This window comes from Cervus elaphus, chromosome 15, assembly GCF_910594005.1.
Source record: "Cervus elaphus chromosome 15, mCerEla1.1, whole genome shotgun sequence".
Taxonomy (NCBI): Eukaryota; Metazoa; Chordata; class Mammalia; order Artiodactyla; family Cervidae; genus Cervus; species Cervus elaphus.
In genome coordinates this window covers 82248503-82320591 of record NC_057829.1, presented here as the reverse complement: position 1 = coordinate 82320591, position 72089 = coordinate 82248503, and the positions used below count along the sequence as shown (strand labels likewise).

General features: G+C 42.5%; 1 protein-coding gene across 1 annotated transcript; it reads right to left on the bottom strand.

Annotated features, from left to right (window-relative positions):
• Nucleotides 1-47492: 47492 nt before the first annotated feature.
• LOC122709285 (40S ribosomal protein S27-like) lies at nt 47493-47753 on the bottom strand. The gene has a single exon (XM_043926540.1). It carries the CDS (start codon nt 47745-47747, stop codon nt 47493-47495), a length of 255 nt encoding a protein of 84 aa, XP_043782475.1. The 5' UTR covers nt 47748-47753.
• Between the last annotated feature and the right edge of the window lie 24336 nt (nt 47754-72089).

Sequence of the window (72089 nt, the reverse complement as noted above, 5' to 3'; positions counted from 1 at the left end):
ACCTATTACTGAGCATGTGAGGCGCCTCTATTAGGAAACGAATGATCAAGGTTGATTTCTGAGAGCAGAGTAGCAAGCCTAGATTCAAGAGAGCAGAATCGCAGCCAATGTGTACAACAGCCTCTCTGTCTCAGACACTCTCTCCCACAAATGCTGCTGGGATTCACTCTGGGCTTTCTTTTAGTTGAGTCTCCCATGACCCTGACAGTGGTACTATGCTTTGATTCTTGCAAGAAAAGCAGATTCAGAAGCTGTCTCCTGGGAAGTCACAGTAAGAAGCACGGTTTTAAAGAGGTACACTGATGCTCAGCATTTAAGTGCATGTTTCCAAAAAAATGTTAGCAGACACACACACAATATTTGGAAGAACATATACTAACCATCAGCGATGGTTTTTTTATGGAGGACAGAATTACTAGGGACTTTCACTTTGTCCATTATTTATTTCTGCAATGTTTCATTTCTTTGTGAAAAGTGTCTATTACCTTTTGCAATGGACTGAATTATTTCCCCCCTTAAAAAATGTTGAACCTCTCACCTCCAGTGTGACTGTAGTTTGAGACAGGGCTAAGAGGAGAGGATAAAGGTTAATGGGTGTGATAAGGGTGGAGCCCTAGTCCAACAGGACTGATGTCCTTATAAAAAGATGAATAGACCCCAGAACTCACTCTTTTTCTGCCATGTGAGGACACAGCAAGAAGCTGTCTGCAACAGGGAACTACATTCAATATCCTGTGATAACTCATAATAGAAAAGAATATGAAAAAGAATATATGTATAATGTATAACTGAACCACTTTGCTGTACAGAAGAAATTAACACAATATTGCAAAAATCAACTACATTTCAACAAAATTTTGTTTGAAAGATTCAAAAACAAGAAGCTGTCTGCAAGCCAGAAAGCGAGTTCTCACCAAATCAACTGGCACCTTGATCTTAGACTTCCTGGCCTCCAGAACTGTAAAAAAATAAATGTGTTTTTTTTTAAGCCAACCAGTCAGTGGTATTTTGTTACAATGGCTGGAGCTGACTAATACATCTTTGTAAGCAGGGGGAGAAAAGATACATTTAATAATTAAACACACATGCATTTCAGAGCTGAGACAAATACACTCAGTGCTGACCCAGCTGAACTTTTTGCTTTGTATTTGGTAAATGTGTGATCCCAATGAACTATTCGAAATATATCATTAAACATTGAAAGGTAGCATCTATACAGAAGTGAAAAGCCCCTTAGCTTGATCATTTCTGTTTTGCTTGACAGTATTCTTCCCTAGGGCATATTTTGTGAAAATTGAACTCAAACATGTAATCAAATCAATTCCAAACAACTCACATAGTTTTCTGTGTATTCTATCACCCTTGAAGACATCCCACAGGCAGAATTTCAGTTCTGCCATAGTCCACTCCAGTGGCCACTCTGGAAATCTCTGCAAAGACCATCAGCTGCCCTCCTCTTCCAACCAGGCTGGCATCTAAGTAAGACCTGGGAACTTTGAAACCAGGCAGCAAACGCATACTTTTCAAAAGAAACCAATGCACCACACCCATTAAAATGACTACTATCAACAACCAGAAAATAACAAGTGTTAGCAAGGAGGTGGGGAAATTGGAACACTTGTGTTCTGTTGATGGGAATGTAAAATGGTGCAGTCACGGTGGAAAACAGTATGGCCATGAATCCATGTACAAGCCTCTATGTCCTCGTCTTTTGAAGTAAAACGCTGATTTGGGAAGTATGAAGATATGGAAACAAGAATCGCTATTGGGCTAAGGAACTGGTAGCAATTTAGACTATAATTCTGCCACATAATAGAATCACCAAACTCCAGTTTCCTGAAAGATAGATAGATAAAGGCCTGACACACATTCCTAAGTTGTTTTTATAGGAAGCAGACCCTTCTCCAGATGAAAACTGCTGACTGCAAGAACATAGACCCTAAACTAGTTGAAACCAGAAGGTTGATGATGCTTGAAACTTCACCTTGATGCCAACCAATCCAAGAACTGTCCACAACCTGATCACGCCCTGCTCCTTGGACACTGTAAAACCCCTTCCAGGGTGGGTCACACGGTCTTCAGGGCATTAGCCCACTGTGGCCCCCTTCGCCTGACAAAGCAATAAAAGCTACTCTTTTCTACTTCATCTAAAGCTCTTTCTATTCAGCACTGCTGAACAGTGGCTGAGTTTCAGCAACGGCAGTTACTTAAAAAATTAAAAATAGTGACAATGGGAAGTTCAGTAAACGGGATGTGTCAGGGTCGCTGCGGGTGGGACTCTGCCCACTCGTTCCCGTTGGTGATCATTTGTTTGTTCAGGGCCACAAACCACAGACCAGGGAATGGGGACCTGGAACCAGACCTAGCAACATTTTTCTCCAACATCCCTGGGCAAGGTATGTCTGCTAGAGAAAGGACAGATTGCTCCCTTCCAATGCTGGGCCAGTTCTTAGCATCAGTGACTTCCAAGGTTCACGGTAGGCCACCCTCAGTTGGCTCAAACACGTCGAGAAATTTTCACCGTCATCTTGGGTCAATATCCCAATGTTTATACATGCATGAAGAAAGTTTTGTTTTTTGTTTTCTTTTAACCCCTTGCTGCCACTGCAATGAAGGAACATCCACAAATGAGATGAACAAACACAAGAGTAATATCTAAAATTAAAAAAAATTAAAAATACAACTACCATATGATCCAGCAATCCCACTTCTGGGTATATGCACCCTAATGAATTGAAAGCCAGGTCTCACAGAGGTATTTGTACGTCCAAATTCATAGCAGCATCATTCACAATAGTCAAGAGGTAGATGCCACCCAAGTGTCTCTCAACAGATGGACAGATACACAGATGGTCAATACATTCAGTGGAGTATTATCCAGCCTTTAAAGGGAAGAGACTCCGACACATGCGGCAACATGGATGGACCCTAAAGACTGGCTGGAATGGAGGAACGGAGGTAATCACTGCCAGGGCCACGCAAGGGCTTCTGGGGAAACGATATCGCCTTGATTCTTGCCTTGAGTGCTGGTTACACAGGTGTGTTTACTTCAAGGCAAGTTTCCAAGCTTAGGAGACTGAGGATATGTAAATATGTGTATTACACATCAATTAAAAGCTTTTTCAGAAATTCCCAATGTGAATGAAAACTTCAAGCTACAGCCACAGTGGGTCAAACTGACCAGAAGCCAGGAGGGACCAAGAGACAAAGCAGAATTTAGGCTTGGGAGATTCCGTCACTTCCAGATTTCCAAACAATTGGTACAGGTGCTTCTGAGCTATAGAGCTGGACCCCACGTGCTCAGCCAGATGGTCTCAACCCTGGTGAGTGCTGGAATCCCCTGGGGAGCTTTAACAGTCCCCGCTGCCTGGGCTCCGCCCCTAAGGACCGTGGTGGAACTAGCCTGGTGGAACTAGCCTGGGCAGCAGCCTTGGCATCAGAGTTTCAAAGGCTCACGAGTGTTCTGCGAGCATCCAAAGCTGAGTACCACAGCTCCGGGGCCCAGGTTAAATCCTTTACATCATTATCTCTAATCCCTTCACTCTTCTCCAAGATGATAAAATGAAGCTCTGAGAAACTGTCTTTTTCCAAGACCACACACCAAATAAAGAGCCAAGGAGGATTAAAAGATCAGGTCTGTCGGTCTACAAAGACTGCTGCCTCTGTAACATTATCTAGAGTTGTTCAAAGTCACAAGTTTTCTTATAAATGATTTGCAAACTTGCCATGTGTTTTTTATCTGGCTCTTATCCTCGCTAGCTGCTTCATACTGTGAAAGAAAGTGAAAGTGGTAGTCGTGTCCAACTCTTTGCAACCCCATGGACTTTAGCCTCCATGGGATTTCCCAGGCAAGAATACTGGAGTGGGTAGCCATTCCCTTCTCCAGGGGATCTTCTCCACCCAGGGATTGAACCCAGGTCTCCTGCATTGCAGGCAGATTCTTTACCATCCAAGCCATCAGGGAAGCCCTCTCCATATATATCCCTGATTAAACTGGTGCCTTCTGAGAAAAGTCTTTCCTCTTCTCTGAGTCCTCCACCCACACACACATTTAACCACCCCCAGCTATCGTTTCTATCACAGTTGAAAACGGCCCAGCAATTCGTTTCTTTCCTTGTTTCCTTCCCTACTAAATGCTAACCTCCAGGGGAGCAGGAATGCATCTGTTTTCCTCCCTAATGAATTCCCAACACTTAGCACAGTGCCTGACATTTCATAAGGACTAAAAAACTCACCGCTGAATAATAAATAAATGAACCACTCAGTACCGAAGTGTGTCTCTCAAAGCCTGTGGAAATAGGGCATCCCTCCTCTAGTAGGCCCCCTAGAGGCCACTGAAGTGAATGCACCCCTCCACGTGAACACTGGGGAGGACCCAGGGTCATCCACAGAGAATACAAAGGAGAAAATAGAAAAACAAGAAGCAGAGGTGAAAACCTAGAGGTGGAGACAGCATCTCACCACAGGCAGCAAATCACACACGCAGCTCCCATCTGTCTCCAGACAATCTTGTTTATTCCCCACATCGCTCAATTTATCCTGGGGCTGCAGAAGAGACAGATGTTGCTGAAGCTCAACCCCAGCTTCTCGGCCCCCCACCCCAGAGTTCACCTGCAGCTGCGGGAGACATCACGGGAAGCATCTCTTGTAATCTGGCCCCCTGGGCGCTGGCTCCATTGTAAGCAGGCACAACCCAGAAGGATGAGGGGCTTAACCTTGCCACTGCCCCTCCCCTGGACAACCAAAGGGAGAGGAAACCAAGGACAAACACCCCAGGCCCTTGTCCTCTGCCAGCCTGACCTTTCAGAGGTCCTGCAGAGGGTCCCCGTGGGATTGAGACCCTGGTGCTCACCTAGGGTACCCGCTCATTCCACGCTTAATGAGCTCATCTTCCCTGCCTCACCATCCCTACTTCCTCCCTTGTGCTTCCTGATATTAACTCCCGAATAAACCACCTGCTCTCAGTCCTTGCTTCCGGATCTGCTTTAGGGGCCCCAAGTTAGGGCAGGCTGTTATTTCTACAACACAGTAAATAAGTGAAGGAGGGAAGAAGCAGAGTCTTGCTTAGAGTGAGTTGTTTTCTTTGCATTCCCCACAAACACTTAGGGATTCCCCCACTGCTTAGGGATGACCTCTCAGGGAGCTCAGAACTCTGAGGAACAGCAGGGCAGCCTTCACCGCAGAGCAGAGCGGGGAGTTCCTGACCTTCGATCCAAGTACAAACAGGCCCCAGGGCTGCAGAGATGCCAGGGTGGGCATGCCCCAGCATCCATGGCGTATATGTTCTCAGGGACTTAATCTCTGCCTGGAGGCACCGGCACACACTGGCCCTATTCCCATGTCCAGTCGGACAGCAAAAACTGACTGCAGACAAGCAGCCAGACTATGAGGAGGGCCCCTTCTGACGATGTCTGTGGCAGACACAGGGAACCCAACTGGGTGCCCCGTCACTCTGAGAAGCTGGATCTGAGTGTCAACGCACAAGACCCCTCATGGGAATTCGTTGTTCTAAGCACATCCAGGTTAACTGGGTAAGAAAACCGTGTTCTGAAGTTCTTAGGGATCCTAGTTTAGCCCAAAGTAGAAATTCCCTCCCCCATTCAGGGCAGAAACTGGTGTCCCCTGAGCTGTGTTTGTCCCATGAATGTGTTCATTTGGGGGCTGGAAGGGGATGATAAAATGAGATTTCACATGAAACCAGGAATTTCTAGTTTTTCTTGAAAAAAATCAAAGGATCTGGCCAGCCTGGGCCCCCACTCTCACGTGGCAAGTATTGGCCAGAACCAAACAGTGGCTGCCTTTTCTAAACAGGCCAAGTACAGGGGGTGGGGGGTTGGGGGGAAGCAGGGAGGATTAACTGGGAGACTGGGATTGACATATATATACTATTCATACTATGTATAAAATAGATAACTAATAAGAACCGACTGTATAGCTCAGGGAACTCTACTCAGGGCTCTATGGGGACCTAATGGGAAGGAAATCCAAAAAAGAGGGGCTATATGTACACATGTAGCTGGCTCACTTTGCAGTACAGTAGAAACTAGCTCATCACGTAAAACAACTATGCACGTGTGCACGCCAAGTCACTTCAGTCGTGTCCGACTCTCTGCAGCTCCATGTACTATAGCCCATGAGGCTCCTCTGTCCATGGGATTCTCCAGGCAAGCATACTGGAGTGGGTTGCCATTTCCTATTCCAGGGGATCTTCCCAATCCAGGGATCGAACCCTGAATCTCCTGCATTGGCAGGGGGATTCTTTATCATTGAGCCACCAGGGAAGTCCTAAATACCTACTTTAGCCTTGCTCTAAATAATAACTTGCATGAAATCATGGTTTTGGAGTGCCAGTTTAATTTTCCTATTAAACACTGAGATAAACATAAAATCTTAAATTTTAAAATGACATTTTAAAATCTTTCAATGTCACTTATATCTTCTCAAATTGTCTTGCCTAACATATTTGTTAGGGTAATGCCAATAATTATAGTAAGTAACTAAAAACATACAATGGCTCCAACACAATCGGTGTCTGTTTCTGGCTCTCATGGCAGTCCTGGGCAGGTGAAGTGGACAGCCGGCCCGTCCTCCTCCACACCGCCCAGCTGTGCCCTCTTTAACACAAGGCTGCTGAGGTCACCCTGTGGGTCATGTCACTCCAGCCAGCCAGTGGGAGAAAAGAACATAGGAGGGCATGCACGGTTGCCATGGCCAAGTCAGAAGGGGGTGCCCCTCACGTCCACTCAATTTCCTTGGCTAGATTCCATCCCTGTGTTACACCTTCTAGAGAGGCTGGGAGAGGGGATATAGCTTAGTTACAGGAGAAAAAGAGAAAACTCTAAGCTGTGTTATGGCCCATTACATATCCATCTATTCCTTACTAGTGTCTGGGCATTCTGAAGCCCAGGAGAAGAGATTTTACATCCCTGCACTCTCTCACAATTCCTGACAGTGTGGCTAAATAGGTATTCATTCCACGGCCAACGGAACAATCTTCAGGACACCAACATTCCACTAAACAGCAGACAAGATGTTGTTCCAAACGGTCTTTTTTACTTACAAGAGCCAATATAGTGGGAAACGGAAGGAACCATTAAGAGGAGAGAGCTCCAAGTAAGACCAGATTCTCTCATGGGGAAACAGTCTTTCTTAAGCCAAAGCAGAATTAAGAAACATTGTCACTGATGCTCTCCAGAAACACAGAGGGGATGATGCTAGAGATCTTCTTCTGGGCATCAGGGGACAAAAAGATCAAGAAAACCTCTAGAAGAATAGAAAAATGCTTCCACTTGGCAACAGAAAAGAACAGAGATGAAGGGATTTAGAATATAAAAGGCATCTTCTAAAATCAACAAATTCCTTTTTTTGCACAATTAAAACTCAGAGTAGAAATGGCAGAGAAAGAAGGGAAGAGCAATTTTCTTGTAAATCGCAAACTCTAGGAGGTGATGATGTATCACACTATCACATTTCAAGTGGTGTCCTGGGAAGAAGTCAGTAAAAATAATTTATAAAAAGGAAATTGAGGAGAGATAAAAGGAAACAAACACCCCAAAGCAGTCACTGTCAGCAGCACTTTAAAGAGGCAATAATTATTGACAGTTCAGCACTTGCACGATGATAAATAGTTGGTGATACAGGCTTTATATAGCTGTGCTGGCGGCTCCAGTGGTAAAGAACCTGCCTGCAATGCAGGAGACCTGGGTTTGATCTCTGGGTTGAGAACATAACCTGGAGAAGGGAATGGCTACCCGCTCCAGTAGCCATGGACAGAGGAGCCTGGCAGACTATAATCCATGGGGTCACAGAGAGTTGGACACAGCTGAGCAACTAACACACAGGCTTTATAAGCATACCAGCATTTATAATATGAAAACACGCTGCCAAATCATTTTCTAATGCAGACATGAGAGAGAAATAAGAAGTGTAGCCATCGACGAAGAATTAGGGTCTGTCCTCTGCACCAGGTGCATGCGAGAGTGTATCAGTTTTCTATTCTTGCTATAACAAATTACCACAAACGTGACTCAGAACAACACAAATTTTTCATCTTACAGTCCTGCATATCGGTCAAACACAGGTCTCCCATGACTAAGGCCAAGTTGTCAGCAGGGTGCCTCCCCATCTGGGGGCTCCAGAGAGAATCCACAACCTTTGCCTTTTCTGGGTTCTACAGGTATCCACATTCCTTCTCTCATGACCCCACACCTCTGTCTGCAAAGCCAGTGGCAGCAAACCGAGTCCTCCAGCTGCCTTCCCATCTCTGTGATTCCCTCTATTGAGTCTCTCTCTCACTTTTAAGGTCTCTTGATTACACTGGCCCACCAGGGTAACTCAGGATTATCTCCCTGTTTCAAAGCCAGCTGATTAGCAACCTAACTCCATTTGCAACCTTAATTTCCTCTGGCCATGTGTTAAGGACTGAACGCATCCCCTCAAAACTCATAAGCTGAACTCCTAACCCCTCACAGTGTGATGGTGTTTGGAGTCAGGGCCTTTGGAAGGTGATTAGGTCACAAGGGTGGAGCCCTCATGAATGGAATTAGTGCCCTGATAAGAAGAGGCTGAGCCTCCCTCATAGCTCAGTCAGTAAAGAATCTGCCTGCAATGCAGGAGACTTGGGTTCGATTCCTGGGTCAGGAAAATCCCCTGGAGAAGGAAATGGCAATCCACTCCAGTATTCTTGCCTGGAAAATCCCATGGACAGATGAGCCTGGTGGGCTACAGTCCATAGTGTTGCAAGAATCGGACACGACTTAGCGACTAAACCACCACCACCACCACCAAGAAGAGGCTAGAAAGCTCTGTGGCCCCTCCCACCATAGAAGGACATCACAAAAAGCCAGTCATCCGCAGCCCTGAAGCAGGCCTTCTCTAACACAGCCATGCTGACACCCCCAATCTTAAACTGTGAGAAATCCTTGCTGGTTAGGCCACCAAGTGAACAGCATTTTTGTTATTCCAGCCCTAACTCCCTAAGAACCATGAAATTTAACATATTATAGGATACAGGGATTAAGACATGGACATCTTTAAGGGGAGCCATTATTCTGCCAACCACAGGGATTATGTTAAATGAGCCACAACCTTGCTTTTATGATGCCTATATATAAGTAAAGGAAATGTTACCCATTCCCCAGTAATAACAGCCACAACCGGTTACTGAGTACCATGCTGTTCTGAGCAGTGTATCAAGTAACGATAGGGTTAGAAAACTACAGCTCATTACCCATTTTTGTAAATAAAGTTTTATTGAAACACAGGCACACCACTTGTTTACACACCTTCTCTGGCTGTCTTCTCACTACAACAGTAGTTGTGACAGAATATATATGACCCACAACCCTGAAATATTCACTATGGCCCTTCACAGGAGAAAAACTTGCCAAACCTATGTATCAGCTCATTAAATAACCTTTAGAGGTCAGCTGTCTTATTATAATCCCCATTTTACAGATCAAAAACCTGAAGCACAGAGAGAAAAGGAACTTGGCTCAAATCACACAGCTCACAAGAACAGAGTCAGAATTTAAATGTCCTTTAACAACAACCATTGTTGTTCACTCACTAAGTCGTGTCTGACTCTTTGCAACCCCATGAACTGCAGCAAGACAGGCTTCCCTGTGTCTCACTATCTCCCAGAGTTTGCTCAAACTTGTGTCCATTGAATCGGTGCTGCGATCCAACCTTCTCATCTTCTGTTGACCCTTTCTCCTCCTGCCCTCAATCTTTCCCAGCATCAAGGTCTTTTCCAATGAGTTGGCCATGTGCATCAGGTGGCCAGAGTATTGGAACTTCAGCATCAGTCCTTCCAATGAATATTCAGGGTTGACATACACGAAAGCCCCAAAGATATATGCCAGTGCAGAAGTTACAGAGTAAGCAGAAAACAGTTTGGAGAGAATAAATGAACTGCTTACTTCTCAGACTCCATCTATGTGCTAGGCACTGTTCTAGAAACTCTGTGAACGCTGACTCATAAGAATCCTGCATCCTTTTTTGATTTCTTCTATGATTTGTTGGTTATTCAGGAGCGTGTATAGAAATGAATGAAAATGAAAACACAACAACCCAAAACCTATGGGACACTGTAAAAGCAGTGCTAAGGGGAAGGTTCATAGCATTACAGGCTTACATCAAGAAACAAGAAAAAAACCAAATAAATAACCTAACTCTACACCTAAAGCAATTAGAGAAGGAAGAAATGAAGAACCCCAGAGTTAGCAGAAGGAAAGAAATCTTAAAAATCAGGGCAGAAATAAATGCAAAAGAAACTAAAGAGACCATAGCAAAAATCAACAAAGCTAAAAGCTGGTTTTTTGAAAAAATAAACAAAATTGACAAACCATTAGCAAGACTCATTAAGAAACAAAGAGAGAAAAACCAAATTAACAAAATTAGAAATGAAAATGGAGAGATCACAACAGACAACACTGAAATACAAAGGATCATAAGAGACTACTACCAGCAGCTCTATGCCAATAAAATGGACAACTTGGATGAAATGGACAAATTCTTAGAAAAGTATAACTTTCCAAAACTGAACCAGGAAGAAATAGAAGATCTTAACAGACCCATCACAAGCAAGGAAATCGAAACTGTCATCAAAAATCTTCCAGCAAACAAAAGCCCAGGACCAGATGGCTTCACAGCTGAATTCTACCAAAAATTTAGAGAAGAGCTAACACCTATCTTACTCAAACTCTTCCAGAAAATTGCAGATGAAGGTAAGCTTCCAAACTCATTCTATGAGGCCACCATCACCCTAATTCCAAAACCAGACAAAGATGCCACAAAAAAAGAAAACTACAGGCCAATATCACTGATGAACATAGATGCAAAAATCCTTAACAAAATTCTAGCAAACAGAATCCAACAACATATTAAAAAGATCATACACCATGACCAAGTGGGCTTTATCCCAGGAATGCAAGGATTCTTTAATATCCGCAAATCAATCAATGTAATACACCACATTAACAAATTGAAAGATAAAAACCATATGATTATCTCAATAGATGCAGAGAAAGCCTTTGACAAAATTCAACACTCATTTATGATTAAAACTCTCCAAAAAGCAGGAATAGAAGGAACATACCTCAACATAATAAAAGCTATATATGACAAACCCACAGCAAGCATCACCCTCAATGGTGAAAAATTGAAGGCATTTCCCCTGAAATCAGGAACAAGACAAGGGTGCCCACTCTCACCACTACTATTCAACATAGTGTTGGAAGTTCTGGCCACAGCAATCAGAGCAGACAAAGAAGTAAAAGGAATCCAGATAGGAAAAGAAGAAGTAAAACTCTCACTGTTTGCAGATGACATGATCCTCTATATAGAAAACCCTAAAGACTCTACCAGAAAATTACTAGAGCTAATCAATGAATATAGTAAAGTTGCAGGATATAAAATTAACACACAGAAATCCCTTGCATTCCTATATACTAACAATGAAAAAACAGAAAGAGAAATTAAGGAAACAATACCATTCACCATTGCAACAAAAAGAATAAAATACTTAGGAGTATATCTACCTAAAGAAACAAAGGACCTATACATAGAAAACTATAAAACACTGATGAAAGAAATCAAAGAGGACACAAACAGATGGAGAAACATACCGTGTTCATGGATTGGAAGAATCAATATTGTCAAAATGGCTATTCTACCCAAAGCAATCTATAGATTCAATGCAATCCCTATCAAGCTACCAACGGTATTTTTCACAGAACTAGACCAAAGAATTTCACAATTTGTATGGAAATACAAAAAACCTCGAATAGCCAAAATAATCTTGAGAAAGAAGAATGGAACGGGAGGAATCAACCTGCCTGACTTCAGACTCTACTACAAAGCCACAGTCATCAAGACAGTATGGTACTGGCACAAAGACAGAAATATAGATCAATGGAACAGAATAGAAAGCCCAGAGATAAATCCATGAACCTATGGACACCTTATCTTTGACAAAGGAGGCAAGGATATACAATGGAAAAAAGACAACCTCTTTAACAAGTGGTGCTGGGAAAACTGGTCAACCACTTGTAAAAGAATGAAACTAGAACACTTTCTAACACCATACACAAAAATAAACTCAAAATGGATTAAAGATCTAAATGTAAGACCAGAAACTATAAAACTCCTAGAGGAGAACATAGGCAAAACACTCTCCGACATAAATCACAGCAAGATCCTCTATGACCCACCTCCCAGAATATTGGAAATAAAAGCAAAACTAAACAAATGGGACCTAATGAAACTTAAAAGCTTTTGCACTACAAAGGAAACTATAAGTAAGGTGAAAAGACAGCCCTCAGATTGGGAGAAAATAATAGCAAATGAAGCAACAGACAAAGGATTAATCTCAAAAATATACAAGCAACTCCTGCAGCTCAATTCCAGAAAAATAAATGACCCAATCAAAAAATGGGCCAAAGAACTAAACAGACATTTCTCCAAAGAAGACATACAGATGGCTAACAAACACATGAAAAGATGCTCAACATCACTCATTATTAGAGAAATGCAAATCAAAACCACAATGAGGTACCATTACACGCCAGTCAGGATGGCTGCTATCCAAAAGTCTACAAGCAATAAATGCTGGAGAGGGTGTGGAGAAAAGGGAACCCTCTTACACTGTTGGTGGGAATGCAAACTAGTACAGCCGCTATGGAAAACAGTGTGGAGATTTCTTAAAAAACTGGAAATAGAACTGCCATATGACCCAGCAATCCCACTTCTGGGCATACACACTGAGGAAACCAGATCTGAAAGAGACACGTGCACCCCAATGTTCATCGCAGCACTGTTTATAATAGCCAGGACATGGAAGCAACCTAGATGCCCATCAGCAGATGAATGGATAAGGAAGCTGTGGTACATATACACCATGGAATATTACTCAGCCATTAAAAAGAATTCATTTGAACCAGTCCTAATGAGATGGATGAAGCTGGAGCCCATTATACAGAGTGAAGTAAGCCAGAAAGATAAAGAACATTACAGCATACTAACACATATATATGGAATTTAGAAAGGTGATAACGATAACCCTATATGCAAAACAGAAAAAGAGACACAGAAACACAGAACAGACTTTTGAACTTTGTGGGAGAATGTGAGGGTGGGATATTTCAAAAGAACAGCATGTATACTATCTATGGTGAAACAGATCACCAGCCCAGGTGGGATGCATGAGACAAGTGCTCCGGCCTGGTGCACTGGGAAGACCCAGAGGAATCGGGTGGAGAGGGAGGTGGGAGGGGGGATCGGGATTGGGAATACATGTAAATCCATGGCTGATTCATATCAATGTATGACAAAACCCACTGGAAAAAAATAATAATAAAAAAAAAAAAAAAGAATCCTGCATCCATATTAGTGGGCTTCCAGGTAGCACTAGTGGTAAAGAATCCACCTGTCAATGCAGGAAGCAAAAGAGATGCAGTTTCAATCCTTGGGTAGGGAAGATCCCCTGGAGGAAGAAAGGGCAACCCACTCCAGTATTCTTGCCTGAAAAATCCCATGGACAGAGGAGCCTGGCAGGCTACAGTCCATGGGATCACAAAACCGTCAGATACAACTGAGCAACTTGGCACACAGGTATTATTGTCCTCATTTTAGAGATATAGAAACTGAGGCCTACAGTCCTACAGCTGGTCATGGCAGAGGTAAGGTTCAGGCCCAGGTCTGTCTGACTCCAGAGGGTCTGCTCCCTTGACATGCAGTGATACGCTGCACCACGCAAGGGAGACCACCCTTACAGGATGGGGAACAAGGGAGGCTGCCTGGCCAGTTATGTGTGAGTTGGGCTTTGAAGAATAAATGAGATTTTGAGCTGCAGAGCTGAGGCTGGAGAATGGGGTGTTCCAGGGAAATGGATTGCAAGAAAGAAATCCTGGAGGTTAAAAAAAAAAAATCACTCAGTATGTTTGGTGACTGGTGAAGAGGCCGTCATTGAGAACTTAAACAACAGAGCAGTGGGGGTTGGACTGAATTGATGGGAGAACCAAAGTATTTGGATCTTAAATGCCAGGTGATAGTATGGGATTTTATCTGAAGACAGAAAAGATTTCCCAGTTGGAGTTTACCTGTCATTGTCTATGAAAAGAGACTAAAGTGATGGTAGAAGAAATGGAAGAAGGAAAGAGGCACTTGGTTAAAGAAGAATCACAGGAGGGTCACAGGAAAGAAAAGGTCAAGGATGCGGGTCAATCCCTGGTCAGGGAACTAAGATCCCACACGCCCCAGGACAACTAAGACTGCACCCTGCAACTACTGAACCCACACACCACAACTAGAGAAGCGCCCATGCGTCACAACAAAAGATTCCACATGCCACAACGAAGATCCTGTGTGCCTCATCTACGACCCAGCACAGCCAAATCAATCAATCAATCAATATTTTTAAAAGTTAAAAAAACATTTTAAGGAGATGAGAAAAAACTGGCTGTAGAGAGTAGCTGACAGTTATTTTGTCTTTGGATCTGCTATATGCAGAATTCTAGCATTACGTCCAGGTAGGTACATGAGCAGAAGCTGAAAATTCAGATATAGAGTTCAAGGGACAGCCTTGCAGACAGAGCACTAGATAGAGGTCTGTGTGTGGAGGTCATGGCTGGAACGGTGGACCTGGACAAAGTTCCTGGTGCAACTGTCATTCTCTGTGAGGTCTGCAAAGGTACACGGACTCTGTGGGTCCTCACCAGCAGCATTTGTGATCTCAGGAGTGGAGACTCCCAACATATAACATCTTTTAGGAGAGCCAAGACTCAGCATGTGCGCTCAGTCAGTCTTGTCTGACTCTTTGCATACCTCATGGGGTGAGGAGCCCAGGCTCCTCTGTCCATGGGATTCTCCAGGCAAGAATACTGGAGTGGGTTGCCATGCCCTCCTCCAGGGGATCTTTCCAATCCAGGGACTGAACCCAAGGCTCCAATATTTCCTGCACTACAGGTGAATTCTTTACCACTGAGCTACCCGGGAAGCCCCCGCTTACTTAGAATCCTAAGTCCATGAGGACTTGTGAGAGTAAAACCAATGGTTCCTCTTCCAGTGCTCCTTTCTCTCTGTTTCATCCAGGCCCCTGACTACCCCTTCCCCCACCAGAAGCACAGTTCAGTCCTTGCAATTGGCTGATGCGATTCTGGAATCAAATATATTCTCCACAGAGAATCAAGTTTTTCTGCACCAGCTCTTTTACTTTGTATATATTGTAAAACAACTGCTCTGCTCAGACAGGATGGTTAACTGGAAGGTCTATGGCTGGATCATGAATTTTAAAGTTAGCAACAATGTGTTTAGCATGTTTCACTTGTATCAGCATGCATGGAAACTTGTAATGTCAGCCTATCCTTGAGAGACTCAGCCTGTAAGGGTGAATATGGGGGTCATTCCAGTTTTACAAGTGACAAGAAACTGAGACCGAGGTCTCCATGTGGCTCCCCAAGGTCACCTTGTATTCTTCCCCTTCCTCAGTGCCAGAATTTCCAAGTCAGCTCCAAGGGTCAGTGAGAAAGACTAAGCATCTGAGTGCTGGGAGGAGAGTCAGGTGCTATGATGTGACTGCTGATGACAAGAGGTGCTTCAGACCCTGCACTGGTCTTCCAATAAAGCTGTTTTTTAAAGAATAAGACCATAAAAATTCTACAAGGAAGATAACAGTCTGGCATTGATGGGCTTGCAAGCTATTCTCTGTTGCCTTGAATTTAGCTAGGATAAAGTTTTACACACCAAATGCGAGATTTTGTATTTGTATTCCTTTGGGCTCTTTTTAAAAAATGTCCTTCATTTAGATTAGTAATAAGAACATATGTTCTAAATAATTCCCATGTGGACAACAGATCAGAAACAGCTAACTAACATAGTAGCATGACAGTGACTTCAAAACATGTTGACTTCAGGAAAAAGACTTCAAAGGGAAACAATTTTTTTTCAAAGGAGATTCTGTTATATTCAAGCAGTTAGAAAGATTTATGAATAAGTCTCCTGCATTTAACAGATGACGTGTATGCCTTTAATGTTAACTAGCTCATCTCTACCTACCTCATTTTAGACAAAATTAAGTGAAAGGAGGTATAGAGTAAAATTCAAATGAAATAATTTGATGACTAAAGTGTGCAGGATGAGGAAACATGAATTTATCCATCCATAGGCCCAGTGATCACCCGACATAATCCTCTGAATCAGAACAGAACAAAAGGGTCGGAGTATGATTTCAGCTTTCTAACAAATTTGCCCAAAGATTCAGGGAGCTTCCTTTGGGCTTATCTGGTGGCTCAGCAGTAAGGAATTTGCCTGCCAATGCACGAGGCATGGGTTTGACCCCTGGATCAGGAAGTTCCACTAGAGAAGGAAATGGCAACCCACTCCAGTTTTCTCGCCTGGAACATCCCATGGACAGAAGAACCTAGCAGGCTACAGCCCACGGGGTCACAAAGAGTTGGGCACGACTTAGCAACAACAACAACCTGGGGACTGGAAAATTCTCCCTCACTGCTAGTGTTCAGGCTCAGCAAACTTTCTCTAAGGATAATTCAAAACTCAGAGGGACTTTGGAGAGGCTTGCCTCACAGACCATCTCTGACTCTAGAAGAAAGGGATCCTAAATGGTGGCTCTCAAAATTATTTTGATCTATGACGACTTGTTGAGGATTCTCCTTTGGGAATCTAGGGCTGTACTTTGAGAAAGGATGTAGCCATTCAACCAAGATGTATTGAAAACATACTATCTTCCGGGTTCAGTTCAGTTCAGTTCATTTCAGTCACTCAGTCGTGTCCGACTCTTTGCGACCCCATGAATCGCAGCACACCAGGCCTCCCTGTCCATCATCAACTCCCGTAGTTTACTCAAACTCAAGTCCATCGAGTCAGTGATGCCATCCAACCATCTCATCCTCTGTCAACCCCTTCTCCTTCTGCCCCCAAACCCTCCCAGCATCAGGAGGGTTTTTTCTGCAATGAGTCAACTCTTCGCATGAGGTGGCCAAAGTACTGGAGTTTCAGCTTCAGCATCAGTCCTTCCAATGAACACCCAGGACTGATCTCCTTTAGGATCTCCTTGGATCTCCTTGCAGTCCAAGGGACTCTCAAGAGTCTTCTCCAACACCACAGTTCAAAAGCATCAATTCTACGGCACTCAGCTTTCTTCACAGTTCAACTCTCACATCCATACATGACCACTGGGAAAAAAACATAGCCTTGACTAGACGGACCTTTGTTGGCAAAGTAATGTCTCTGCTTTTTAATATGCTGTCTAGGTTGGTCATAACTTTCCTTCCAAGGAGTAAGCATCTTTTAATTTCATGGCTGCAATCACCATCTGCAGTGATTTTGGAGCCCCAAAAAATAAAGTAACACTGAAGAAGCTGAAGTTGAATGGTTCTATGAAGACCTACAAGACCTTTTAGAACTAACACCCAGAAAAGATGTCCTTTTCATTATAGGGGACTGGAATGCAAAAGTAGAAAGTCAAGAGACACCTGGAGTAATAGGCAAATTTGGCCTTGGAGTATGGAATGAAGCAGGGCAAAGGCTAATAGAGTTTTGCCAAGAGAATGCTCAGGTCATAGCAAACACCCTCTTCCAACAACACAAGGGAAGACTTTACACATGGATATCACCAAATAGTCAACACCGAAATCAGATTGATTATACTCTTTGCAGCCAAAGATGGAGAAGCTCTATACAGTCAGCAAAAACAAGACCGGGAGCTGACTGTGGCTCAGATCATGAACTCCTTACTGCCAAATTCAGACTTAAATTGAAGAAAATAGGGAAAACAACTATGTATGACCTAAATCAAATGCATTATGATTATACAGTAGAAGTGAGAAATAGATTTAAGGGACTAGATCTGATAGAGTGCCTGAAGAACTATGGACAGAGGTTTGTGACATTGTACAGGAGACAGGGATCAAGACCATCCCCATGGAAAAGAATTGCAAAAAAGCAAAATGGTTGTCTGAGGAGGCCTTACAAATAGCTATGAAAAGAAGAGAAGCGAAAAGGAAAGGAGAAAAGGAAAGATATTCCCATTTGAATGCAGAGTTCTGAAGAATAGCAAGGAGACATAAGAAAACCTTCCTCAGCGATCAATGCAAAGAAATAGAGGAAAAGAACAGAATGGGAAAGACTACAGATCTCTTCAAGAAAATTAGAGATACCAAAGGAACATTTCATGCAAAGATGGGCTCAATAAAGGACAGAAATAGTATGGATCTAACAGAAGCAGAAGATATTAAGAAGAGGTGGCAAGAATACACAGAACTGTACAAAAAAGATCTTCATGACCCAGATAATCACGATGGTGTGATCACTCACCTAGAGCCAGACATCCTGGAATGTGAAGTCAAGTGGGCCTTAGAAAGCATCACTACAAAGCAGTGGAGGTGATGGAATTCCAGTTGAGCTATTTCAAATCCTGAAAGACGATGCTGTGAAAGTGCTGCACTCAATATGCCAGCAAATTTGGAAAACTCAGCAGTGGCCACAGGACTGGAAAAGGTCCGTTTTCATTCCAATCCCAAAGAAAGGCAATGCCAAATAATGCTCAAACTATCACACAATTGCATTCATCTCACATGCTAGTAAAGTAATGCTCAAAATTCTCCAAGCCAGGCTTCAGCAATATGTGAACCGTGAACTTCCAGATATTCAAGCTGGTTTTAGAAAAGGCAGAGGAACCAGAGATCAAGAGATCAAGAGAACCAGAGATCAAATTGCCAACATCCGCTGGATCATCGAAAAAGCAAGAGAGTTCCAGAAAAACATCTGTTTCTGCTTTATCGACTATGCCAAAGCCTTTGACTGTGTGGATCACAATAAACTGTGGAAAATTCTGAAAGAGATGGGAATACCAGACCACCTGACCTGCCTCTTGAGAAACCTATATGCAGGTCAGGAAGCAACAGTTAGAACTGGACATGGAACAACAGACTGGATCCAAATAGGAAAAGGAGTACGTCAAGGCTGTATATTGTCACCCTGCTTATTTAACTTATATGCAGAGTACATCATGAGAAATGCTGGGCTGGAAGAAGCACAAGTTGGAATCAAGATTGCCAGGAGAAATATCAATAACCTCAGATATGCAGATGACACCACCCTTATGGCAGAAAGTGAAGAGGAACTAAAAATGAAAGTGAAAGAGGAGAGTGAAAAAGTTGGCTTAAAGCTCAACATTCAGAAAACTAGGATCATGGCATCTGGTCCCATCACTTCCTAGCAAATAGATGGGGCAACAGTGGAAATAGTGTCAGAGTTTATCTTCCAGGTACCATTGTTCAAACTGTTGATTCAATAAATATTTACTGAAAGTTTGCTACATGCCAGACATTGTATTTGGCCTTGGCAATATGGTGCTGCTCATGGGGATAAGACAAATAAGTGAGTAAGATACAAAATTTGTAAGTATTATAAATAAATGAAATAGGGCAATGATGATGAAAGCCAGTAATTAGGAGGTTGGAGGGGGCCTCCTTTGGATTAAGAGTAGACCTCCCTAAAATAGCTGTCTTGGGGTTAAGAAGTGAAACATGAAAAGTGAACATCTGAAAAGCAGAAGCCAGAGAAAGAAAGAGCAAGTTCAAAGCTCTGAGGTAGGAACAAAAGGAGATTGTAAGAAGACCAGGGTGGCCAGATATAGGGAGAATAAGATGAAGTGTGAGCAGGTATAGGAGTCAGGTTAGAAGGATGTGCAGGTTGTAGTAAGGGATGCAGACTCCATTCTAAGTTAGATGGGCAGCCAGGAGAAGATTCTAAGCAGAGGATCCCCTTCACTATCCCCTTCACTTGGGATTTCATGAAAAACTGTATAGAGAGGCCTTGAACCTGAAAACAGGGAAGAGGGACACACCTAAAAACAGAGTGGAGAGAGGAGATCCCCTCAACCCTGAGCAGAGAGGAGCGGAAAGGTCTTGGGAAAGGGCTGGGAGAAGACAGCAGAGTGGCTGCCTCTTCAGGAAGGAAGTCAATCCACACGATCTTATTTGCAAAGCAAAAACAGAAACACAGACACATGTATATTATCTATGGTGAAACAGATCACCAGCCCAGGTGGGATGCATGAGACAAGTGCTCGGGCCTGGTGCACTAGGAAGACCCAGAGGAATCGGGTGGAGAGGGAGGTGGGAGGGGGGATTGGGATGGGGAATACATGTAACTCTATGGCTGATTCATATCAATGTATGACAAAACCCACTGAAAAAATAAAGAAAGAAAGAAAGAATAAAAGAAAAAAAAAGAAAAAGAAACACAGACACAGACGTGGAGAACGAACATGGATACCAAGGGGGAAAGTGGGTGGGGTGGAACAAAGTGGGAGATTGGGACTGACACAGAGGCAGTATTGATAACTATACATGAAACAGACAAGTAATGAGAGCCAGCTGGACAGCATGGGGAGCTCTACTCAGCGCTCTGTGTGACCAAATGGGAAAGAACCCGAACAAGAGGGGATGTGTGTATACCTATGGCTGATTCACTTTGCTGTGCAGTAGAGACTAACACAACAAGTAATTGTACCCTGATAAAAAATTTTTAATTTAAAAAGATTTTTTAATTAAAAAAACTTTTTTAAAGAGAAAGTCTACAGACCTGAGTTCAATCAGTGATCATGTGGCTCTGCATGAGGTGAAAACCTGGCTCGAGAAGAACAGGATGATGTAGCTACTCCGAGAAGCCTGGGTTCAGAAGTGGAGAGGAGAGTTTGGAAGAAGCAGCCAGCACTCTGGATACTGTTTTAGCCCCCTTCTTGGGCCAGGCTCTGACCCAAATACCCTGAATTCAAACCCCTCCAGTTCCAAAGCTCCAGAGTCCCCTTCAGCCTCTTTTAGGTTCCTTTAATGGGGTCAGAATGGGGCTTCCTACATGGCTCAGTGGTAAAGAATCCGCCTGCCAAGGCAGGAGACATGGGTTTGATCCCAGGGTTTGGAAGATCCCATGGAGAAGGAAAAGCAACCCACTCCAGTATTCTTGCCTGGGAAATCCCATGGATAGAGGAGCCTGGCGGGCTACAGTCCACGGGGTCGCAAAGAGTCAGACATGAATGAAGCAACTGAGCATGCGCGCATGCGATGGGGTCCGCATAGGAGAGAAACCACTGTGGAGAGAAGCCCAAAGATGCCCGCACATTACCACTGCTCCGTGGCTACCAAAAACATTTTTCCCAAAGGATAGAAGGGGTGACAGTATCCCCCCAAAAATAGCCATTTGCTCTTGATTTAATATCATAAAAGAATGTATGTCTCCACACCTGAATAAGAGCTGTCATAACCATGGTGCTGTAACTACTTCACGGGTACAGCAGTACTTGACCCATGAAACTCTTGCAAGACATGCAACAGAAGAAGGAAGGCAGGCTATGCACTCAGATAGGCTTGGGTTCGAACACCGAACTTGAAAGCTGTTTGACCTTGGGCAAGTTTCTCCACCTGGCTGAGCTCTATGTTCATCTTCTTAAAAGGGGATCAAAACATCAGCTCTTAGAGCTGCCTCGTGGACTGGATGATGTATGCAAACCCTGAGCATGGTACCTGGCACATTAAAGTTGCCTCCCTTTCTTCCAGCTGGGATCGTTGGCAGTTCTTTTAAGTTAACCTGTTCTTTTCCTCTTTCTGTACACATTTCGAGCTGAGCCACATAAAGGTGAAGGATGTAGACACCCTGGCACTGTTACACGAGAAAAGGGTTGAAAAATAATTTACTTTGTGTGCCTAGCAGCCTGCCCAGCACAGAGGAACTCAGCAAGTGGTGATGGTATTTGTTGTTGTCTCCAGCACTGGCGCTGAAGGATTAATACAGAAGCAAGATGTCAGACCGCTGAGAGCTCTTCTCCCCGCTGAAAACATCTTAAATTTGATCTGATAATCAAGAAGCCCATCTCTAAGACTAAAAACAGAACTTTCTTCATGGGAAGAGGCCATTCCGAATTACACTATTGGCCCCCTTACTTTCCATTTCCCTCCCTTCTTAAAACCCTCGAGAAATCTTCCAACCCCTTAATTAGGAAGCTGGAGGCCAGTTTATGCAATCTGATCCTGGCAGAGGGAAGGCCACAGAGACTTTTTCCCATCACAAAACAGGGTGGCATTTGTTTCTTTCATAGAAGTCAAGCAGCCACAAGCACTAGATATAAGACTTCATATCTGAGTTCGTTCCACTAGGCACTGGGGTTAATTGATCTAGGAAAACAGCTCCTGACAGCCCCTGGGTTTTCCCTGTGTGGGTCCTGAGCAGGTAGGAACCATCAGGCCCTTGTTGAGACCTCCAGTATTACCTGTCAATGCTGAATTAAATCACAGAGGAACAGCTTCAGCAGCATCACCTTTAAATAAAAGCATCAAGTTAATAACAAACAACGGAAGGAAGAAACTGCTGACCAAGTTTGCAATCACAAGAGATGTACTTGTTCTGCTGCAAAATGAATGCTGGAAAAAGCACATGAATTTTAAAAGCCAAGTGAAGCTAGTGTCTTGCACAATGGCACAGAAGGGAATTCTTCCTGGATGGATCAAGGGAATGACAGGAACTTATCTCTTTGCAAAATAAGGGAAGTGTCCATTTTATCACAGTCAAGGTATTTTTTTAACATTCATTTATTTCACATTCTGTGAAGCCAATATAGACTAGGCTTCAGTATAAGCATGGTAGGGATATGGTTACAAATGTAACCTGGATTCAGTGCTGAATTTTATTTGCGTATCAGTCCTGGAGGATTTTCAGGCACAGCCAGGCTGTTCCTGGACTCAGTATACATATGAGCTCCGGCCCCTGTTTCTTGAGGAAGAGGGACAGTGAGGAAGTAGGTGAACTATAATCTTGGGCTTTTGTTGAGCCTTCTGGAAAGTCGAGTTCAAGTGCTACTAAGGTGAATGACGGTTCTAACCAACAACAGCCCTCAGAGAATTTGTGGGTTGTGAGAGTTCCCCTGAGGATGCCAACTACAGGGTATTCCTGTTACTTCTGTCACTCCAGTATTACTGCCTCCTCCTCCTGGTACTAAATCCGCTTTCCTGGGAGGAACCAACCCTGATACAGCTCCTCCCAACCACCCTCATCATGAAGTTGTCAAAGACTCATGCCAGACAATCAGTCTTCTCTGGGATTTTGCTGCTAGTGCTGTTTTTTGGAGTCACCATGCTAACAAAACAGGCTTCCCTTCCCCAGTGGCTCAGCAGAAAAGAATCTGCATGCAGTGCAGGAGACCTAGATTCAATCCCTGCATCAGAAAGATCCCCTGGAGGAGGGCATGGCAACCCACTCCAGTATTCTTGCCTGGAGAATCCCCATAGAGAGGAGCTTGGCAGGCTACAGTCTGTAGGGTTGCAAAGAGTCAGACACAACTGAACCGACTGAGCATGCACACACGCAAGCTAACAGGACATGAGTCTAGAGGCAGTGGGTGGCCATTTCACCCCTCACATGGAGGAATCAGTCTAAGAGATGGGAGAATGGTTCATGGTGGCCTTATTTAAGCTTCTGGTCCCAATCAGACCTGAAGTCAGATGCACTCCTGGACATGTAAGTTTTGAGAACTAATATATGTCTTGTGTTCTTAATTAAGCAACTTGAGTTTCTCACTTACAACCAAAAATACAAAATTGATCATTAAACCACAGACCAGATCCTGGAAGAACTGTTGCAGGAAACTCTGAATAGTATTTCCCGCAGCAATTTGGGAAACCCTTGAGGATCTGTCTTTTGCCAAGTTTATATTCAGCACCAAGCTGATGTTAAAGGTTCCCAATGGGACACTTCTTGGAGCTGTTCCCTGGGCCTGGTGCTGAAGAGAAACCTTCGTGTGACCTGCATCTGAGCTCTAGAATAAGAAAGGGAAGGTCACTACGTAAACAGCAGCTAGAATCACCAGCTCCCGTGGGAAGTCTACCAATTGGCTCTGCAGTTTTAGGAGAATAAAGAACCATTGACAGTAGCATGAAGGTATGTCTAGCTAGTCCAGGGGAGCCTAGAGGCAAAGACTCTGGCAATAAGCAGAACCCTACAGTTAGCAACAATCTGGAAGCAAAAATCCAGGCACCCCCAAGAACTGGAGTTAAGAGTTTTTGCATGTGAGAGAGAAGATTAAGAAAAGTAGGACTCCAACTGTAGAGCAAATGGAGTACAAAAGTCAGAGGCCCTGGGTCAAGTCCCAATTCTGACATTTGTAAGACATCTAACCTTAGGAAAGCAGCCATCCTTAGCCTCAAATTAAGGATGTGGATGATAGTAATTAAAATCAAAACATATGCCTGAATTGGTTTTTATCTCTACTATTGGACTTCTGTACTTTCTGAACATACAAACAGTGGTAGTTTGTATGTCTGTTTATGTCTGCCCCCCTCCCCGCTGTACTCATCTTCTTTATCCCTCCTCCTTTTAACTCAGTACATGAAACTCAAAATTATATACATAACAAGTTAGTGAAATTAGACAATGCATATAGAAGCACTTTATATCCTTCTGCACACAGCACTATTATATAGAACTAGTAAGCAGAACAATGTTAGTGAAGGTGATGGAATTCCAATTCAGTTATTTCAAGTCCTAAAAGATTATGCTGTGAAAGTGCTGCATTCAATATGCCAGCAAATTTGGAAAACTCAGCAATGGCCACAGGACTGGAAAAGGTCAGTTTTCATTTCCATCCCAAAGAAAGGCAATGCTAAAGAATGCTCAAACTACTGCACAATTGCACTCGTCTCACACGCAAGCAAAGTAATGCTCAAAATTCTCCAAGCCAGGCTTCAACACTATGTGAACTGTGAACTTCCAGATGTTCAAGGTGGATTTAGAGAAGGCACAGGAACAAGAGATCAAATTGCGGACATCTGTTAGATCATCAAAAAAGCAAGAGAGTTCCAGAAGAAAATCTACTTCTGCTTTGTATACTATGCAAATTCTTAAAAAGATGGGAATACCAGACCACCTGACCTGCCTCCTGAGAAATCTGTATTCAGGTCAAGAAGCAACAGTTAGAACTGGACATGGAACAACAGACTGGTTCCAAACCGGGAAAGGAGTACGGTCAAGGCTGCATATTGTCACCCAGCTTATTTAACTTATATGCAGAGTACATCATGTGAAATGCTAGGCTGGAAGAAGCACAAGCTGGAATCAAGATTGCCAGGAGAAATATCAATAACCTCAGATATGCAGGTGACACCACACTAATGGCAGAAAGTGAAGAAAAACTAAAGAGCCTCTTGATGAAAGTGAAAGATGAGAGTAAAAAACTTGGCTTAAAACTCAGCATTCAGAAAACTACGATCATGGCATCCAGTCCAATCACTTCATGGCAAATAGATGGGGAAACAAAACAGTGAGAGGCTTTATTTTGGGGGGCTCCAAAATCACTGCAGATGATGATTGCAGCCATGAAATTAAAACATGCTTGCTCCTTGGAAGAAAAGCTATAACCAACCTAGAAAGCATATTAAAAATCAGAGACACTACTTTCCCAACAAAGAGCCATCTAATCAAAGGTATGGTTTTTCCAGTAGTCATGTATGGTTTTGATAGTTGGACTATAAAGAAAGCTGAGCGCCGAAGAATTGATGCTTTTGAACTGTGGTGTTGGAGAAGACTCTTGAGAGTCCCTTGGACTGCAAGGAGATCCAACCAGTCCATCCTAAAGGAAATCAGTCCTGACTATTCATTGGAAGGACTGATGCTGAAGCTGAGGCTCCAATACTTTGGCCACCTCATGCGAAGAACTGACTCAGTAGAAAAGATCCTGATGCTGAGAAAGATTGAAGGCAAGAGAAGAAGGAGACGACAGAGGATGAGATGGTTGGATGGCATCACTAACTCAATGGACATGAGTTTGAGTAAGCTCCGGGAGTTGGTGATGGACAGGGAGGCCTGGCGTGCTGCGATTCATGGGGTCGCAAAGAGTCGGACACGACTGAGTGACTGAACTGAACAGTAAGCGGAAAGCAAAATCAGAGACCAGGACAGGAACTAAATTGCTGGACCTGAATATGCCAGGAATTATCAAACAGGGGAGGACAAGAGCCCTGGACCCTGACCTAGGTGACTGACTACTGTATCCCAAGATACAGAAATCAAAACCTTCCTGAGTAGGTCCCAGATTTATCCCCTACTTTAGAGGGAACATGATTTAAGTCCTCAGCAGGAGGCATCTCATAATAATGAACCACCATCAGTGTTCAGTGTCCACTGGAAGGAAACAGCTTTTAGAAATACCTGAGAACAGATTAAGGCCCAGATGTCTCTACTGTCCCAGTATTTGTGAGGGAGACAAGAGGTTAAGTTCCCACTGGAAACTGTTTAATATACACTTTGCTCAGAAGAATGCATCAGTATCTTTTTTCAAAGTTTGAAAAGTGTTAACTGAGATGCTGTAGGTGGCCACTGGAATCAATTGCAGAGATAAGCAATAACACAAACTTTAGGTTCTCAGTCGGGAAAAGAGGATTATAAGACATGGAAACCACTGAACAGTCCTGCCTAAGACATGGACTGCACTTTCTAGGTTTAGTAATGTAAGTTCAAACCTATATGCTTCCAAAGGTTAAAAGTGACTATATTTCACAAAAGATCTAGGCATTTTGTGTTATCTTCCATCCTGTTTCCAAAATTATATCCATCCAAAGTATTGAAGCAAATTAAGTTTTTGTATCTCAACAGATTTTCTCATAATTTTTCCTCCAGTTCTATTATACAGTAAAAGTTCATGATATGCAAATGCTAAGAGGATTGCAATTGATGCTCTAAACTGGTATCAGATCTCAAACATAGATGACTGTCCTTGGTATTTTTCTATTTCCTACTCATATAATGATGTATTCATAAAGCACATCTGGGGACAAAAAATTATGGCTTCTTTTGAGACAAAGAATCTATTCATTGCTTCTTCCTTTGTAAACCTCAATTCACTTTCTAAAGATAACCCTGAGATTATATCCAGTTGACCATGAGCATTAATCAATGTCTTATTTGCTCAAATAAAAATGCTATTATTCTTGGCCAAAGATAGTGGTACGAGGTATACAGCAAAGTTGGTAAATGAATCAATAAAGTTAAAAATATAAAAATAAAATGGGGACACCAGAACTGTCTCAGCCTAATTTTAATAACTTTGAAGACTGTAAAATTAAAATACACAGGGTTGGGAATTCACTGGCAGTCCAGTAGTTAGGACTTGGTACCTTCACTGCCGTGACCCAGGTTCAATCCATGGTCAGGGAACTAAGATCGTACAAGCCACGCAGTACAGTAAAACAGAACAGAATAAAATAAATACACAGGGAAGTAGCTGGAATGATTCATGCAGCAATGGATTAGAATTAGCGACATCAGTATGAATGCATATTTAGCTTAATATAGATACAGATAGAAATACAGAAATACTTGTAGATACAAGGCTTAGTATACACAAAAATATTTCCTTGTTCTGTCAGCTGAGAGGGCCTGGAAGCAATGAGACCAAAGTAGCAATGAACACATCTAAGAAACTTGGTTTCTAATATCATTCTCAAAAAAAAAGAATCAGGGCTCCCTGGATAAAGGACTGACTCTCAGATTGGAGCAAGAAATATATCAGATGATCCTGGAGTATTTTATTGTGCCAGAAAGTGAGAAAGGGCTTTAAAAAATGAAAGAAAGAAAACCACCACGATGAGATTATACCAAAGGGACCCAGAAATCAACTAAAAGAGCTTCCAATGGTTAGAACTAGAACAATTTGAGCAAAAAAAGTACTGGGTTATAGTCAAAGGATAAATAAATATCCATGAGTCTATTCTCACCTATAAATAAATAAATAAATGCTTCAATAACTATCTGTCCTCCAGAAATGTTTTAATAGGTCTGAGGTGGAACCTAAACCTAAGTTTTATTTTATTTTTAATTCCATGAGTTATTCTAATTTGCATCCAGGCAGATAACCATTGGAATAGATGACCCTTGAGGTTCCATCCAGTCCTCAAAATCTGCCATCTTTAATTTCTTTTAGTAGGAACATTCAAGCCAAATGTTTAGTAGGAACTCATCTCACCAGAATGACATTTACATACTTGCAATTTTTAATCTAATGCTGGAATACCAGACCACCTGACCTGCCTCTTGAGAAACCTATATGCAGGTCAGGAAGCAACAGTTAGAACTGGACATGGAACAACAGACTGGTTCCAAATAGGTAAAGGAGTACTTCAAGGTTGTATATTGTCACCTTACTTATTTAACTTATATGCAGAGTATATCATGAGAAATGCTGGGATGGAGGAAGCACAAGCTTGAATCAAGATTGCCAGGAGAAATATCAATAACCTCAGATATGCAGATGACACCACCCTTATGGCAGAAAGTGAAGAAGAATTAAAGAGCCTCTTGATGAAAGTGAAAGAGGAGAGTGAAAAAGTTGGCTTAAAGCTCAACATTCAGAAAACTAGTATCATGGCATCTGGTCCCATCACTTCATGGCAAATAGATGGGGAAACAGTGGAAACAGTGGCTGACTTTATTTTTCTGGGCTCCAAAATCAGTGCAGATGGTGATTGCAGCCATGAAATTAAAAGGCGCTTACTTCTTGGAAGGGAAGTTATGACCAAACTAGACAGCATATTAAAAAGCAGAGACATTACTTTGCCAACAAAGGTCTGTCTAGTCAAGGCTATGTTTTTTCCAGTGGTCATGTATGGATGTGAGAGTTGGCCTATAAAGAAAGCTGGGCACCAAAGAATTGATGCTTTAGAACTGTGGTGTTGGAGAAGACTCTTGAGAGTCCTTTGGACTGCAAGGAGATCCAACCAGTCCATCCTAAAGGAGATCAGTCCTGGGTGTTCATTGGAAGGACTGATGCTGAAGGTGAAACTTTAATCCTCTGGCCACCTAATACAAAGAGCTGACTCATTTGAAAAGACCCTGATCCTGGGAAAGATTGAGGGCAGGAAGAGAAGGGGATGACAGAGGATGAGATGGGTTGGATGGCATCACCGACTCAATGGACATGGGTTTGGGTGGACTCTGTGAGTTGATGATGGACAAGGAGGCCTGGCATGCTGCGGTTCATGGGGTCACAAAGAGTGGGACACAACTGAGCAACTGAACTGAACTGAACATAATAAATTACCCAAAAACTATTCCTTGAATTTGTCTAACTTTTTGGTCCTCAAACCTTTTTAACTCAAAAAGTATTGAATACTCCAAAGACCTTTTGCTTATGTGGCTTATATTCATTGATACTTGGTGCATTATAAATCAAAACTGAGATATTTTGTAAATGTTTACTTGATTTAAAATGACAGTAAAAAAATCCATTATATGTTAGCAGAAATAATATGCTTAAATGAAAGTAACTATATTTTACAAAACAAGATAATCAGGGAGAAGAGTGGCATTGCTTTTCACTTTTGCAAACTTCTTAAATGACTGACTTAAAAGAAAACACCAGATTCTACTACCTGTGTCTGAATTCAACCTGTGGCAATATGTTGCTTTCATTTTAAAAAAAAATCTGATCTCATACAAATAATTAGAAAGAGGAGAAATATTATAATAGTCTTTTCATGTCCCTGTGGATGTCTTTCTTGATACCACATCAAACTTGACAGCTGATAGTTTCTTAAAGGTTAACTGCAAAGTGGAATCTGATATCATATCAATGACCTTTTCATATTCTGCTATATTAAAATTAATTGATCTATACTACAGATAGTATATTTGAATGGATATTTTGTCTATACATGATTTTGCCATTTCATGCTTTGGTGATTTGGAAAGTATTAGTTCACAGAGTAATACAGATATTACAAATGTTACCATATTTAATCATACAATATCAAAATCACATTTGTTAACATCTTAACTGATCCCATCAGAAAAGTGTTAAAGTGTGGGGAAACTGGCAAGATCATGAGAGATACTCAAAGTTTGAGAAAACTCAAACTTTATTGCTGATAGCAAATCTGGTCAGATGTTTTCCTTTAAGAAACAAACTCCCTTGGTTCATTTTTGAGCAAATATGTACCAAATGCCCAAGTCTAAAAAATTAGTTTTGCCCATTTGTTATTTCTTTCAATTAAAAATGGTGTTTACTGAAAGCAGAAGCTTCGTCACCTCACAACTCTAGCAACCAGGCACAGAACTCCTCCTGGGATGACCATCCTACTTGGATAGAACCACTGAAATGTGCTCCTCCCATTTCACCAATCTGGGCGCTGGACTTTGTTCAATTTTCTGCCTATGTCATGAAGTCTTTTGCCCCTAGGAATTCTGAAGCCATAGTTCATTCTTCAGTTATTTCTCAAAACATACAGAAAGTGTGCATTCTTTTGTCTAAATCACCTACAATAAGTATGTATAGGAGAATTTTAAGAGACTTCTCAAAATAAAGCCTTTCTCAGTGTGTTAGTTATATCTGCTGTTTTTATATAAAAAGTAGATCTTTTACTAAAGTTGCAGTGTTTGCATCATCAAGGAGAAATGAGCGTTCTTCTGATTATGATCCCAAAATTACTGTGAACATGGGACAGGCCTCAGAATAACTAGACATTCCTAGTACTTCAATGGCTTTAGTAAACCAAGGCAAATAAAATTTATACTTTCTCTAACCTTCTACAGTTTACCACAAGCCTTCAAGTTTGCCTCTTACAATTTAGCCTACATTCTGGTATGACATAACATGGCACTAGTGGTAAAGAATCTGCCTGCCAATGCAGGAGACACAAGAGACACAGGTTCGATCCCCGCGTCGGGAAGATCCCCTGGAGAAGGAAATGGCAATCCATTCCAGTACTCTTGCCTGGAAAATTCCATGGACAGAGGAGACTGGCAGACTACAGTCCATGAGGCCGCAAAGAGTCAGACACGACTGAGTGAGCACAAACACGTACACATAAAAGTACTACGTTAATATCCAAAATATATAAAGAACTGATACAACTCAACAGCAACAGATTTTTAACGGGCAGAAGAGCTAAATAGACATTTTTTTCTGAAGAAGACATACAGATACCAGCAGGCACATGAAAAGATGCTCAATATCACTAATTATCAGGAAAATGCAAAGCAAAACCACAATAAGATATCATCTTATGCTCAATAGAATAGCTATTATCAACATGGATGGGCCGTGAGGGTATTATGCTAAGTGAATTAAGTCAGACAGAGAAAAAAAATACCAGATGATTTCACTCATATATGGAACACAAATAAGTAAGTAAATAAGCAAATAATCAAATAAAAACAGCAGACAGCAGACACAAAAAAGAGAGTAATGTTTACCAGAGGTGAAAGCGGTTGGGGGAGCACAAAATGGGCAAATGGGGTCAAGTTTCTGGTGACTAAACTTTTGGTGATGAGCATACTGTACTGTATTCTGAAGTCAAAATATAACGTGAGACACATGAAACTTATTGTTGTTCAATGGCTCAGTCATGTCCATTTGCAACCCCATGGACTGCAGCACAGCAGGATTCCCTGGCTTACATGATGAAACTTACATAGTGTTATAAGCCAGTAAAACTATTTTCCTTCTTTTGTACTTACTTCCAGTCAATGTGCATGTCCTTTTACCTTACAGACAACTTTACCATTTCACTCTGGGGAACTGAATTCTAAGGCAGTGGAGGACAGAGAGAGTTAGTGGTAACTATATTAACAAGAAAGCTGATGGCTTTCTTCATGTCTTTAGACCATTTCTCCTGGAAGTTCAGAGGAAGGAGAGGAAACTGGGGGGTGCTAATGTTTCTTTTGCATGATACCATGTTTGAGTTTTTATTTCTTTGATAATATGGAACACTGATTCTTCTAATGGCCCTTCTGCTTACAAATATTTACAGAGATCTTTATTCATAGACTTTCAGTCCTGTTTTTGTCCTTATTTCAAAGGTCAGTTGTTTTGCCTTGAGATCTAGAAATCCATTTTAATTTCTAGCTTATTTACTCTCTATATCTTTTAAATTGGCAATTTTCTATTCCAATTTACTTATTTATGACTAAAACCTCTATTTCAGGTCTAAATCTACTTACGAAAAGAGAGGACAAGGCTCCCTTTACTCAAGCGGCTAGGACTAGCCAGAATACTGCCTAAAAGTTTCCGAGGGTCTATTTTCTAAGTCTCCTATTGATTCATCTTCATTTTGTTTGCAATTTTGAATCTTTGTCCAATCTTCTCTTTGGGAAAGACTTCTGAAATAGCTTAATAGAATACACTGTCTATTTTTCTTGCCCTCTCAAGGCGATTATTAAATTATGGACCACTGGGCTGTTTAAACTATCTTTCTCATCCTGTGCTTTTAACCATTTTCCCCCATCTGAGGGGGCTAGCAATCAAATGAACTACTTGGTATAGATTTGATAGTCTGGAACAATAAATATCTAATAAAATCTCAAGCTCTGCAGTAAATTTCTGTCCATCTCACTGAGGTTTAAATTTTTTAAATTACTTTACTCAATTCTAGACCATTGGCTTAAATTCAGCTTCCAGGCTGCAGTCTTTCACTTTAGACATTCATAGTGTGATAAAAATGGCATGTTCTTTTATTAAGAAAATCCTGAAGAAAGGAAAGCTCATTTAGGAGGTCAGAGGAAGGAACAGAAGGAAGAGAAGGGCTGTAAAGTGGATGGTGAAGACAACACAGAGATGGGAGATGTAAGAAGAGTGGGTTCCACACGGCTTGAATGATAATGAGCTAGAGTGTTTTTTGAGAGGAAATACCTTAGAGTCAGCATTTTCTTCTGTGGGTTCCTAGGCTTAACAATTTTAAAGAAGCTGACTTTGAACCTTTGAATGTTATTATTTCCTAATTTTTCTAGAATCCTTCTTTCGTGTATTAATTTTGACATGTCAAAAGTTCTCCCAAATAGGCATTGTTATTCTAAATCAAAATACATTTGCCACTTATCAAGGTAAGTGCAAAAGTGAGGATTACAGAGCAACTTCATGTAGGAAAGAGTTCTTGAGGAGAGTGAAGCACTGACACAGATTAACTAGAAAGAGATCATGCCGTGGAATCCCAGATAATTACTGACTCCAGATCATGAGTGAAACAACACAATCTCTGGTTGACTTGACAATGTCTTTATGAAGATTCTGAAGGGGATACAAGGCTAAGTATTAATGTAACCCATCAAGTCTGCATGAACTGGCCACAAATCAAACAGATGTCCAATCATTTGTCTTCTACGTAGGCTTGGATTGAAGAGGAAATTTATTGAGCCTGCACCTATTCCCATTCTCTGTGGAGTACTTCTTCATGTATTCAACAGGCACAAGACAATCCAGGAAGTAACAAAAACACCTTAGACATCACTGTACAAATAGTCAAACAATTGCAAAAGCAAAGGGATCAGTGCAATTCTCCAGTAGGTTAATGGCAAAAATATTTACCAAGCAGTACAACTACAAACCAAAACTTCTAATGATTGTTGTATACATATACTTAAATTTGACTTAAAAACAAACAAAAAAAAAAAGTTTGTGTGCCTACAAACCAAAAGGTCTAATTTCCTTAAAATAATTTTGTTAAATAAATTCTAAGATACAAACCACAGAATATGGCAATAAACTCAGCAGCCAAAGTCACTGAAATAAGCCAGAGATGGTTTGGTTACAAGCCCTGGGATAATGAAATAAGCAACAAGAACATTAAAACCTGTTGCAAGCCAAATCACTGTAGAGTCAGAATTACCTGGCAGCAAATGCAAAGGACAAATAATATTTGTACCAAGTTGCCCAAAAAACATGTCCTAGGTCCAAGGAACCCATGGAATGCTGCAAGTGAAGGCCTTAAAAATTATTTTGGTGGAACATGTGAAAGGATGAGACTCATCACTTAAAATATGAATCTAAAATGCTAAATTTAGTACCTACTTAAATAAGGGGGAGGTCCCATAAGACTTCATTGAGCAAAGCCAACTGGTGATCTTCTACAGGATTTAGGGGAAAAGGCAGAATTGAGTGGGAAGATGTCAGCCTTAGAAATGTTTCTGTGCTGACTGCAGAAACAATGGAAACAGTGACAGACTTCATTTTCTTGGGCTCCAAAATGACTGCAGATGGTGATTTCAGCCATGAAATTAAAAGACACTTGCTCCTTGGAAGAAAACCTATGACCAATTTTCTGTTTTGCATATAGGGTTATCGTTATCACCTTTCTAAATTCCATATATATGTGTTAGTATGCTGTAATGTTCTTTATCTTTCTGGCTTACTTCACTCTGTATGATGGGCTCCAGTTTCATCCATCTCATTAGAACTGATTCAAATGAACCCTTTTTAACGGCTGAGTAATATTCCATTGTGTATATGTACCACAGCTTCCTTATCCATTCGTCTGCTGATGGGCATCTAGGTTGCTTCCATGTCCTGGCTATTATAAACAGTGCTGCGATGAACATTGGGGTGCACGTGTCTCTTTCAGATCTGGTTTCCTCAGTGTGTATGCCCAGAAGTGGGATTGCTGGGTCATATGGCAGTTCTATTTCCAGTTTTTTAAGAAATCTCCACACTGTTTTCCATAGTGGCTGTACTAGTTTGCATTCCCACCAACAGTGTAAGAGGGTTCCTTTTTCTCCACACCCTCTCCAGCATTTATTGCTTGTAGATTTTTGGATAGCAGCCATCCTGACTGGCATGTAATGGTACCTCATTGTGGTTTTGATTTGCATTTCTCTAACTGTCTGCACCAGAGAGTCTGGTTTAGCCATGCCCTGCAGAAACAGGAGCAGCTCTTTCTTGTCCCTGCCTGGCTTCCCCCTCAGAAGACCAGTCAGTACTTTAGGGAAGCATCCAATGAAATACCAAATACCTTGTGATGAACTTCCGCTGGAGGTCAGCATCTGGGAAAAAATGTCAATTCTTTGCCAAGTTATTTCATATCATTTCTGTCGTTGGACTTTCACAGATGTCCTGCCCACCTCTTTTATTTTCTGTGGGTCAGCCTTCCCGTGTAGTGGAATGGAGGAGCAAGAAAGTCTGCCCTCTGCCACATGAACAGCCATTGACCTGGAGTGGGGGGTGTGTGGGTGGTGAGTGGCACACGTGTGTGGCTTCCAGCTCTGCTGGTGGCAGGGGCTCAGAAGGGCACGGAGGGAGGAGGGTCCATGACCCTCAGCCACCTGCCAGACTGAACACCAGAGGCAGCTTGATGTAAAATTAGGCACGATCTTCCCTCCCCCATGCCCCTTTCTCATTCACTGACGAATGGTCCCTCAAGGCTGAAGGCTCTGTTGCCTTACTGGGGCTGAGAGCTTAACCTCCAGTTTCTACACCAATCTACCCTATGGTTTCCTCAGCATCCGTTGTGTGAGTTACTGATGTGACCTCTTCCTTGCTCTGACTGAAAGTTCACCCAGCATTTCTGGATTATAGAATTCTTATCTCCTGCCTTGTTACTTTGGGAATTTTGAATTTCTTCGCTTTTGTTTTTAAGAAGTAACCTAAAATTTCCTACAACACTAAATAAAATGGTACTGGTACTAGCTTTCAAAAAATAAAATAAAAATGTAATATTGAATTGGTCAAAAAAAAAAAAAAAGAAAGAAAACCTATGACCAACCTAGACAGCATATTAAAAGCAGAGACAGTACTTTGCCAACTATGGTTTTTCCAGTGTTCATGTATGGATGTGAGAGTTGGACTGTAAAGAAAGTTGAGCACTGAAGAATTGATGCTTTTGAACTGTGGTGTTGGAGAGGACTCTTGAGAGTCTCCTGGACTGCAAGGAGAGCCAACCAGTCCATCCTAAAGGAAATCAGTCCTGACTATTCATTGGAAGGACTGATGCTGAAGCTGAGGCTCCAATTCTTTGGCCACCTGATGTGAAGAACTGACTCATCAGAAAAGACCCTGATGCTGGGAAAGATTGAAGGTGGGAAGAGAAGGGGATGACAGAGGATGAGATGGTTGGATGGCATCAATGACTCAATGCACATGAGTTTGAGCAAGCTCCAGGAGTTGCTTATGGACAGGGAAGCCTGGCGTGCAGCAGTCCATGGGGTCACAAAGAGTTGGACATGACTGAGCAATTGAACTGACTGAAGAAGTATGCTCACTGGAGCAGGTCTACTGCTAGCTGACTAATTTTCATTACATAATACTGTCCCTAATGGGCTGGCTTTCAGAGATCTGCTCACTAAAGCAAGTTGTCATTGACTGACCTAAAGTCAGTTCAGGTGTTAACTGGTTCAAAGTGAATGTGTTAGTCACGCAGGGGTGTCCAACTCCTTGAGAACCCATGGACTGTAGCCTGCCAGGCTCCTCTGTCCATAGGATTTCCCAGGCAAGAATACTGGAGTGGGTAGCCATTCCCTTTTCCAGGGGATCTTCCCAATCCAAGGATCAAACTCTAGTCTCCTGCATTGCAGACAGATTCTTTACCATCTGAGCCACCAGGGAAGTTTCACTTACTGGTTCAGTTCAGTTCAGTCACTCAGTTGTGTCCAACTCTTTGTGACCCCATGGATTGCAGCACACCAGGCTTCCCTATCCATCACCAACTCCCAGAGCTTACTCAAACTCATGTCCTTCGTGTCATTGATGTCATACAATCATCTCATCCTCTGTCGCCCCCTTCTTCTCCTGCCTTCAATCTTTCCCAGCATCAGGGTCTTTTCAAATGAGTCGGTTCTTTGCATCAGGTGGCCAAAGTACTAGAGTTTCAGCTTCAGCATCAGTCCTTCCAACGAATAGTAAGGACTGATTTCCTTTAGGATGGACTGGTTGGATCTCCTTGCAGTCCAAGAGACTCTCAAGAGTCTTCTCCAACACCACAGTTCAAAAGCATCAATTCTTTGGTGCTCAGCTTTATTTATAGTCCAATTCTCACATCTAAACATGACTACTGGAAAAAACCATAGCTTTGACTAGATGGCTTTTTGTCGGCAAAGTACTGTCTCTGCTTTTTAATATGCTGTCTAGGTTGGTCATAGGTTTTCTTCCAAGGAGCAAACATCTTTCAATTTCATGGCTGCAGTCACCATCTGCAGCGAATTTGGAGCCCAAAAAAATAGTCTCTCACTGTTTCCATTGCTTCCCCATCTATTTGCCATGAAGTGATGGGACCAGAAGCCATGATCTTAGTTTTCTGAATGTTGAGTTTTTAGACAACATTTTCACTCTCCTCTTTCACTTTTATCAAGAGGCTCTTTAGTTCTTCTTTGCTTTCTGCCATAAGGGTGGTGTCATCTGCATATCTGAGGTTATTGATATTTCTCCCAACAATCTTGATTCCAGCTTGTGCTTCATCCAGCCTGGCATTTCTCATGATGTGCTCTGCATATAAGTTAAATAAGCACAGTGACCATATACAGCTTCAATGTACTCCTTTCCTGATTTGGAACCAGTCTATTGTTTCATGTCCGGTTCTAACTGTTGCTTCTTGACCTGGATACAGATTTCTCAGGAGGTAGGTCAGGTGGTCTGGTATTCCCATCTCTTAAAGTATTTTCCACAGTTTGTTGTGATCCACACAGTCAAAGGCTCCCACTGGTTTTCAAGCTATAAAACCATCCGTCTGTTTTTCATTCTCATTCTCTGCCATAACCTCTTGATTAGGTTCACAAACAATTAAAGGGAAATAATGTTATAAACTCAGATTATACCATCGCTTCTCCTTGTGTCTGTGACTGTACACTATTTCCAAAGGAAATGAAACAGACCTGGTCAGGTTCGTTTTCTATAGAAGCATGCTGTTTGCTTTATTATTCCTATGATCTCCAGATGATTCCAGGTTGATTAATAATTTCTTTTTGCTTTTTACTATGGTCCTGTGCACAACTGATGATAAAATAGATACCTTTTGTTTCCCAGATTTAACCTTCTGGTTCATTTTTCAAAGGAAAAGTTTATAACCTTTTTAGGCGCCCTGGACTCCTGCTCTTTTTCACTTCTTCTAAGTCATTGTGAGCACCTCTACATTTGGGAGCTGAGCCAATGAATATACAAGTCAACCAGTTCTGCTAATGTGAATATGCCCAACTTTTCAAAATGGGCATTTGCTGGATGGGATATGTAGGCAAAATAAGTGAAAATGCACAGCTGCATTGTTTCCAAAGTCAAGGGCATTGTAGAGACATTAAGTACTTAAATAATTCAGAAGTAAGAGTAACACTGTGCCCTAAGGGATCAGGAAAGGCTTCACAGAGGAGATGGACTTGATCTGGTTCTAAAAAATCCATTAGTATTTTAATAGGCAGAGAGGAGGACATATTCAACATGGATGACAGAGCACTCTAAGAGTGAAGACAGAAAATGTTTTATATATTTAAAGATAATGTGCAGAAAGTTGTAAGAGACCATTACCCTCGGTCTAACAACCAAATGAGATGGCCAAGCTATGAATGCACACCAGACTAAATTTTAACTCCAGTTAATGACCAGCCATTTGGAGGAGAAAAGATGCTCACGGCTGCTCTCCTCACTGGCTGAGCAACAGGAAGAGGATAAATCCTACAAGGGTGGGAGTAAGGAGGACCCAACCAAACCTTGAATGAACTTCTGATGGGCACTTGTGAACTGCAATGACAGATGTGAACTCCAGGAGTCCCAATCCCAGAACAGGTTTGCTTCTCCCAGCCCGTTCTTTTCCACAGGTCCTCACGGAGTGCTCAGGGCTGCAAACTGTAGCTGGGGACCAACCAAAAATGAGAGAGATTTCTTCCAAGGCACACAGAGCCTCCTCCTGCAACAGGGCCAAGTCTGAAAAGGTGGGAAGGAGAGCAGGCTAGCTGAGAAGAAGCAGTTTCTTTCAGGAAGACACAAAGGGCTCTTAGCCGGAAAGAGCTGAGAGAAACCTGCCTAGAACATTCTGGGAAGCAGAGAAAACTCCCGAGGTGCAAAATGCATAGGGTAGGATTGGAGAACAAAGGAAACTGTCTGGAAATCCAAAAGGCTAAGCACAGATTGCAAAGTAAAGGGAGCACTCCTACCACTAGGAAAGCAATCGGCTCAGCTATAACAAACACCAGTCCATCCTAAAGGAAATCAACCCTGAATATTCATTGGAAGGACTGCTGCTGAAGCTGAAGCTCCAATACTTTGGCCACCTGATGCAAAGCCTGACTCACTGGAAAAGACCCTGATGCTGGGAAAGATTGAGGGCAAGAGGAAAAGGAGGTGACAGAGAATGAGATAGTTGGATGGCATCACCGACTCAATGGACATGAGTTTGAGCAAACTTTGGGAGATAGTGAAGGACAGGGAAGCTGGGCATGCAGCAGTCCATAGGGTCGCAAAGAGTCAAACACAATTCAGCCACTGAACAACAACAAAAAAAAACACAGAGACCTCTGGATCTCACACTGCTTAGACGCCTAGCCCCACAGGAAATGCCCTAATTCTCCTCTCGAAATACTGAAGCAAGTGGTGAACGGAATCAAAGCTGCAGAAAAGTTCAGACCTCATTCAAGACCTGACTTTATCACTCCACACTAGCAGCCTGCAAAAAGAAAGTACATGTCCTTTTCTGGAGGTAAATTTTATTTACTTCAGTCTCTATAGTTATCGTATATAAAATATCTAGCGTACTTGTCATTAAAAAATGACAAAATGCACAATTACATCAAAAATTAGTCAATAGATAGGTGGGCCAGCAGTTGATATTGTCAGACATGAACTTTAAAATAACCATGATACAAAATCCAAAGAAACCAGATAGACAACATAAAAACAGTTTTAAGCTTTTCATCATCTTTTGCTTACTGTCTTTCTTCCCTTTAACTTAGTTTGGCTTCTTTATTTTGTATATTTGAAGATTTTAAAAAGCAAACATTTCTAACAAGCCAAGGAAAATTATGTATGCTAGACCTAAATTATCTAACTGTGATGTTGGAGAAGACTCTTGAGAGTCCCTTGGACTGCAAGGAGATCCAACCAGTCTATCCTAAAGGAAATCAGTCCTGAATATTCATTAGAAGGACTGATGCAGAAGCTGAAACTCCAATATTTTGGCCACCTGATGCAAAGAACTGACTCACTGGAAAAGACCCTGATGTTGGAAAAGATTGAAGGTGGGAGGAGAAGGGGACGACAGAGAATGAGATGGTTGGATGGCATCACCGACTTGATGGATATGAGTTTGAGTAAGCTCCAGGAGTTGGTGATGGACAGGGAAGCCTGGCATGCTGCAGTCTGTGGGGTCACAAAGAGTCGGACATGACTGAGCAACTGAACTGAACTGAAGTGACAAGTTATAAATGTTTACAAGTTTCAGAGTAAAAATATTTAGACAATAATGCCTCTATATTGAGTTCTATAATGAGTTCCTGTAACAAAACAAGGACATGCCCAACCCCTACACTCCATAGCCAACATTTACAAGGAATTGATGGCTTATGTTTTAACACATAAAGTAGCTCATAACTTTTATCAAAAACTCTTGTTAATTCTTTACATGATACACTGGCAGTCACCTTACCAGTAGTTATCATTCAAACCAACTCTTAAATACATAAGTGTATTATCATATGCAAATACTTCCTCCTTTTCGTTAATGACTAACATGCAAAAAAAATTTTTCCACTTGATTTTATTTTTTAATCAAGGATAAGTTAAAGAACAAGATGGTCAACCTTTGTCCTGGTTTTCAGAGGAGAAAATCATGACTTAAGCAGTAGTTAAATTCACTAGTATGCCAAGGATCAATTAACTGATACCATTACGTAAGATCAAGCTTTACTTCATTAAACTCCAACTTACTGATGGTAATATTTCAAGCCTATGATTCTTGTGTCTTCCTTGCCTGAACGCCTTTGGAGGTTTTAAAAGTACCAACCCCATGCTGATTAGTCAGATTTTTCTTTCAGAATTCATAAAGATAGGTTATATTTAACTTTATACATTTCTTTGCATCTACTATTCCTAAAAGAGATTTTGTTTTCTATGCATCCTAAGAAAAAGCCTGATGAAAAGTATGACACAAACACATACCAAAAAATTAAAACCTCCTTAAGAGACCAATGGAGAAGGCCATGGCAACCCACTCCAGTGTTCTTGCCTGGAGAATCCCAGGGACGGAGGAACCTGGTGGGCTGCCACCTATGGAGTTGCAGAGTCAGACACGACTGAAGCGACTTAGCAGCAGCAGCGGCAGCAGCAAGAGACCAAACTGGAACTTCTTGCCAGTCCAGAGGTTAAGACTCTGTGCTCCCGAGGCAGGGGCGTGGGTTCAGTCCCTGGCCAGGGAACTAAGATCCTGCATGCTGCATGGCACAGCTGAAAAAATAAATATAAAGGGGAAGAAAAGAGACCAAACTAGCCTTATTATTTTATGAATTACAATATAGAAGCAATTTCCCCAATAATTTGATAATTATAATTGGAAGGAAATAGGAAGAAAAACTTTAAATATCTCAAAAAATAAATTCTTGAAATAATTTACAAAATCAAAATAATTTCACCAACCATTCCCAGACTTACTAGCACCATGAAATGTCTTTTATTATTCCATTTTGTTTCATGCCCTACGTCAGAACTCTCCTCTCATTTGCCTTCACAAATGCAACCCTGGCAGCCACTTGCTTAGAAAACACTTCCTCTCTGGCTGTAGATGGGGCTTCCCTGGAGGCTCCTAGTGGTAAAGAACCCTCCTGCCAATGCAGGAGGTGCTGGAGACACGGGTTCAATCCCTGGGTAGGGAGGATTCTGGAGGGGGGCATAACAACCCACTCCAGTATCCTTGTCTGGAAAAATCCCATGGACAGAGGAGTCTGGAGGGCTACAGTTCATGAGGTCGCAAAGAGTCAGATACAACTAAGTGACTTAGCACGCATGCTGTCTGTAGATACTCTCATTCTGATGGCTTCCATGGATGACCATCAGCATTCTCTCTACCAGAGAGAATGGGGAAGGTAATGGCCTCCAAACCACTTCCCCTACTGTCTGCCCCCCTGGCTGCCACTTGATAAGAATATCATACACGGAATGCAGTGACATAAATTTTCCTTGGACGTTATGAAACTGAAGCTTATGAAGGGAATGCCAGAGGTGCTCTGAAATGACCCAGGAGTGGAATGGAGGAAAAGGAAGGAGAAGCTTACAGAGAGACAGAAACAGAGAGAACCAGACCACAGAGGAAAGAGAATGGTCAATCTCATGAAAACCAGACCCCCAGGGGACTTCCCTGACGGTTCAGTAGCTAAGACTTTGCGTTCCCAATGCAGGAGTGCCCAGGATGGATCCCTGGCCCAGGAACTAGGTCCCGTATGCTACAGCTAAGAGTTCATATGCAGCAACTAAAGATCTTGCGTGATGCAACTAAGATGTGGTAAATAAATAAATTTATTTACCTAGTACCCAAGTAAATAAAATATTTTAAAAAATCAGACCACCTAAGTATTCTGAAATCTAAACTACAGGATAACATATGCTTAGGAAAAGAGATGTTTACTTACATTTTTTTTTTCATTCCCAGATGTTTACCTAGTGTCCATATTATTCATGAAAACTATAACCTAACATGCTTTTAAGGAAGGACTTAGCTGAGTTATCAGCGGCCAAATATCAAAAACTTCCTCCTCCTCTCAACAGGCAACCTTCACCAGCATTTCATGTTTTATTCTATCCGGGGAAGAGAAGGGGAGGGTACCACTCAGGAGGGTCCACACGTCAACTAAGACAGTTCTGACTTCCATAAGCCCTGAGAGGCTAACTGCTCCACTGTCTCCACCTCACTCGTCTTGAGACCCATCAGTTTTCCCCAGGGCTTGCTAAATAGTCTTCCTCACCCTTCACTTCCCTTCCCCTCAGTGTATAATCCTACAGCTACGATTGAAGGAAGATTCTTTCTTGGTTCCAGACTTTCCAAGGACAGAGAGTGTGGGGAGCAACAGAGAAAAGCAGGGAACCCATGAGTGTAGCTGGCAATAGACTAGTCCTGAGGACAAAGCCACAGACAGAATCTCCTCCTGCCATATCACTCCTTCAGTTAAGAATCTGGCTCGAAGATTTCCCTGGTGGTAGGACGGATGGGAATCCACCTGCCAAAGCAGGGGACATGAGTTTGATCTCTGGTCCGGGAACAGCCCACGTGCCGCGGAGCAACTAAGGCCATGCGCCACAACTCCTACTAAGCCCAAGTGCCCTGAGCCTGTGCTCCACAAGAGAAGCCCCTGCTTGCTGTAACTAGATAAAGCTCATGTACAGCAACGAAGACTCACACAACCAAAAATTAAAAAGAAAAAAGAATCTGGCTGAGTTGGTTGACACTCAAGAGTGCTGAAGATGGACCTTATAAAATGAGGGGATTAAACCACGGTCCCCCACCAGCTGTAATATTTTAACATTCTAGAATGCTGTTCTCTCCATGTCCTACGGCTCGGAGTTTGTCATTTACTGTAGGGTTGCCAAATTCAACAAATAAAAACACAGAACACCCGGTTAAATTAGACTTACAGGTAAATGATGATTATTTTTAGTGTAAGTATATCCCATGCAATACTTGGGATATACTTAGAAAATTCTTTATTGTTTATCTGAAAATTTGACTTGGAATCCTACATTTTATCTGGAAGCCATAACTTAGTGGATAAATCATAAAGAATCATTCACATAGGCCACCACTTACTGAGCACGGACCTGACTAGGACCTCAGATATGTACAACTTATCTTATCTGATGCTAACAGCCTTATGAAGGAGGTAAATACAGAGACTTCTAGAAGTGAAGCCCTGAGCTGGAGAGCAGTGAATGCTAGGATAGAAGTCCAGGTCTGGATGACTACATGCAATTTATAGGCTATTACTCACAAATTATTGCAGTGTTGAAAATGCATCAAACAGTTTTTGAATAATATGCACAGAACTCTACTTGTCTTTGAGGAGGAAAATTTTGAATCCAGAGGTGAGAGAGAGCATTATTTTTCACTGCTTTTGTCTGTACTATTTGGATTTTTTTTAAACAATGTACTGCATCACACACATAATTATTTTCATTTAAATAAAATTAACCCCCAAAGATTGTTACAATATACAACTTTGATAAATAGACCTCTATCAACCTTAGTACTTTCTCAATGGTAGTAGCAATACCTATTATTACAAATATGTTGACTTTACTTCTTTTTTGTTGGAGGTAGATTCCTGCTTCAGAGCACAGTTCTCAGTTGCTCGCAGACTGTTAACAAAGCCTCCCTCTGCCATTCAAGAACCCTTGCCAACCCGTGGCTGATTCATGTCGATATATGGCAAAAACCACCACAATATTGCAAAGTAATTATCCTCCAATTAAAATTAATTAATTTAAAAAAAAATAACCCTAGCTAGTTACATTAGGAGGAAATGCCCGTGGAGCCTGAGATGTAGGGTTTCCCAGGAGCTCCACTGTCTGAATTTCTCCCTAAGGCAGTAAGCAGATCTTACTTGGAAGAATAACTTACCCCAGGAGTGTACCAAGGCAAAGGCAGGAAGCCCCTCCCCTGCAACCCAGACCCACTGGGCAGAGCTTTTGATCTTCCACTACTGACTCAAGGGGCTCCCATTAGTGGTATCAAATGTCAGATGCCACATCCCCCCAGTCCTAATGGCCACGGTACCCAGTGGCTTCAGCTCTACATTTTTAAAGAGGAAAAGATATGTCCATGAAAAAAGAACGTTATAGTGACAAAGTTTTCTCCTAAGTGGACTTCAGTCCCTCATTGCTGGTTATCTCAGACATACATTTCTGTAGTTGGAGGAGAAATACTCACTTTTTTGAAAATTCTCTGCTTGTAACCCTTACCTCCTAATTGGTAAGGGTTGAATTGAATTGAACCCTTCAATTGAAAAGAATTGAAGCCCCACTTCACTTCTCAAAAACCGGGTTGTCAAGATTGCGAGGGGCCATGGATAAAGGAAAATGAGCATGCTTTAGGGCACTTAGGTAGGTGTTCCTTGGAGCACAGTCCGTGATGCCTTTGCATCCGCGGCACGATTAGCAGCCACTGCTCCTGCCTGCGCAGGCGGGAGGCAGGCTCTCCCTGCTCCAGGCGCTTGCAAACACCAGCCACAGAGGAGGCGCCACAGAGAGCTTCCATCAGGGTTAACTGATAAAAATTAAATCCCATTAATAAAAAAAGGGAATATTCAATGCCCACCAAAGTACCAAATGGCAAAATGACAGTGAGCTCTTCATGTGTATCAGAGTTTAGAATACAAAGTGTGCAGGGAAGAAAAAGGGAGAAAGTTAGTGCCTTCTCCAAGGACAATGGAAATTGTGTGAAAAGCAGAGATACATGGACCAGACTGCTCTCCATTAGCATCCAGGCCAGTCTCACAATGTCAGAAGTGCCATTCAGGTTACAGGAGACCTGGTTTCTCTCCCAGCTCTGCCATCGCCTCGCTGGGAGTACTGGGATTGAGAAGAGGGAAGGAACTCACAGTGTGTTAGTCACTCGGTCGCGTACGACTCTTTGTGACCCCCGTGGACAGCCCGCCAGGCTCCTCTGCCCATGGGATTTCCCAGGAAAGAATACTGGAGTGGGTTGCCATTTCCTTCTCCAGGGGATCTTCCTGACCCAGGGATGGAGCCTGGTTCTCTTGCACTGCAGGCAGATTCTTTACCATCTGAGCCATCAGGGATATGTAAATTTGTGATTCTCCCAAGTCCAGTCCTCCTCATCCTGCTTTATGGTTTTCATAGGAATTGCCATCAGCCAGCATATTACATGTTCACTTGCCACCTGTCTGTCTCTCCAGGCACTGTTAAGCCCCAGCAGAATAAAAGCTTTCTTTAGCTTTCTTCAGAATCCCCAACTGCTAGCACACAGTGGTGGTGATTTAGTCGCTAAGTTGTGTCTGACTCTTGCAATCCCATGGACGGTAGCCTGCCAGGCTCCTCTGTCCAAGGGATTGTCCAGGCAGGAATATTGGAGTGGGTTGCCATTTCCTTCTCCAGAGGATCTTCCCAACCCAGGAGTTGAACCTGGGTCTCCTGCATTGCAGGCAAATTCTTTACCGACTGAGCTATGAGGGAAGCCCACACAGTAGGTCATCATAAATGCATGCTGAATGAATGAACTCATCCTTTCATTCACTGAGCACTCATCAGGCGCCTGGGGATTCTGCTGATTGATTGGCATGCAACTGATAAATAAATAAACAGAATATGTTATACAATAGAATATTTTTCATCCATCCACAACATGGATGAACTTAGAGAACATTATGCAAAGTGAAGGAAGCCAGATACCAAAAGCCAGATACTGTGTGCTCCATTTTAGAATGGTTCACTCAAGGCTGGTGCACTGGGATGACCCAGAGGGATGGGATGGGGAGGGAGGTGGGAGGGGGGGTTCAGGATGGGGAACACATGTACACCCATGGCTGATTCATGTCAATGTATGGCAAAACCACTACAATATTGTAAAGTAATTAGCTTCCAATTAAAACAAATAAATTTAAAAAATAAAATGAATGGTTCAGAATAAGCAAATTCATATAGACACAATTAGTGGTTGCCAGGGGCTGGGCAGTTAGGGGCTTGTGAGAATGACAGGTAATAGCTAAAGATGATACAGGGTTTCTTTTTAAGCTGATGAAAATATTCTAAAATCGACTGTGGTAATAGTTTCATACATCTATGAACAGACTAAAGGTTATTGAATTTACATTTTAAATGAATGAATTGTATAGTAAGTGCAGTATGTATCAATAAAGCTATTATAAAAATACTAAAGCTGACCTCATCATCTCACCAAAATCCATACTCCCGCTTTTATTTGTACTTCACCTCCCGTTAAATTGCCTTTTCCAGAAAAAAAACATACTAATAGAAACATGTGTAAGAATGGCTGAGTCCCTTTGTTGTTCACCTGAAACTACCACAACATTGTTAATTGGCTATACCCCAATACAAAATGTTTTGGGAGTTTAAAAAAATTTTTTAAATAAGGAATACTAATGATCACAGAGTTCTTCAAACTATGCTTTTCTAGTTATCATTTTTAAGGTGGTTTTAGTATTTTAAAGTTGTTATTGAATTTGTTACAATATTGCTTCTGTTTTATGTTTTGGTTTTTTGACCACGAGGCATGTGGAATCTCAGCTCCCTGACCAGGGATCAAACTTGCATCCCCTGCATTGGAAGGCGCAGTCTTAACCACTGGGCCCCCAGGGAAGTCCACCTCCTATTTTTCTATCTCAATCCTCATGAATTATGAGGCAGGCTCACATGGGGTTCATTGCTTCAGATGAGTCCCTGTGCTCTCACCATCTGGGGCTGGACTAACCACTTCCATGGGAGGATAAAGTGTTCACACCTGTGTTCATTGTCACAGAAGGAAATGCACAATATGAGATGTAATGTTCTTGGAAACCCAGGGTTTCCTAGCCAGAGAAGGCATAATTTTAGCAAGCAGAAAGTTTACTTTGATTTTTAACCCACTTGGCAAGAAGTGATGAAATGTTGTCAAATGGCCAGCTAAGTTTTTCAAAAGCAGTAAAATAAAACTATCACATCTGTTATTTTTAAAAATGCAGAGTGATTTTTTTTTATCCAAAACTAGTTTATTGGGATGGTTTCCCATTCATCTTGATACAGGGAGATTTTAGTGCTGCTTCCATCTGAAAGAGCATCCTTCTGTAAGCCCTGCTTTTCCTCCTGTAGGCTGGCCTAGGACAGCAGAGCAGCCAACACACAAAACTACTGCTTGTGCATGGCTAAAGACGGCGGTGATTTTATAGCATCCTGGGCATTTTACATCCACGAAATAGGAATTGGGGCTCTGCACCAGGCGCTTCTTCTTGTGTTTCCTCTTCTCTTCATCTGGAGAGGGATGAAGAAGATCCTTTGCAAGAGGCATGTTCTCGTGAGAAGGTCATCACCACCGGAAAGGCAGAGTGATTCTTAAACTTAAACCCCTGCTAGACTTTCCTATTCTCTGCCCTCTTCAGTCCCTCCACAATACTTTTAAATATCTACCCAGGTTCCAGACAATCTAGAGCAACAGCTTTGCATCACCCCTTTTCCTTACTCTCTGAGCACGATTTACAGACATGGGTTGACTTTGTCTCTCCCTAAGAGGACAAGAAGAGGGCCCATCAGAGCACCAAGCACTCTGAACTCCAAGAGAGGATCTCCCGGTCAAAACACTAAAAGCAGCAGGCTTGCATCCCATTAAACAATAGCTCTGGGAGTCTCCTTGGAAAGGCAAAGAAAGGAAAAGTTGTACAATAGAAACATAGATTTATAACAAGAGTATTCAGCTTTACTGACTTGCAGAAAGGCACAGTCTCTAGAATCAAAAGGAAAAAAGCTATTTTATTTTTCTCCTATTTTTGAAGGGAAAAAAAATAACTTATCTTCTTTTTCCAAAGGCATTGAAAGTAATTAAGCATAAAAAAATCCAGGAAACATCAGCTCTGAAAGATTCCCACTGCTCACATGGTTGGATCGAAACACCAGATCAGGTCACACCCGGGGCTGTGGAGTTCCAGAACACAGCGACCATGTCTTAGCACAAGCGTCCTGAGGATCCACTGTGTGCTCGGCTTTGGGCTGGGCGCCGGAGACCCTGTGTACGCATGCTCAGTCACTACAGTCGTGTTCAACTCTTGGTGACCTCATGGACTGTACCCACCAGGCTCCTCTGTCCATGGAATTCTCCCCACAAGAATACTGGAGTGGGTTGCCATTTTCTCCCTCAGGGGATCTTCCCCACTCAGGGATTGAGCCTACATCTCTGTCTCCTGCACTGGCAGGCAGGTTCTTTACCGCTGAACCACGTGGAAAGCCCACTGGAGACCCCGCATGCTGAGAAGTCTATCTGCCTCACTCACATTCATGCAAATGCTAAACTGGTTCACAATGTATCTACAACATGGCATGAGAGCAGGGTTTCTCAACCTCACCATTATTGACACCTTGGGCTGGATCATTCTCTGTTATGAGGGGCTGCCCTGTGAATTGGAGGATGTTTAACAACATCCCTGGCCCTACCCTCTAGGCTCCAGCAGCACCTTCCAGAGGGCAAGTGGGGCTCCATCAAAGTTGCTTCTGGCTGATTTGAAGAGAGAACAGCAAAGAAAACAGCATTATGCTGAAGAGTCAGGGGAAAGTAAGGTGATTTTAACAAGCTACTGAGGGTGGTTTGGGCAGGTGTCTTATTGGTAAGAGCATCTAAGTAGCGCAAAGTCTAATTGGCCCAATTTCCACTCAGTGAGAGTCTGGAGCCCGAAAGACAGGGACTCTTCCCATCTGTGGGACTTGGGCTAGAGAACTTATTAAGCTTTCCTCTAATTCCAGGACTTCCCTAGTGGCTCAGACAGTAAAGCGTCTGCCTACAATGCGGGAGACCTGGGTTTGATCCCTGGGTCAGGAAGATCCCATGGAGAAGGAAATGGCAACCCACTCCAGTACTCTTGCCTGGAAAATCCCATGGATGGAGGAGCCTGGTAGTCTACGACCCATCGGGTCGCAAAGAGTCAGACACGACTGAACAACTTCACTTTCTTTTCTTCCAGTTCCAAAATTGTATAATATGATCCTTTCCACCCAACCCAAACCAAGTTGTCAGACTACTGCAGGCTGGGAGGAGCCAGGTTCAAGATACATGGCCATCTCTGCCTGTGTGGAGTCAGAAGTGGGTACAAAAGGAGTGAGAACTTTGAAGAATGGGTTGGACTGCATCGCCGACTCAATGGACATGAGTTTGAGCAAACTCCAGGAGACAGTGAAGGGCAGGAAGGCCTGGTGCACTGCAGTCCATGGAGTCACAGAGAGTCGGACACGACTTGGCAATGGAACTACAACAACCCCACTCCCCACATGTGCAATGCCCAGAGCCTCATAACATCTAAGACCAGCCCAGCTACCAGAGGAAGAACCATCACAGTATGTTCAGTTTTACATTCAGTGCCTTGAATCTTTTCTTTACAACTTAACTGAAATGAACCAAAGGAGGGGGAGGGATCCAGGCATTAAGCTGACTCAGACGGTAAAGCGTCTGCCTACAATGCGTGAGACCCGGGTTCCATCCCTGGGTTGGGAAGATCTCTTGGAGAAGGGAATGGCAACCCACTCCAGCATTCTTGCCTGGAGAATCCCATGGATGAAGGAGCCTGGTAGGCTACAGTCCATGGGGTCGCAAAGAGTGGAACATGACTAAGTGACTTCACTTCACTCAAAGTAAACACATAAGGAGCAAGGTTAAGTACTGGATTGGATGGCATCACTGACGCGATGGACATGAGTTTGAGTAGGCTCTGGGAGTTGGTGATGGACAGGGAAGCCTGGTGTGCTGCAGTCCATGGGGTCACAAAGAGTCAGACACGACTGAGCGACTGAACTGAACAAATACTGGCTCTGCTTTTCCCAAAACGGCTTCCCAGAGCAAGGGAGAGGGGCTGAACAAACTGTCCATGCACAAAGGTGCACTGTATTAGAAGGGCGGTTTAATCCATTCTTATGAACACGCAAGAGATCCACATCTCCGATCTCCAGGGTAGTGAAACAAGGAGGTGAATGATAACAGCCTAATTTAGCCAGCTCAGTGAATAAATAATCATTGCAAATGAAGCAGTCATACCAGGTAATTAAATTAATTTGTCTCGCAGACATGATTCACCAACTCTCCACTGACAAGAGTTGCCTTCTTAGATGTTAACTTTTACTCTTGGATCTTCTTTGGATGTTGAAATTATTTCTCAGCTTCTTATTCTCAGGTAGCCAAAATGAATATTTATTTCTCCAATGATTAATCATTCAGCAAATATCAGAGCTCCTAAGATATGTTGGGTTTAGAAACATGATAAAAAAAAAAAAAAAAAGACCCAGGTCCTTATCCTCATGCAATTGCATATCTAGCAAAAAAGACTGATGTTAAATAACCACAAAGGTGTTGGGTGCAATGATGTAAAAAACAGGCCGCTATGGGTTCAGTCTTTGGAGAATAACTTCCTTTTCTTTTAAAACAGAAACATAGGACCTCACGTTCATTGGCTGGACCTCTGCTGAGAGGGGGTTCAATAGTTCATGGCTGATAATCCATTCCACGGTCACTCAGAAAGGGTATGAAGAACTATAGACTAAATGTCCATCCTTCATCCTGTATTGCCAGACCCACCAGGTCCAATGGGTGCAATGTGGAGACCAGTTCCATCCCATTTCTTCACACCTTCCCACAGACTCTTGGAATGTTTGAATTAAAATTGTAACTGCTTTAAAGTTGAGGAGTGGGAAGGAGGAGAGAAGAATCAGGAATGAAGGTTATTTCTATAAATTATAGTTTTAATATTACTCCTATACAGAATCTCAAAGATCTAACTTACATGAAGATCTGGACAAAATTAAAAATGATCTCCTGAAATAATCATCTTTAAAAAAGAATTTTTTTAAAGACCTAAGGCTTAAGAATGCCATACTTAACTTTTTCCATGGCCTGGGAAAAAAAGGCACACTCAACTAACCGCAAAACGTGAGCCCCTGAAAAAGTCAGGGCTGCTGATTGCCAGGCTGACAATTACAAGACACAATGTTTTCCAGGGTGTGAGTCCCTGAACATGTGTGTCTACTCATCAATGCTACCGTTTATATCAAAGACCACTCTCATAAGACAAGGCACTCAGTATCCTTTATCAAACTGATGATTACTTGTAAGTTATGGTATATTTTTTGCAGCTGTGAAGAGCTATTTGGGTTGAAAATTCAGGATTTAAAACATGCTGATCCAGGAAACAGACATTATGAACAGCAGTATATAGCCAGCTCTATGTTCTAAGGTTTTAGGAACAGTTGGTCTAAACTTACTGGTCAGCGAGGAGTAGCTGATTCATTTTTGGGGGTACATTAACCCAATTTAGAAACGATGCAAGGCTGGAAAAATAATTCTCCAGTACATTAAACAGTCTCCTGGATCTACTCAAGTGCACTTATTCACATTTAGGATATCATACTGCCCATTTTTGTCATTGCAATATACCAGCCAAATTTTTTAAATGACATTGTGAAAATGGAAAGCACTTTTTAAGGGAAATATCAAAAACACCTCTCCAAGGGGGACTTAACAGCTCTTCTCACCACTTTAAGTCTGACTGAAACTAAACTCTGAAACTCAGCTCTCCAAGGATGGCCCCCTGAGGCCTCCCAGACCCCAATCCAGAAGCCCAGGGTGTACATCCCTCTCCCGAGTTTTGCAGCAGCACTGAAGGGCCTTCACACATTCATTCTCTCTCTCTCTTTCAGAAATTTTCTCCATCTCTAGCTTCCCAGGTGGCACGACTGGCAAAGAATCCACCGGCCAATGCAGGGACGTGGGTTTGATCCCCGGGTCAGGAAGATCATGGCAACCCACTGCAGTACTCTTGCCTAGAGAATCCCACGGACAGAGGAGCCTGGCGGGCTCCAGTCCACAGCATCGCAGAGTCAGACACAACTGAGCATGCAGCTTTTAAAATCTTCTTTGCTGCTGCTGCCTGGCTTTCTACTACCGCACACTCCTTCTGTCCTTCCAATTATGAATTATTTTCTCTGCCCCGCTTTCTGCAGGAAGACACTCCCACCGGGCTCTGACCACGGCCTCTACCATTCTCTGTCTCTGGGCTCTTTCCCTGTGCCCTCGCTAGTTCACTCACCCAGCCTCACCCCTCCCCTAGAGGCCCAGTGAGAGTTCTTCTCGCGGTCTCCCTAGCCTTTTTTTTTTTTTTCATTTATTTTTATTAGTTGGAGGCTAATTACTTTACAATATTGTAGTGGTTTTTGCCATACATTGACATGAATCAGCCATGGATTTACATGTGTTCCCCATCCTGATCCCCCCTCCCACCTCCCTCCCCATCCCTCTGGGTCTTTCCAGTGCACCAGCCCTGAGCACTTGTCTCATGCATCGAACCTGGGCTGGTGATCTGTTTCACCCTTGATAGTATACTTGTTTCGATGCTGTTCTCTCTGAACATCCCACCCTCGCCTTCTCCCGCAGAGTCCCAAAGTCTGTTCTGTACATCTGTGTCTCTTTTTCTGTTTTGCATATAGGGTTATCGTTACCATCTTTCTAAATTCCATATATATGCATTAGTATACTGTATTGGTCTTTATCTTTCTGGCTTACTTCACTCTGTATAATGGGCTCCAGTTTCATCCCTAGCCTTTAAACTACGCAAGCCCAGCTCACTGCCTTCCCTCCAAAGAGCACCTCCAGGCTTCCCGGCGTCTGCCTCACCATCCTCCCGGATACAAAGCACAAGGGCCCACTTGGTCTTGGCTTCTCCCCTGAGATCCTCCTCCCAGCACACCCATCATAGCGGCCCCTCCCTTCTATTCCCACCGCCCTTGCACCAGCTGCCCAGGGCCACTGTGGCCCCAGCCTGGTCTCCTTCTCTTAACTGGTCTTCTTGTCATTCTCTTGAAGCCATCTCTGAATGGCTGCACTTAAAACTAGAAGGCTGACCCAAAGGGTAAGCCAGGATGGCTGCTGCATTGTTTGAGGTTACTCGGCACTGCAAAATACCCCTTAGACACCCTCCATGAGCCCCCATCACCTACTGAATAAACTCCCCCCTCTCTCCCTCAGAATTCAAGAGCCTCCAAAATAAAGACGCCAGTCTCCCAGTCTTACCTCACATTATTCCCCCACTTTAAAGCTCTAGACTATGTTATAAAATGGAATATCATAAAATGAAATGTTCAGTCTCTGTTCGCTTTTCCCTTAATATGCCTTCCTGAGTTTTCCTTTGCACAGGCCCCTTCTGGGTCAGGGCCAGCCCACCATTACCCCCACCTCTTGAAAGTTCACACACTCCCCCAGGCTCACCTGCAAGTGCTCTCATCCATGAAGCCATCCCTGATCCTCCATCACGATGTGAGTGCCTTGAATCTCGTGCGCCTGTTCTTTGGACTGAAGGGTTCTGTTTTTCCGTCTTTTAGTCCCTCCTAAGCAATCACGTCCTTGAGTATGTCTTGGTTCTCCCTGCCTCCTGCAGTATTTTCCTCGGGTTAAAGAGTTCAGTAAGCACTGTTCCATGGATACAAGCTTCATTCAGAGGGGTTCTCTGGGACCAAAAATTCATAGAAAGCATTCAGATTTGCTAAAAGACTATATCTCATCACACACACACACACACACACACACACACACACAGTAATTTTGAGAGCAGATGGACATGTGAACTCACTGGACTTCGATGATCACAACGTCTGCATCTATCAAAACATTGAGGTGCACACCTTAAATATACATATTAATAATTTTTATTTGTCAGCCATATCTTAACAAAACTTAAAAAGTAATGGTGACTCTTAGCTACCAAAATCCTGGCTCTCCATCTTTACCGCCTCACCCCACCCCTACCCCCGCAGACTGCTGTATCTCCAACAGAATCCCACCTCTGGGACCACCCAAGCTTCAAGAGAAGGGTTATCCAGGTCATAGCCCCTGGCCACACCCCAAAGCCAAAGCTACTTCAAGGTCACTTAGGTTCCAGCAGCCCCAGGGTCCCAAACTCTTTTTCCCAAATAAGGAAAACAGGGCAGGAGAGAGGGAGGGAGGGAGATGTAAGGAAGGGAGGGAGGGGGGAGGGAGGCAGAAGGAAGAAAAAAGGAAGGAGGAAGAAAGAAAGGGAGGAGGAGCTTCCTGGAGTCTGACTCTGCAGACTGATTCCCTTTACCCACCTGGAATGTCCAGTTCTGTTGTATTTGTCATGAATTCCTCCTCAGCCTTCAAGACCCAGCTCAAATATGACCATCTCTAAAGCACGGCCCATTCTTGTTCCAGGTCCTCCGGGTTAAAAGTCAGAGGTCTGGCTAAAAATCCTCTACAGTATGTCTACCTCTAAATTATCTGAGCTCATGGACTAATCCACTTCCCGAGCACGTGAGCCAAAGTCATAAACACCCACTCCCCGTTGTGCTGTCCCCAGACCTGAACTTGCTACTCTCCTCTGAGGTCACAGGGGACGGCAGGCAGGCAGCCTGGGCCCCCAGGCAAGGTCGTGGGGCTTCTAAAGAGGCCAGCCTAGTCTCCGATGGGCTCTCCCCCTTCTCTGGAGGCAGCACCCTGGGTGCCGAGGGGGTGGAGGAAGGCAGGTTCCGGCAGAGCCTCAGTCCAGGCTGCAGCCAGCCTGGAGGAAATGGTGCTGCAGTCAGGGTGAACAGTCAAGGGCAGAAAACTCGTGCTTTGCTTTTCACTGATGATGGTACCAGACAGAATGGCAGGCAAAGGCAGGGGTCTGGGGCCACCCTAGGCCCATTTTCACCGCCCCCCATCACTTCTCTGCCCGCCCATCACCCAGTCATCCCCATGCCACCTGTCAGGACCACCTCTTTCAGGAACTTCGCCGGTGGCCCTTGCTGAGCCCCAGCAGGCACCCAGATCAGAAGGCGTTAACAATCTATTGTTTTCCTGTCTCCACGGAGACTCCGTTGGTTTTCTGGAAACACCACAGACTTTATGAATCAGTTCTGTGGGCGGCAGGTTGCTGTGGTTCAGTAGCTCAGTTGTGTCTGACTCTTGGTGACCCCATGGACTGCAGTACCCCAGGCTTTCTTGTCCTTCACCATCTCCCAGAGTTTGCTCAAACTCAAGTCCATTGAGTCAGGGATGCCATCCAACCATCTCACCCTCTGTCGCTCTCTTCTCCTCCTGTCCTCAATTTTTCCCAGCATCAAGGTCTTTTCCAATGCGTCAGCTCTTCACGGACTTCCCAGGTGGCGCTAGTGGTAAAGAACCCGCCTGTTAATGCAGGAGACGTAAGAGACTCCGGTTCGATCCCTAGGTTGGGAAGATCACCTGGAGGAGAAAATGGCAACCTACTCCAGTATTCTTGCTTGGAGAATCCCATGGACAGAGGAGCCTGGCAGCCTGCTCAATCCGTAGGGTCAAAAAAAAAAAAAAAAGAGTCAAACATGACTGAAGCAACTTATTCAGGTAACCAAAGTATTGGAGCTTCAGCCTCAGCATCAGTCCTTCCATTGAATATTCAAGGTTGGTTTCCTTTAGGATTCACTGGTTTGATCTCCTTGCTGTCCAGCGGATTCTCAAGAGTCTTCACCAGGACCACAATTTGAAAGCATCAGTTCTTTGGTACTCAGCCTTCTTTAAGGTCCAACTATCACATCGGAAAAACCATAGCAATGTGATGTCTCTGCTTTTTAATACACTGTTTAGGTTTGTCATAGCTTTTCTTCAGAGAAAGGTGTCTTTTGCCATAATTTTCTGAAACAAGAACTTGTATTTATGTTTCCTCTTAGGTAAAAGCAGATGAGAGTTGTAGGCTGCTCTTCCATTTACTAATTTTCTCACGTTCTTTCCATAGCCTGTCATCCAAAGCCAGAGCCACTCAGGACCCCTTGCAAGAGCCCTGGGGTCCTGGGGGCATAGTGGGGAGAGATCTAAAATGGAGGGCAGGGCGGCAGGACTGGAGGCAGCTGTCACCTGCCCTTCCCCAGGTCTGGTCTCCAGCCCTGTGGCGTGGAGCTGGCATCCCTGCCTGCCACTGGTGCACAAAGATCCTGGGTGTCTGCCCTTGGCCTCCATGGGCTGTCAGGAGCCTCAGTTTTCCCAGAGTACTGTGCTGGTGGGGGGCTGGACCCCACCATGTCTGAAGAAGAAATAAATGCTGTTGCCCTTTCCAACCCACCCATCCCCCCAACATACACACAAAAAGAATTCCCCACCGTGGAACATGTGTGACCTCACTTACCACAAAAATTAAAGGTACTGCCTCTGCCCTCAAGGTTAAAGACTAATTTGGGTCGAACAGTGAATACTGCTATAATTTGCAAATAAAGGAGTCTCAAAGGTAAAATTCTTAAAAAAGGAAAACCTACAAATTCCTGGGGAAAACTCAGAGTATCACAAGGACAAATACATAAAATTCCCCTCCACGATTCAATGAGTCTACTCCTAGGTTTACAATACTCTAGAGTGTTTAAAATCACACAAAAAGGAGTCACACTTAGAAACTAGCAACTCAATGTAATTTTGATTAATATGAAGGTTTAAAAGGGGTCAATCACATGAGGCACTTCGAGAAGACTCAGGAGACCGCAGAGCAAGACACAGTCACAAAGACCAACCAGAAAGAAGACAGCTCCAACAATACTGGAAACCTGCTTTTCTCTGATGATAAATGGCCTCTCCTGTTATGAGACCTGGGCAGCTTTCCTAGAGCCACAAAAGCCAAGGCCTTGGGAAAGAAAACCTTCACCAATGGTTAATGTGGGATCATGAAAGCAGCTTCTTGATGGCTTCCAAAGAAAGGACTGGGCACCAGCTAACTAAGTATGTTGAGACTAAAGCATTCATTGTGTTAGGAAAAGCAGCCATTCAGCATCTGCCAGTTCTTACATTTGCATATAGTCAGAAATCCAAATATCTCCAGCACATCCGCTTATTAGCTTTACAGTTTTACACCTAAGAGCCCCTCCATTACGGTATTCATCACAGACTTTAAGCTGGTGTTCATAATTGTGCAGGGTGTGCACTGGTTTTCCTCTGAGCTGCCTCTGGCCCTGGAGGTCTGGGAAACCACTGGGAAGCCATCCTGAGCTGCTAAGATAAGAGCAGAGGCGTCCCCAGGCCTCTGCTTCAAGGCCCTTCCCTAAGTTAGCTCAGTATTTGGGTCTCAAGACTACTCAAAATATAAATCCCACTTCCCTTCCCCTCGGATCTAATTCCAAAAGCCAACCAATCAAGCCTAGAATTGCAAACTGCTTTGGCTTTTTCTGCTTTGAGCTCATTTTCTGTGATCTTATACACAGAATATGGAAATCAAGGATAATGCCTGAAACAATCATAATGGCATGGCTTGGGAGCAGTTAAAGAGATTCAAGGAATTTGTCTTAATATAACAAAATTTTGTTTGAAAGTATGCAAATACACATGCATGCACACATACACACACACACACTTTGGTGTCTTAGCTGCAAATAGACTAGAAGTCTGGCAGCTTCTGGGTTTCTACTGAAAGTCACACAGTTTTCCAGTGTCAAGGTGTGTACACACTTCCACTGAGTTACAAAGTACAAGTATTTGGCTCACTACTTCATATTTATCTAAGTGCTTTTGTCTTGGGAGTTTGAAAGCAATTTAATTGCATTAATTAGGCTTCAAAGCAGTGCTGCAGTATCTTCTGTATTTTTCTGAAGCCAGAACAAAAGAAAGTTGTACCCTGAGACCATTTGTCAGGTCCCCGAAGCAAAATAATTTCATCTAAAATTTAAACTAAGTTAGAAAAACATTTCAAAAAGATTACAAACCCCTAAATAACTGAAAAGACATTAAAAAAGAGAAGTGAAGAGAAGAAAAATAAAAGGAAAAAAGTAAACTCTGTCCTTAGAAGTCTTATCTCCAAACACAAGGCATTTTTATTTTATACTATTGCTTACATTTTTGGAATATTCTTTAAAACAGCTATCTAAATTCCTAGATGATAACAAGATTCTTTTGAGCCTGACAGCAGGAATTCAACTTATAAACCCAATACACAACTAGAGCCACATCTGCTTTTATATTTTAAGCATAAAAGTATTTTTAATATCTACTCTGAATGCATTATCAACTTGGCAATGGAGAGGAATACTCATAGACTCAAAGACTTCCAAAGTGAATACAATCCCAACATATGAGCTAAAAAAAAATCACAAAAAAAGTTTTTGTTTCTTTATTTCAGTTCTTTGAGTTTTATACCTTGGTTCTCAGAAATGGGCAAAATCTATAGCAAGAATAAATTAGAAAATTAATTTGCAGGGTATCTTTCTCTTGTTATGAAAAGGTTTTTTTTGAGGAGCCAAGATGGCGGAGGAGTAGGACGGGGAGACCACTTTCTCTCCTACAAATTCATCAAAAGAATAACTGAACGCAGAGCAAACTTCGCAAAACAACTTCGGATCGCTAGCTGAGGTCATCAGGCGCCCAGAGAAGCAGCCCATTGTCTTCGAGAGGAGGTAGGACAAAATATAAAAGATAAAAAGTGAGACAAAAGAGCTAAGGACGGAGATCCGTCCCGGGAGCTCCTAGGCGGCATTGCTTGGGGTAGGGTCCGGGCCGAGTGCCCTGAGGACAATCGGAGGGAACTTCTGTGAGTTGCCAACTTGAACTGTGGGAGACCAAAAGAGAGAGAGTAAATTAACCAGCCCGAACACACTGCCGGCCGCTCGCAGAACAAAGAGACCGAGAGGGTCCAGAGAGGAGCTCGCAGGCTGCGGACTGGCCCAGCCCCGCCGGAGGCAGGAGGCAGGGGGGAGGGGAAGGTCGCGGCGAGACACAGGGCGCAGGCACCCGACCGGCACGGGCGGGGACTGGGGCTGGGGACGCGGAGGGCGGAAGGCGCGCGCGCCCGACTGGCGCCAGCGGAAACTGAGACTGGGTCCGCGGAAGGGAGGGGGCGCGCCACACCTGGGTAGAGTGCGCCCACCAAGCCCCTGGCTGCCTGGACCGCTCTGACGGGGAAGGCGCAGAGAGCAGGCGCAGCTTTTCCTTCCGCGCTTTTGTGGAACACCCGAGGGCTGGAGCCTCCCGCAGCGCGGGCGCGCTCCATATAGAACAGCCGGGAGCCTGAGCAGCACAGACGGAGAAAGCAGCGTCAGCCCCTCCCGGCAGCCCCAGCCCATCCCCGCGGCGCAGGCCTGTCCCCACGGCGCCAGCCACTCCCTGCAGCGCAAGCCCCTCCCTGCCCCGCAGAGCGACGGAGCTAGCTACCTGGGTGAGAGTCCACCTCCGCCTGCCTGTGTCAGGGCGGAAATGAGGCTCTGAAGAGACCGGCAAACAGAAGCCAAATAAACAAAGGGAACCGCTTCAGAAGGGACTGGTGCAACAGATTAAAATCCCTCTAGGAAACGCTGACTACACCGGAGGGGCCTGTAGATATCGAGAAGCGTAAGCTGGAACGAGGAGCTATCTGAAACTGAGCCGAACCCACACTGACCGCAACAGCTCCAGAGAAACTCCTAGATATAATTTTACTTTTTTCTCTTTTTTTTTTTTTTTTTAAATTTTTTTTTATTTTTTTTCTTTTTTTGCTTTTTTTCTTTTTTCTTTCTTCTCTTTTATTTTCCTTTAAAATCCCCTATTACTCCCCCATTACTCCTTAACTTTCATTTCCACAGACTTTTACGATTTTTTAATTAGGGGGGAAAAGAAAAAAAAAAAATTTTTTTTTTTCTTTTTTTTTTTTTCTTTTTCTTTCTTTCTTTCTTTTTTTTTCTTTTTTTTCTTTCCTTTTTCTCTTCTATTTTCTATTTTTCTTTTTTTCTTATTTCTTTTAAAGTCCTCTAGTACTCCTCTACTACTCTTCATTTTCATTTTCACTACACTATAACCTTACAAAAAAAAAAAAAAAAGAAGAGAAGCCCTATTTTTAAACCGAAGATTATTCTCTCCCAATCTTGACTCTCTGTTTTCTACCTCAGAACACCTCTATTTCCTCCTTTCCCCTTCTCTTCCCAATCCAATTCTGTGAATCCTTGTAGGTGACTGGGCTACGGAGAACACTCTGGGAACAGACAGCTGCGTAGATCTGTCTCTCTCCTCTTCAGTCCCCCTTTTTCTCCTCCTGTTCATCTCTATCTCCCTCCTCCCTCTCCTCTTCTTCATGTAACTCTGTGAACCTCTCTGGGTGTCCCTAATGGGGGAGAATCTTTTAGCCATTAACCTAGAAGTTTTCTTATCAGGGCTGTATAGTTGGAGAAGTCCTGAGACTATAGGAAGAATATAACTGAAATCCAGAGGCAGGAGACTTAAGCCCAAAACCTGAGAACACCAGAAAACTCCTGACTACATGGAACTTTAAGTAATAAGTGACCGTCCAAAAGCCTCCATACCTACACTGAAACCAACCACCACCCAAGAGCCAATAAGTTTTAGAGCAAGACATACCACGCTAATTCTCCAGCAACGCAGGAACATAGCCCTGAACATCAACATACAGGCTGCCCAAGGACACACCTAACACATAGACCCATCTCAAAACTCATTACTGGGCACTCCATTGCACTCCAGAGAGAAGAAATCAAGTTCCACGCACCAGAACACTGACGCAAGCTCCCCTAACCAGGAAATCTTGACAAGCCAATTGTCTAACCCCACCCACTGGGTTAATCCTCCACAATAAAAAGGAACCACAGACCTCCAGAATACAGAAAGCCCACTCCAGATACAGCAATCTAAACAAGATGAAAAGGCAAAGAAATACCCAACAGGTAAAAGAACATGAAAAATGCCCACCAAGTCAAACAAAAGAGGAGGAGATAGGGAATCTACCTGAAAAAGAATTTAGAATAATGATAATAAAAATGATCCAAAATCTTGAAAACAAAATGGAGTTACAGATAAATAGCCTGGAAACAAAGATTGAAAAGATTCAAGAACTGTTTAATAAAGACCTAGAAGAAATAAAAAAGAGTCAATTAAAAATGAATAATGCAATGAATGAGATCAAAAACACTTTGGAGGGAACCAAGAGTAGAATAACGGAGGCAGAAGATAGGATAAGTGAGGTAGAAGATAAAATGGTGGAAATAAATGAAGCAGAGAGGAAAAACGAAAAAAGGATCAAAAGAAATGAGGACAACCTCAGGGACCTCTGGGACACTGTGAAACGCCCCAACATTCGAATCATAGGAGTTCCAGAAGAAGAAGACAAAAAGAAAGGCCATGAGAAAATACTCGAGGAGATAATAGCTGAAAACTTCCCTAAAATGGGGAAGGAAATAGCCACCCAAATCCAAGAAACCCAGAGAGTCCCAAACAGGATAAACCCAAGGCGAAACACCCCAAGACACATATTAATCAAATTAACAAAGATCAAACACAAAGAACAAATATTAAAAGCAGCAAGGGAGAAACAACAAATAACACACAAAGGGATTCCCATAAGGATAACAGCTGATCTATCAATAGAAACCCTCCAGGCCAGAAGGGAATGGCAGGACGTACTGAAAGTAATGAAAGAGAATAACCTACAACCTAGATTACTGTATCCAGCAAGGATCTCATTCAGATATGAAGGAGAATTCAAAAGCTTTACAGATAAGCAAAAGCTGAGAGAATTCAGCACCACCAAACAAGCTCTTCAACAAATGCTAAAGGATCTTCTCTAGACAGGAAATACAGAAAGGTTGTATAAACGTGAACCCAAAACAACAAAGTAAATGGCAACGGGACCACACCTATCAATAATTACCCTAAATGTAAATGGGTTGAATGCCCCAACCAAAAGACAAAGATTGGCTGAATGGATACAAAAACAAGACCCCTATATATGCTGTCTACAAGAGACCCACCTCAAAACAAGAGACACATACAGACTAAAAGTGAAGGGCTGGAAAAAAATATTTCATGCAAACGGAGACCAAAAGAAAGCAGGAGTCGCAATACTCATATCAGATAAAATAGACTTTCAAATAAAGGATGTGAAAAGAGACAAAGAAGGACACTACATAATGATCAAAGGATCAATCAAAGAAGAAGATATAACAATTATAAATATATATGCACCCAACATAGGAGCACCACAATATGTACGGCAAACGCTAACGAGTATGAAAGAGGAAATTAATAGTAACACAATAATAGTGGGAGACTTTAATACCCCACTCACAACTATGGATAGATCAACTAAACAGAAAATTAACAAGGAAACACAAACCTTAAATGACACAATGGACCAGCTAGACCTAATTGATATCTATAGGACATTTCACCCCAAAACAATCAACTTCACCTTTTTCTCAAGTGCACACGGAACCTTCTCCAGAATAGATCACATCCTGGGCCATAAATCTGGTCTTGGAAAATTCAAAAAAATTGAAATCATTCCAGTCATCTTTTCTGACCACAGTGCAGTAAGATTAGATCTCAATTACAGGAAAAAAATTGTTAAAACTTCAAACATATGGAGGCTAAATAACACGCTTCTGAATAACCAACAAATCATAGAAGAAATCAAAAAAGAAATCAAAATATGTATAGAAATGAATGAAAATGAACACACAACAACCCAAAACCTATGGGACACTGTAAAAGCAGTGCTAAGGGGAAGGTTCATAGCATTACAGGCTTACATCAAGAAACAAGAAAAAAACCAAATAAATAACCTAACTCTACACCTAAAGCAATTAGAGAAGGAAGAAATGAAGAACCCCAGAGTTAGCAGAAGGAAAGAAATCTTAAAAATCAGGGCAGAAATAAATGCAAAAGAAACTAAAGAGACCATAGCAAAAATCAACAAAGCTAAAAGCTGGTTTTTTGAAAAAATAAACAAAATTGACAAACCATTAGCAAGACTCATTAAGAAACAAAGAGAGAAAAACCAAATTAACAAAATTAGAAATGAAAATGGAGAGATCACAACAGACAACACTGAAATACAAAGGATCATAAGAGACTACTACCAGCAGCTCTATGCCAATAAAATGGACAACTTGGATGAAATGGACAAATTCTTAGAAAAGTATAACTTTCCAAAACTGAACCAGGAAGAAATAGAAGATCTTAACAGACCCATCACAAGCAAGGAAATCGAAACTGTCATCAAAAATCTTCCAGCAAACAAAAGCCCAGGACCAGATGGCTTCACAGCTGAATTCTACCAAAAATTTAGAGAAGAGCTAACACCTATCTTACTCAAACTCTTCCAGAAAATTGCAGATGAAGGTAAGCTTCCAAACTCATTCTATGAGGCCACCATCACCCTAATTCCAAAACCAGACAAAGATGCCACAAAAAAAGAAAACTACAGGCCAATATCACTGATGAACATAGATGCAAAAATCCTTAACAAAATTCTAGCAAACAGAATCCAACAACATATTAAAAAAATCATACACCATGACCAAGTGGGCTTTATCCCAGGAATGCAAGGATTCTTTAATATCCGCAAATCAATCAATGTAATACACCACATTAACAAACTGAAAGATAAAACCATATGATTATCTCAATAGATGCAGAGAAAGCCTTTGACAAAATTCAACACTCATTTATGATTAAAACTCTCCAAAAAGCAGGAATAGAAGGAACATACCTCAACATAATAAAAGCTATATATGACAAACCCACAGCAAGCATCACCCTCAATGGTGAAAAATTGAAGGCATTTCCCCTGAAATCAGGAACAAGACAAGGGTGCCCACTCTCACCACTACTATTCAACATAGTGTTGGAAGTTCTGGCCACAGCAATCAGAGCAGACAAAGAAGTAAAAGGAATCCAGATAGGAAAAGAAGAAGTAAAACTCTCACTGTTTGCAGATGACATGATCCTCTATATAGAAGACCCTAAAGACTCTACCAGAAAATTACTAGAGCTAATCAATGAATATAGTAAAGTTGCAGGATATAAAATTAACACACAGAAATCCCTTGCATTCCTATATACTAACAATGAAAAAACAGAAAGAGAAATTAAGGAAACAATACCATTCACCATTGCAACAAAAAGAATAAAATACTTAGGAGTATATCTACCTAAAGAAACAAAGGACCTATACATAGAAAACTATAAAACACTGATGAAAGAAATCAAAGAGGACACAAACAGATGGAGAAACATACCGTGTTCATGGATTGGAAGAATCAATATTGTCAAAATGGCTATTCTACCCAAAGCAATCTATAGATTCAATGCAATCCCTATCAAGCTACCAACGGTATTTTTCACAGAACTAGACCAAAGAATTTCACAATTTGTATGAAAATACAAAAAACCTCAAATAGCCAAAATAATCTTGAGAAAGAAGAATGGAACGGGAGGAATCAACCTGCCTGACTTCAGACTCTACTACAAAGCCACAGTCATCAAGACAGTATGGTACTGGCACAAAGACAGAAATATAGATCAATGGAACAGAATAGAAAGCCCAGAGATAAATCCACGAACCTATGGACACCTTATCTTTGACAAAGGAGGCAAGGATATACAATGGAAAAAAGACAACCTCTTTAACAAGTGGTGCTGGGAAAACTGGTCAACCACTTGTAAAAGAATGAAACTAGAACACTTTCTAACACCATACACAAAAATAAACTCAAAATGGATTAAAGATCTAAATGTAAGACCAGAAACTATAAAACTCCTAGAGGAGAACATAGGCAAAACACTCTCCGACATAAATCACAGCAAGATCCTCTATGACCCACCTCCCAGAATATTGGAAATAAAAGCAAAACTAAACAAATGGGACCTAATGAAACTTAAAAGCTTTTGCACTACAAAGGAAACTACAAGCAAGGTGAAAAGACAGCCCTCAGATTGGGAGAAAATAATAGCAAATGAAGCAACAGACAAAGGATTAATCTCAAAAATATACAAGCAACTCCTGCAGCTCAATTCCAGAAAAATAAATGACCCAATCAAAAAATGGGCCAAAGAACTAAACAGACATTTCTCCAAAGAAGACATACAGATGGCTAACAAACACATGAAAAGATGCTCAACATCACTCATTATCAGAGAAATGCAAATCAAAACCACAATGAGGTACCATTACACGCCAGTCAGGATGGCTGCTATCCAAAAGTCTACAAGCAATAAATGCTGGAGAGGGTGTGGAGAAAAGGGAACCCTCTTACACTGTTGGTGGGAATGCAAACTAGTACAGCCGCTATGGAAAACAGTGTGGAGATTCCTTAAAAAACTGGAAATAGAACTGCCATATGACCCAGCAATCCCACTTCTGGGCATACACACTGAGGAAACCAGATCTGAAAGAGACACGTGCACCCCAATGTTCATCACAGCACTGTTTATAATAGCCAGGACATGGAAGCAACCTAGATGCCCATCAGCAGATGAATGGATAAGGAAGCTGTGGTACATATACACCATGGAATATTACTCAGCCATTAAAAAGAATTCATTTGAACCAGTCCTAATGAGATGGATGAAGCTGGAGCCCATTATACAGAGTGAAGTAAGCCAGAAAGATAAAGAACATTACAGCATACTAACACATATATATGGAATTTAGAAAGGTGATAACGATAACCCTATATGCAAAACAGAAAAAGAGACACAGAAATACAGAACAGACTTTTGAACTTTGTGGGAGAATGTGAGGGTGGGATATTTCAAAAGAACAGCATGTATACTATCTATGGTGAAACAGATCACCAGCCCAGGTGGGATGCATGAGACAAGTGCTCCAGCCTGGTGCACTGGGAAGACCCAGAGGAATCGGGTGGAGAGGGAGGTGGGAGGGGGGATTGGGATTGGGAATAAAGACCTGCCCTCTGTAGTTGAAATAAAAAAAAAAACTGAAAAAAAAAGAAAAGGTTTTTTTTTTTTCCCTCCTAAAGATATGACACACTAACCATTCATTTCAAGCAAATTTAATTGCAACATCTTTAACCAAGTAGTCTATAACTCTGCTGCCCAGAACATAACCATAAACTTGAAAGTGAAAGTGAAGTCGCTCAGTCATGTCTGACTCTTTGTGACCCCATGGACTGTAGCCTACCAGGCTCCTCCATCCATGGGATTTTCCAGGCAAGAATACTGGAGTGGGTTGCCATTTCCTTGAAAGGGCCCCCCCAAATGCCAACTAGTAGCTCTTGAGCTGAGGATCATTTCAGAGTCTTCAGCAGTGTGTTCTACCTCACCACCAGACTCTCATCAGTTCATCTGCTAGTCCTTGCTTACATCTAAGTTGGTCATTTTATATATGTGCGTCCCACACGGTACTTGCCAGGGAAATGCAAGGGAAAAAACTTTCCTCCTCCCATCCTCCCTTTCTGGAACTTGGCCCACTTAGAATATTGCTTCCTGATCCTTCCAATAAGCTAAAACCCCAGAGGCATGTAACAATTAAAAGAAGAGACCAGAGGTGTTCATTTGGAACATGTATATCACGTATAAAATCTAATTGTTCTTTTTCATGATCGCCATATTGCTAATATTGCCCAACTAGAAATGGAAAACTGCCACATAATTTAATCTGCACAAGATTCTTACCTTTATGCAACAAGAAGAGAATAAATTAAGTTTTTATTCCTGCTTTTTTCTTCCCTAAAAGAAGTTAAAACTTTAAAGCCATTAAGAGATTTCAAGTTCACATTGAATTCCGCTGGGCTAAGAGATACAGGAGATCATGAGTAGGCATTCACATATCCGTTACAGAGACACTCAGGCAGGATCAAATTAGGTTGTTTGGTTTTCATGGTCCCCACAGGGTTTTGTTCTGTTTAGCATCATCAGGCAAGGAACTTATTATAACTCAGCAAGTTCAGTCTATTGTCAAAATATTATTCCCCTAAGGTCTCAATACTAGCCAGGCAGCCTCCCATCACCTTAGCCAAGTAAAAGACTGGGAGCCCACCCAACCTTTCTCCCCCAGTATATTCCTTTTAAGAAACCCTAGCCATGCATACTGGATGGATATGTTCTAGATGGACATCACTTGAATTGGGCAGGCCTGCACATCCTCTAACTTTGTAGATTAACACCAAAAAAAAGTAAGAATGGCATTCAATAATTAAGTATTTGCCATATGTGCTATACAGTTACCCTCTCTTTTTTTTCCCAACAGCCCTACAAGGTTGACACTACTGTTGTCTCTACTTCGCAGATAAGGAAATGAAGGCCCAGAGAAGTTAAAGAGTTGCCCATGGTCACACAGAAAATAAGGAAAGAGCAGATCCATGGTACAGACCTAGGCCTCTTTGACTCCAAAGCCCTGCTCTTCCCTCTACTCTGCCTCTTGTGGCTCCTGATGTGCCCACCCATGTCCCCCTCCTGTCCTTGTTCCCCCTGCACTGGCCTCATGACCTTCAGAGTTCTGGAAGTTACCTAGGCTCTCCCCAGCTACAACCCAGAGTCCATGGCCCACTGGGCTACTGGGCATTCCAGCCTGATCTAGACCCCAGAACACTCCACCCTGTGTACCTTGCACATAACAGTCTCCACAGTTCATCCAAGACTCTGGAAACTTCATCATTACGTCACATCCTGAAAAGGACAATTAGGTTTGACCCAGTCTTTTTAGAAACTGAAGCTCCAAAGGATGAAGTCAGTTCTACTACAGGTCAAGCAACTTATTTCGTGGTGATTCTTCAATTGGATCCCAGGAGTTGCATGGTTTTCCCCATTACTCTTTGGCACAGAGTTGATCTCTGATAAATGGTTGCTGATTAACTCACAGTGACCCCATTCTTTCCACCACAACTTTTTCCGTTTGTAGTGATTTTCATTTCAGGAAAAAAAAAATTTAATTCTCAAAAAATCATTTGCTCAGCAGTCATAACAAGCACCCTCCAAACTCCAGTGACTTAACCCAACAAAAGTTAAGTTCTCACTCATGCCAAGACCACCGTGGGTGCAGATGACTCCCCAAGGAAGCTGTCCACCATACAGTGGCTCAGCCTCTGACTGGCCATCAATAATGACCAATCATCATTGACCTCCATTAGCCCATTCTTCTACAGATGCTACACAGGGGTTGGAATTAACGGAGAGCGAGCACTGATGCTCACAATTGATGCTTCCACCCAGAGGTGACACACTTTTATCACCCAGAGCCTGTTGGCCACAGAAAGCCATAGAGCCACACCCATCTTCAAGAAGGCAGAAAAATACGATCCTTCTGTTTGAACAAAGGAGAAAAGAAACCAGATGTCAGGAAAGCAGGAATATCTACCACAAACACTGAAAAAAGGAAGATTTGAGAGGCAACATGATTTAAGAAGTAACAGGGTCACCCAGTTAAAAAGTGGCAGAGTCAGGACCCAGGCCCAGGTTTACCTCTCGCTAAAATCTGAGTCTTTAACTAACACTTAAGTCTCAGAGAAGTATATCCATTTCATAAGACACAATTATTTTTGCATGAACAGTAAGCACTTATTATTGCTTGTTGGTTGACCCCACTCACCTGTCTGGAATTTGCTCAGCAGACAGCTGATGGAGGCTGGCCTTGGTCGGGAGGACTCAGATGACTTGACTATGTTCCACAAGTCTGTCACCCTCCAGCAGGCTAGTTTGGGCATTTTTCATTGCAAAAGCAGAAGCACGAGACCAAGCAGGACCAAAGCACTTCGTATGGCTGAGTCCAAGGTCAGGAAGTGGGAAAGGAGGGCACTGTAATATTATATAGCAAAGAGAATGAAGAATTAGTCCAAGTCTATGCAAGCTCTTTCTGTAAAAGTTCAGTTCAGTTCAGTTCAGTCGCTCAGTCATGTCTGACTCTTTGTGACCCCATGAACCACAGCACGCCAGGCCTCCCTGACCATCACCAACTCCTGGAGCCTACCCAAACTCATGTCCATTGAGTCGGTGATGCCATCCAACCATCTCATCCTCTGTCATCCCCTTCTCCTCCTGCCCCCAGTCCCTCCCAGCATGAGGCTCTTTCCAAATAAGTCAGCTCTCTGTGTCAGGTGGCCAAAGTATTGGAGTTTCAGGTTCAACATTAGTCTTTCCAATGAACACTCAGGACTAATCTTCTTTAGGATGGACTGGTTGGATCTCCTTGCTGTCCAACAGACTCCAACACCACATTTCAAAAGCATCAATTCTTCAGTGCTCAGCTTTCTTTATACTCCAACTCTCACATCCATACATGACTACTAGAAAAACCATAGCCTTGGCTAGAACTATGGTAAATATTTTTGGCTTCTTGGGCCATACTCAACTCTGTGATTGTAGTATGAAAGAAGCCATACATCATAAGTAAATTGAAGGGTGTGGCCAAGTTCCAATACAACTGTATTAGAAAAAGAGGCAGCAGGAAAGATTTGCTCCAAGGCTGGAGTCTGCCAACTTCTGGATTAGAACCATCACTGCAATCTTCCACATATGCTTCCAGTCCTAGTTCTGGAACTATCTGGTCATACGGTCTTGACAGCATCACTTTTTTTCTCACCTGACAACTTTTCCATTTACAAAGTGAGGGAGGTTGGAGTAGTTCTCTAGAACTATAAAACTCTTAAATTCACAGTCCACATTATATCATCCTATAAATCAGATGCCTAACTGAAGTCTAACTGAAGAGATTATTCTCGATCTATTAACTGAGTATGTATCTTTTTTCTATCCTTAATACTATTGTTCACCTGCATAGGCTAAAATTCTATGATTTTACTTGTACTAAGCTGCCATGCAAAAGACACTGCGGTATAATCTTAGCCCCATGAAAGACAAAAAAATTTTTTTCCATCCACCCAAGAGGAGGAAGTCAGTCAGATATATGGAATGGAAAACAAGCTGACACTTTTAATCACAAGTAGGTAGCAAAGCTTTATTGATTGCAAGAATAAAAAATAAAATACTGGAGAGTCAACCCTTAGTGATAGCAATGAAGGTTAAAGAGAAACACAGAATTAATTGACCCACAAGGATAAGCTCTAGTGAGGGACACTATGAACAGGAAGCAGGGAAAGCAGTGTTTAACTGAAAGTTACTCTGTTTATCATCATCTCCTTTCTTGACACCTCAACGGCATGTACTTCCACATGCTGCAACATTGCAGGAGGATGTTTTTGCTTTTTTCCCTCTATTAATCTTCACTGCCAGGCTATTGCCAGAATTACAAATAAGAATATTTATGTTAATAGCAGGCTGCTAAAGGAAAGGGCATGTAAAATATTCTATAACTATCCATAAAATCAGGGCAACACACAGAGCTTTGCAGACATCTCACTTCTGAAGCTTCCTATCAGTGATTCCCAACCGGGCGAGGGAGAAGGGGAGCTATGTTGGCAGCCTTTGGAGATATTTTCGTTGTCCCAGTTGGGGAAGCATTACTGGCATCTAGCCTGCAAAGGCCACAATGATGCTAAAAATCCTACAATGTACAAGACAGACACACACGACAAAAAAAAAGATGATCCAGTCTAACATGGGAAGCCTGGCATGTTCCAGTCCATGGGGTTGCAAAGAGTTGGACACGACTTAGCGACTGAACAGCAATGTGTTAACAGTGTCAAGGTTGAGAAATTCACTTTTCACAGACAAAAAAAAAAAAAGCTACAGCTGAGACTGACAGCAACTTTTCAAATCACTGGGAATTCCAAATCATGATCATACATCCCACAAAAGCAGCATGTATCTTGGACTACCCCTGAGTGACTTTATTTTGTAACCTAGCAACGTTTCAAGCTGGGTACTTGGTATCAGAAGATTCTGCAGAAGTGCTCGAGAAAAATACCTTACCAAAAGGCAGGTCACAAATTCCAAAACCTGTCTCAGAAATGATAAATGGCTCAAAATACTGAAAAAAACATTGGGACTAATATATAATTTTTAAGTATAAGAAGTGCCTTTATTACTCCATTATATAAAATAGTCTTTTTAAAATCTACTTCATCAAAAGCAGTATGGATATTTTCTATACCAAAGAACATGGTATGTGGCAGAAGAGTTTTCACCCTGTTTGAATCATGTCCTGACAATCACATGCAACATCAGCTTTTTTTCTCCAGGCCAGGATACTGGAGTGGGTTGCCCTTCCCTTCTCCAGGGGATCTTCCCAACCTAGGGATCGAACCTAGGTCTCCCACATTGCAGGCTGATTCTTTATCACCTGAGCCACAAGGGAAGCCCAAGAATACTGGAATGGATAGCCTATCCCGTCTGCAGCGGATCTTCCCGACCCAGGAATCAAACCGGGGTCTCCTGCATTGCAGGCGGATTCTTTACCAACTGAACTATGAGGGAAGCCCCAAGTGTATCTCCAACAGGATATAATTTATCAGCAGGTCAAAGAGCTGGAAAATTAGTATCTGTTTAGCTAAACACATTGCATCTGTTGGCAAACCTGTCCAAATAATTTGACACTGTTGCTTCCAATATATGTAGACAGAGACCATTTATCATATGGATTATTTCTAGAACCCACAGGCTTTTCTGCTATGCGCTGCATAGAAACATGTGTGGACTTGCACATGCTTTATAGGAGTCCTTTAGAATGCTTTGCACCAGTCGGTTGTTTGCTTTTAAGTGAAGGGAGTACAGTGTTGCTTCTGCAATTTCCTTTAAGTTCTGTTTTTCCATTACATCATCCCTCCACCTGGCCCACCATTAGTGTCATTTCCACTTCAATTCATTCCTAAACAACCAAGGAAATAGATTTTCAGCAAAAGCAGGGAAGACTGTTTAGATTAAGTTCCAGGGCCTGACAGACAGTTCCTGCATATGTACCCGAGCCCTGCATTAATCCACATTAACTGCACTAGAGCTCTCTACTCCTGGCTTCAGGGACTTCCCCAAGCAAAAGCATGTGTG

What these genes read in the sequence shown, in the direction of transcription:
- LOC122709285 (XM_043926540.1), bottom strand. Translation starts at nt 47,747, where the DNA reads ATGCCTCTTGCAAAGGATCTTCTTCATCCCTCTCCAGATGAAGAGAAG.